Source organism: Dermacentor albipictus, chromosome 10 (assembly GCF_038994185.2).
Source record: "Dermacentor albipictus isolate Rhodes 1998 colony chromosome 10, USDA_Dalb.pri_finalv2, whole genome shotgun sequence".
NCBI classification, from domain to species: domain Eukaryota; kingdom Metazoa; phylum Arthropoda; class Arachnida; order Ixodida; family Ixodidae; genus Dermacentor; species Dermacentor albipictus.
In genome coordinates this window covers 4,551,613-4,623,701 of record NC_091830.1, presented here as the reverse complement: position 1 = coordinate 4,623,701, position 72,089 = coordinate 4,551,613, and the positions used below count along the sequence as shown (strand labels likewise).

The 72,089-nt window shown below is 46.6% G+C and overlaps 1 protein-coding gene across 3 annotated transcripts; it reads right to left on the bottom strand.

The window, feature by feature from the left end:
• Positions 1 to 25,175: 25,175 nt before the first annotated feature.
• On the bottom strand, positions 25,176 to 48,410 carry LOC135920287 (uncharacterized). 3 transcript variants are annotated; one of them, XM_070526980.1, is made up of 3 exons: positions 47,064 to 48,410; positions 36,094 to 36,192; positions 25,176 to 25,300 (listed from the first exon to the last, which is right to left on the bottom strand). In XM_070526980.1, the coding sequence occupies exons 1-2, from the start codon at positions 48,167 to 48,169 to the stop codon at positions 36,174 to 36,176; spliced, it is 1,125 nt and encodes a 374-aa protein (XP_070383081.1). In that variant the 5' UTR covers positions 48,170 to 48,410; the 3' UTR covers positions 25,176 to 25,300; positions 36,094 to 36,173. The 3 variants fall into 3 exon arrangements, with proteins under 3 accessions (XP_070383081.1, XP_070383079.1, XP_065310547.1); XM_065454475.1 differs by lacking the exon at positions 25,176 to 25,300 and adding an exon at positions 33,531 to 34,853; XM_070526978.1 differs by lacking the exon at positions 36,094 to 36,192.
• Between the last annotated feature and the right edge of the window lie 23,679 nt (positions 48,411 to 72,089).

Below are 72,089 nucleotides of genomic sequence, written 5' to 3'. Positions count from 1 at the left end.
ACACCGACCGCGGCCTGAAGTGTGCTGTTCTCAAGGTAAGCGAAGCTTCACGGAAGCAAAGTTCCGCGGTATCCTCCGCGCGGTATACGTGCGCATAGCGCATCCGGCCGTAGCGCGCTGATTGGGCCCACGTGCGACCGCCGGCGGTTCGATGTGCGCGCGTTCTTCTGCCGAGTCTCGTTCAATCTTGCACCGCATTCGCCAACCTTCACAATTCCCTGCGCCACTCGAGAACAGGGATATGTGCGGTAAGGAGGGTTCCTCCCTTAGTTGCTCACAGCAGTCGCTTCTTTCCGATCCTTTCACGTGACTCTATATTGCGTGCCACAAATGCGTCGTCCGCTGTCGAAAGCAGGAACACTGCACAGCTGTCACTGACCTATACAACAATACATAGAGTTCAAGCGTCCCCGTAAAAATCCCTAAAACAAACGAAGAGATAAACAAATTGCAATGTCCAAATGTTTCAACCAATTGCCACATAAATGTCACAAATGGAATACGGAACGTGTTCAACCTAAAGTGCTCGTATCTTGTATTTCGGTAATTTTTTCCGAGTTGCTCAAAAAATACCCTCCGGTAGATTGTTAAACATGTTAGGAAGGTACACTCAACGTCGCGCCTCAGTGTATCTCGTTGAGAAACGAGGCACAGTGAAACGCAAACCCAAACGGAGCATGCGCGTAGGTTTATGCTCAACTTTGAAAGCCGAGTCACAAAAATGACGCAACACCAATGTTTGAACGAACGAGTGGAAAGAAGGAATACCTACGGCGTTAAATATATTTCGATGTCAAAGTAGAGATGAATCGTACACTAAACTTTGGAGCATATTTTTTTTTTTTTAATAGAGCGTCAACCAGTCTCTCCCAACGCGCAGAACACAAGGCGAAAATTGTGATGCCATTCCTTCATATTTCACGCGTAAGAGCGTCTACAATTGTTTCTTTTTCTTTTTTTACCGGAAAGGGTGCTATGCTTTTACAGTAACAAAGTAACCAGACAATTCACTCTGCAGTTAATTTACTACATACATACGCTAAATGTGTTTCCCACGACATGTTTGGGTAAAAATGTACGCCCGTGTACTTTATGTGTCCCTGCACATACTCCGCTGGAGTACAAATACATGGCGAACAAACCTTACTGTGCAAATGAATGTGTTCATCTACCAACGTCATTTATCCTTCCTCTATCGGCGTATTGGACAATAGTGCACTTTGGAACAGTGAACGAAAGGCCATTCATGAACATATTAAAAAGTAGCGGATATAAAAGCGACGCTTGAGTTCATCGACGCTTTGATAAGCAAAATAGAGCTAAGTGATTGTCTAATACTATCGTTTTCGATCTACACAGCAGATAACGTTTAAGGGTGTCACAAAATGGTCCCGGGAAGCCCAATAAATTTAATTTGTTCAACCGAATGTCGCGATTAACTGTCCCAAAGCCTTTGCTGTTATCCAGGAATAACGCAATGCTAATCAAGTTTCGGTATAACGCGGGAAAAAATGTTATCAGAAAAAGATTCTAGAAGTAATGTTGTACCTTTGCCAGAGACAAGACAAAACTGATGGAAGGACAGAATCGAGAACTTGTCAATGAAGGAAAGCAGTACTTCGAACATAAATTTTTCTAACAGTTGGGACAGTATAGGCGTATAAGGAAAATCGGTATAGGCCTATAGCCTTCAATTACATCCTTCTTTCTCTCCTTCAACAACAACAATTAACAACAACAACAACAACAACAATAATAATAATAATAATAATAATAATCATAATAATCGTACCTATTACAATCATTACATGTATTAAAAACCAGGCTGTTAGAATAAATACATTTAGTCCTAACCACTTCAATTCCAAACAGTTATTACATAACTATAACATTCTTACTGTGGACGAACTTGTTAATTTTAGTCTTGGTACGTTTTTATACCGATAACTAGATAACGCTCACCGCAACAGTCTGATACCTCAATCTCGTCTAATGAATACTAATCTTACGCGATTTGCACTAAACAATAGTTTTATTCTTCCCAAGGTACCCACATATTATGGTAAGCAGAGTATCCATCTTTCGTCCGTTTCCTTCTGGAACACACTACCTCCTACTATTAAGTCATGTAAATCATTTCAATTTAAACGAGCACTAAAAGACCACATTTTATCATCTGCAACCACTTAGTTAAGTATTTTCTTTTCATTTTCTCCCTTCCAAATGTACATTTGGTTACGCTACACAAATAAAAGTTTGTTAGGTCGTCTCTCATTATCCATTTACTTTCATAATGGCGTTATAGTTCTGTAATTAATCGAATGTAATAATAGTTATTATGCTTTTTTACTAGCATGTCTGCAGCTGATTTGTATTATTACTGCCAAGCCCTAAACAATACTACGTTTGCCATTTTTTAATAATTTACATTATTTGTTGGAACTGTTGTTTATATTTTTACTGATACGCTGTACAGGAGGTTGCATTACAGTCTGTGACCTCGGGACCACCTCCTGTATAATATTCCGTTGCACTGTATCTTGTCTATTAATAATAAAACCTAATTCATACAACAATAATAATAATAATAATAATAATAATAATAATAATAATAATAATAATAATAATAATAATAATAATAATAATAATAATAGTGATGAACTGTGTCGACAGCTTTTCCCTCCGCCTTGACTGAACCCATCGGTTGAGTCTCACCGGCGGCGCACCCGTGCGCACCACGCATGCGCACAGGTCAATATTCCGCGGTTCCTCGGAATCCCCACTTGAACTCCAGCGGCGGCACACAGGCCGGCGCAGGGGCTTCGCCGATGACGTCAAGTGCGGTCTGTACCGCGGACGGCCGACGAGGCACCGGCGGTTTCCGCGAGCGGATCACGGGCCCTTCTCGGGAAGACCGCGCCCTGCGTCGTGCACCGCCAGTACTCGCGTGGCGCCTTCGTGGATCCGCATCGGTTTCGGACGCCCGAGAAGTCGCTTCTTGCCCGAATTTTGGTCGTCTGATTTACTACGTGACGCGACAGCTACTTCCGCGGTGATCGACAATTATTCTACCGATGATCCATTTCATAAATAAAATGCATTTAATCAGTATTTCCAGTCTGTTCTTACTCGTGACAACAACGTCATCCAACTAGACACCATTACTCGTAGTGACGTGCCCATTAATTACATTAACGTTACCTAAGAAGGTGTTTTGAACTTAATATTGAAACTCGATATTAAAAAGTCTGCTGGGCCTGACGGCATTCCGAACTTGTTTGTGGTACGATACTCATCATGGAACTGTCGTTACCTTACTCTCATATTTCGCGAGTCCCTGGCGTCCTGTACAGTAGTACCCTCATCCTGGAAATGGCTCGAATTCTTTTCCGGCGAGACCGGCGACAAACGCATTGTATCTAATTATAGGCGGATTACTTTAACTTCTCACTCGTGTAAAATGTTAGACCACATTATTTACAAAGACATTGTGGAATACCTGGATTCATATAAATTACTAACTAATGTCCAGCACAGCTTCAGACGAGGATTCAGCACATTAACACAGTTAAGTGAATTTACGCATGACATTCCTACTAACCTCGACGCGGGTAACCAAATTGACGCAATCTTCACTTAATTTTCAAAGACAATCGATACAGTGATTCACTTAAAATTGACGTATAAACTTCACGCCATTCTTAACAACGCTCGCCTTCTCAGCTGGATTTGCAGTTACCCATAAATCCCGATTTGTGTACTTTAACAGAGCTAATTCCAGTGTGGCAGAAGTGTCCCCAGTAGTGACCCGAGGTTCCGTGTTGGGTCCGTTGCTTTTCTTGATCTTTATAAATGATTTGTCTCGTCATATAGCCGCAATTGTATGTTTATATGCTGATGACTGCGTATTATATCATAAAATTTGCTGCCTTTAAGGCCATTTACAGCTTTTAAAATCGCTTTCTAATTTTAGGTCTTGGTGCGTTACCTGGCGAATGACAATTAACATCCATAAAACCGTCGTTATGACTTTCACTAATAAAACGACGTCTTCTGTTTTTACTTAAAAAAATTAATAATACCACCATTCCGAGCGTTAGCGAATATAAATACCTTGGTCTTGTTTTCACACGTCTTGGTCCCAACACAGAGATTTAATAACCTCAAAAGCACTGAAAAAGTTAGGCTATCTGTGCCGCACAGCCACAAGGGGTACTAAACTACTGATGTATAAATCACTAGTCCACCCGCTACTACAATACGCTTCTCCAGTCTGGAATCCGCACAAACAACGCGACACTAACCGAATCGAGGCCATCCAAAAGCGATTCGCTCCATGTGCCACAGGTTCGAATCCCTAGGGATCTCTCACCTTCCACAGAGCTTTCATCTCCGGACTCGCCAGCGCTCTCAGATCGCCGACGCGTGGAATCACTAAAATCTGGGCACTGCATTATTAACTCCTCTCCTTCAACGTGCTTTAACGTGCACCAAAATCGGAGCGCACTGGCGTCAAATTAAGTACACGGCCGTTGCGGTCGGGATCCAACCCGCGATCTCCATGTCAGCCCCACGAAGCCTGGGCTACTATACTAAGCCTGAACTGATGTAAGGTTTCTCTTTAGTGTCTCCTTAAATATCCTTCAAATCTTTTATTTCAATTTCTACATGCATACAAACTGGGGGTGGTCAGAAAAAAAGCAGCGACTGATAAAAATGCCTAGTGATGACGTGAGCGAAACTAGAGGCCTTTCACCGGAACTCAGTACGAGGTCGAGTCATAAAACATTTGTTCGCTTGTGAGAAGAAAGAAAAAGCGTTTTATTAAGGTGAACTCTACTTGCAGGAACGACCTCATTAGTAGTCAAAAGGCGGCCTCCATTAACGTGATATTGGAGTTCCGCACTTTTCTCGTAATCAAGGCCAGCCAGATAGTGTGAATTGTTAATTGCGCCCTTTTGCGGCTGCCTACATTTTTGTGAGCATGCGATGACAGAATACATTAGTGATTCATCGAAGCTTTTTACGATGGGGCCAATCACGTCATTGAATCAGCGTTAATTTTCTTCACTGTAGTTCTTTTTTTACTTCATTTCTTAATAATCGATTCTTGAATCATTTTTTTTTTTCGCTTGCTAAGTGAACAGTTTAAAGAAAAATGAAAAAAAAAAACGTTTTGTATTTCCGGCGTTAGGTGAATACACGAATCTTATTGGAATTAGGAAAGTGAGGCAGAAATGGCTAAAAAAGAACAAATGCACTTTAGAATTTCAAAGGCTCATTGAGTATGACGACGAGCTGCCCTTGTTGCTCCCAGACACAAGATGCATGTAGGTCGTCGTCAGACAAACGTCCTTGAAATCCGTGGTCTCGTGCCCAATCTACTTCGAAAGAGCAAATAGAACGATCGTCCTTGCAAACGTTCTGTCAGCGCAGAGCGCTAGACACGAACGAAACACGAAGAGGATATTCAGGTTGTTTTATGCAAACTAAATGTCACCAAGAAGTTTATTGAAGAGGGATAAATGAGACACAGTACACAGCACATAGCACAAACGCCCGGTCCCGGGGCGGCGGGGAACCAAAGGGGTCCCGCACCAAGGGCGATGATACAGACAGGGACGCCTATAGCTCATCGCTGCGAGAGCGCAGGCTCAAACTGGGACATGCCGCTAGCCCTAGGACAAGTCCCGGAGGCTATGCTACTCACTCTCGCGATAACCAATGGGCCAACTCGCGAGAGCTTGGGCAATCTCCTCGGGCCTCCGATGAGTGCGGCTCGGCGTGGTACGACCGCGCGCGAGCACTATAGGCACCCGTTCTTCGGCTTAGTGTCGGGACAGGATCAACACGAGGTACGCGCTTCTCACATGGGCAAAGGCACCGTGCTTGAGCTCAAGTCCCACTGACAAAAGTGTCGGCGGACGAGTGGAAGCATGTACGCAACCGGCGCAGTCCAAAGGAAGAAGAGACAGGCTTCCGCCACGAGAGTAGCCGCCAGCGGCCGCCTCGTCAGCGCCCCCGGCCGCCCTCGCCGCGAACCATCGCGAGTGGAGAGCCACCGCTGACAACCGGGTGGGAGCGACAAGGGGGTCAAGCGTAGGGATGGGAGGACAGGTGAGTGCGCCCACGCAATTTCGCAGCGAATTCTCAAATCCCCACACATTCTTTCTAATTACGCATAAAACATACAGAACAGCATGCCGAAAACTGTCAGTATAAATGGCTCATATACCCCCGTAATCAAGCAAAAAAAATGCAATGGCTCATAGCCCCGTAAGGTTTATGGCTACTCACTTTGCCTGGGTTAGTTGCGATGACATTACCCCTGTGATAGTTGTCGGCGATTTCAATGTGGATGTGTCGGGACCGAAAAGGGAGTGGTTTACGCGTTTCGTGTTGCAGACATATCGCTTGCGATGCCACACCGATCCGGCCCAACCGACCACCCAGCGGGGTACGTGCATCGAATTGACATTGCCAAAGAATATGTTTGCAGTTGCAATTATGCCGATCAGTGCATATCATGACGACCACAAAGCGATTGTGACCCACATTATCAAATGACAATAAGTGATGCAATAAAGTATTTACCACAGGTTTTCTTACCACGATGTTTGCAGCTCCGCTTGTCATCCACCTTCGCAGGGCGGAATGGCATTGATTTTTTTTTATATTTCCAAATAACTGCTTCATTAAGCTAGTTGGTCAGGTTTTTGTCTGGTTACGTAACTACATTTTTGCTTTCTTCAATAGCTTGGCGCTCTGTGGCCATATATCTAGCCCTTGCGCACCATTAAACAATATACATCATCAGTACGTCTTCGCACGTATTGTCGATATCCGTATCCGACGTGTGATATCCGTATTCGACGTATCCCGACACTATGCTGAATAAGCAATTTATTTTCAAAATATGCTTCTAAACCCAAAAAAGCGTGTAAGATTGGACTTGTTGGTAAAATTTGATTTAACGTTGGATTAACAGCACAAAGACACTAGAGGGGACAGAAGAGAGAACAGAGCGCTGAAAATTAACATTTATTTTCATATGTGTTTATTATTTCAAAGTGGCACGAATATTGGACTTACGAAAAAAATGGTGTTTAAACTGCGTGATTAGTAAAATGATCAGGCAAGCTGACAACGTCCGCTCAAGATATGAAGAGACGTAAGTACAAGGCTCTGACGTAACAGATCTTCAACTGGTCGCGCACTTGCAAGCTCCGTCCAGAAGTTTTGCAACAAATGCGTATACGTATTTAAGGTTTTTCGGTGACGACGGTCTGCAATTACTAGCATTAAGGGATTCAAGACACTGCTGATCAAGATACAAGGCAGTAGTGGACGCCAGAGCTTGGACGATAATCGCTAATAAAGATCACTTTCCAGTTAGTCGATTTAGAACGCGTCCTGTGAGTGCAGGGTTTAAGGCGGTCAGTGCTCCATGCATGCTCGCTTAGCAGGAATTCTGAGACTTCACTAAACCACAGCAGAGATGTGTGTGCTGTAAAGGGGACGCGCGCTTCAGCCTCTGCGACAGCGCAACACAGCGGAGAACACAGCGTACAGAGCGGAGAGTTTCCATGGTTGGGGCTTTCCGTCCCAGTGCAACACAGGGCGTTACTCAGGTGTTGACTTTGGCTAGTTAATTACGTTGCGTACAGAATACAGCTTGAAATAGTTCTTTGTCTTTTACGCTGTGTTCGGTGCATATATTTTAACAATGGAATTATGAGAAACTGCGTACATACAGTAAATGCCTGTGAATTTTTTTTGACGTCGTGGGCTTATTTAGAGTTCGCGCGATGCTCGGTAGAATAGAAATGAATCGACTATGGGGCTGTTGGTTCATCATCAATAACTTGTGGCGGAGCGAGAATGGCATAAACTGAGACAGGCACTGTTCGATTCATTGATTGAATAATACTTTATTTGCACCTGAAAAAAGAAATGTTTAAGGCAAGACATGTTGACATGTTTAAGGCATAATAAAAATGCAATTTTTATTATAAATAATAGTCTTCATTTTTATTTTTTTGAATAACCCCGCGTTATGTATTGCAAAAATAATAAGGTTTCCACCTTGTGCCGTTGAGACATTACGTAATAATTTGTAGCTTCCGTCGTATTGTCTGAAACCAAAGTTGGAAATATTGTTTTCATTTTATCATAAATATAATTTTTTACACTAGTGCCGTATCTAACTATTATTTATTTTTCCCATCATTATAATATTTCCAAAAACACAATACATTGATGCAGATTTAGCTTGGAGTTTTGACCGAAGGGCATCGCAATAATTGCATGCGTTTGTTTACTTTAGCAATGACAAGTACCGACGCTCATGGAGCAACGCCTTGCATTTTCCACTATGCTATCAATCGGCGCCGCAAGTAAAATCCCTTTTATGTTAGCAGCAGCCTGGCGGGGCAGTTTATAACGCAAGAGTGGCGGAAGCAATGATTTGCAGGCAGCAGACAAATGTACGATACGAGCCCGTGACTCAGAAGTTTAAGCTACAAGTCTCATTGGCTGTGCGTATAAACTGCAAGTACAACCAGGCGAGAAAAAGCTTCAGGGAAGGCCCTATTACAAGTCTGGGGCATTTTATCTCTCTGACATATTTCTCTCTTGCGAATATCGCAATTTATATTCTGTATTCTTATTTTTCTCGAAATGTGAGTTTGTTCCTTTTTGTAATGCGCCAACATTTATAAAGTTCCACTCAATCGCGGCTTTTCTCTTCAAACTTTCTACTCTTAAAACGGTTGCACCCTTTGGGGTGTACATTTGTCCCTCAACAATAATCGCCATCTGCCTTGCTTGTATTTCCTTTCTTGAAAACTCGGCGCTCGCTACTTTCCTGTCGAGCATGCTGTGACCCACTGATAACGGGCAACTTGTTCGTGGCTGGAAAGGGCTCGCAGCGTTAAAGAAAGGAAACGCGGGCAAGACAGATGACACGATTATTGTTGTGGGACAAGATAAGCCCCAAAGGGTGCAATTTTTTAAGGAGTGTAGGCTGAGGTAATGCACAATAGGGCGTGCGATGAATTAGGAATATTAAAATCGAGCAAGAATGTTTCATACGATGGCCCGTTATCTCAAAACCTAGCCTCGCAAAAAGCCAGTTCCTTTGTGTGTGCTCGGTCTTTCAAGGATAATTACCTACGTACTTATTAAATACTCTTTATTCTAGTTAATTGCACATCACAATGTGATATGTTTTAAACGGCAAATGATCATAAGATAAAGCAATTTTAATTAGTTATAGCTGTTGGAGTACCTGAGAGGCAAATTTAACACTTGTTAACAAAAAAGTAAGGAGTTCAAAAATGACAAAATTCTTTTTTTTTTCAGGTTTAAGCACGTAGATAACGTTAAAACTGTCTCGATAACAAGAGGCACCAGTAACAAAAATTTTCATTAGTAAAATAACATTTTCTGTTTGAAGGGTGTCGAAAAGAGGAGCGGGAGGCGTGCAGGTACTGCGGGGGGAGGGACTCGCAAACTGATGCATATATGCAACCCTCTGCCCCCACGTAATTCACCGAGCGCTGTACGAACCTCGTTGCGCGCCGCTAGTTATCGATGCTCGGTGAAGGAGAATATTTTTTTTTCTTTGCATTCCGCCTCACATCGGGAGTGCGGCCGCCGTGGACGTAAACCGAACCGGTGACGTCGAGGTCAGCGGCAGAGGGCCATCACGCAGCCGGTAGAACAAAAGAAGGAGGCGTAGTACTAAACAGTGCTGCCGAAGCCCGCAAGGCGGAGGGAAAGGGAAAACTCGGTCGTCAACCCGACAGAAGCTACAAAGGGTGCCATATATTCGCGTGCTCTTCGTGTAGTTGATTGATTCGCCTTCGCTGTGCGATCTCCGAGCCCCCTGATTAGTTCAGATGGTACAAAGCGACCGCGCGACGTGTTTTTTTTTTTCTCTCCAAAATATGTGGGAGACAGTTGTCGCTTCGAGACACCGTATTAAGGACACTTATTTGACTCATTTACTGACTGTGACATTCCTTAACGTTTAGGGTTGTTAATATTTTGTCATCGTAAAAGAGATCACGCACTCATCGCTTATTTATTTATTTATTTATTTATTTATTTATTTATTTATTTATTTATTTATTTATTTACATATTTACTTACATATATGTTTATCTATTCGTTTATTTTTAATTGCAATTTATACATCTGCAATAATTTTGGTGTGTAATACATAACTTTTGCTTACCAGAAGAAACAAGCAACATGAAAAAAAGAAAAGTTACGCATGTATTTTTATACATGTACCAACGTTTTCGCAACGGCACGACAGTATATGTGGGTAACAGAACAGACAACAATGCAAGAAAGGCACACCTACAAAAAAGAAAAAAAACCCGCAATGCGCAAGCACATTGCTGACGTAAATCAAAGACCGGTCAACAGTGACTTGGGCAGATACAAAACTATGCAGATCAGACGGACGTGTTGGAATCTGTAGAGCGAAGCCTTCGTGAAGCGGGTATTTAAATGCTATAAAGCTAAGTTCGAAGCGCATACAGTTGTCTAAGTTGTGTTCATGCGTCAATACTTTAACGCACGTGTTTACTCGATGAGCTGCGCGGTTCGCAAGCTGTGCCGAAGTGCGAGCACCGTCTCTGGCGGACGTCAACGCAGCGACGTCGCGAGGGCGACGCATGGCGTCTGTCGAGGGGAGAGTGTTTCACGAGGAGCGCATGCGTATTTGAATGCTCTTAACGACAGGATACCGTCGCAATGGCACGCATGCCCATTCTGTGAGACTGGCCAGTAATGGGCAGATGCCCCGTGGCTGGTGGTCGGGGGAATTGGACAATCCGTGTGTTATGCCATTAAGATGTGCGTGTTATTTATAAATAACATCTCACTATATGTACAGATGTCATGCCGTGAGTGAATGTTCTAATACGCAGTGAACTGGTGCGCTCACTGATTCGGTCGGTTAAGGCTTCGTGCTCTATATATATAGAGAGAGGCAGCGTCCCGCGAGATATGGACACAGCCAGAAGCCACGTGAAAGGCCTAGGGGATTCAAATAAAAATTAAGTGCAGATAATAGAAATGTCATAAATTTGTGCACGTACAATCCAGAGGTTTAAGCATCGTGGGCGGGACCTCCTATGCTAGTAAAATAAGTAAAATCCAATGCGGAGATAGAATGAGAGAGAAAAGCAAGGACAGGGAGGTTTTTACCAGAGGATATCTCTGGCTGGCTATCCTGTGCCAGGAAAGGGGCAGAAGGTAGCGAAGGACAAGCGAAAAAGAAAAAAAAATGCAGAACTGTCCCTGTGGGCGCTGTCACGCAGTCTGCGAAGCCGTTACATATAGTGCACAGTGTCAACGTCCCACTAATACATTCAACGTCACACAATGCACAGTCAAAACTTGTCCCGCTGTGCGGTGTCTCTCAAATAGCGCAGTAGTGCCTTCATAGCGGCTCGCGCTGATGTTCGTGTATAGGCCAGCTTCCAATAATTTTACTTACCGTGAATGGGCGCCTGTCAAGTATAGGCCTATCGTGGCTGAAAATTAAGGCAGCTCTTTGCGGGTTGAAACGAGGGCATCCAGAAAGAAGGCGCGCGATCGCTTCGCTGCAGCAGCAGAAGTCACAAGGTCGGCTAGTGACCATTCCCACGATAAATGAGTAGGTATTTGAAAATGTTACTCCAAGCCATAGGTGGCCTATAAGGTGCACTCACGTGGTGGGAGGTCCGACGGGATACGGAGCTGTGAATTAGGGTCCAGGGTGGGAAGGCGTGCGCTTCTCACGTCGCATCAAATCAAATCACATCACTTTAGTTTCCTTAGAGGCCTATTTCGGGGTGTTACATAAGGGGTGGGGCTTTCAAAATGCAAGCGTTTACAGCGGTCGCAAATCTTGGTGGGCAGGTTATGGCAGCGACATGGGGGGCAAGGCCGTTCCAGCAGTCAGTTGCTGCTCGTGAAAAAATGAGTTCATGAAGTTCGTGGTACGAGCTCGTGGACGCAAAACTTGAAGAGGGTGGCCGACGCGATGGGATCCGCGTGGTGGGGATGCGGATGTATGGTTCTTGTCTTAGTGATGAACAAAATAACTTGTGATACAAGACAAGACTAACAATGCGGCAGTGAGTAGAAAGATTACACAAACCTAATTGCAATTTCAGAGTTGATATATACTAACGGTGTATGAGTATGAAGAGTGAATTGACCTGGAAACCCGGTTTTGCACAGCTTCGGTTGCATTTGTTAAATACGCTTGATGAGGGTTCCAGATGGCCGATGAGTATTCCAATTTAGTTCTGATGAGTGAAATGTAAGCTAGCTTGTGTAGTCTGACGTGTTGTGGAGCTTCCCACTGGTGAGGTTTTAAGAAACATAGTGTTTTATTAGCCGATGATATCAGGTTATTCACGTGTAGACGCCAGGATAAATCTTCAGAAATGGTGACACCTAAGTATTTGTAATACTGGACGAGGTCAACAGGGGAGCTAGAAACGGTATATTCGAAAACAAATGGATTGCGACTGCGGATGACATGTACTTACATTTATTGGGGTTGAGTGTCATCATCCACTGCGAACACCAGGCTTAGGCTCGTAAAGTCTAACGGATTCCATCGATCCAATATTAGGCCTTTTCTCTCCGGCGTCTCTGGAATGGTGACGCGGATGGTGGCGCAGAGCGCATAAGACAAGGCAAAGGAAACATTACAAAACATGCGTGTAGGACAGCGTCAGAACAGTTTATTAAGATAAGACCAGGCAGTGTTCTAAGGTGGACGGGATTATACGCGGTTAAAAACAGAAAATGTTTTAATTTTCTCTAGAACATCTCTAAGGGGTAGTTGCAGATTACATATGTGTCTAAACTATCGCAAAATCAAATTGAGGAAAAAGGCAACGTGTATCCACCATTATCAGTAAGAATAATAGACAATAGCAAGTTATGGTGGGTGGCGGGGCGAATAGAATCAGCATTAAAGAGCAAATGCTGCGGGGAAATGTCTCAATTAAAAACACGATAAAAAATTTAGAGGACTTCATGTATATACTGTATAGTTCTACAAAAACGAAGGCAAGACAAAGGTATGATATTAACGGATAAGCAAAGAAAGTTTCGCTTTGAAGCGAAAGTTTGCAAGAGCAGTGAAGCGACAAGTCTCAATCGCGTTCGCCTAAACGCGCGGTGAACGTGCCAGTTCGCATCCCCGTCCGAGGCCAAAGTGATCGAAGCCCTCCCGCCGACTTCTTCATTTATCCTGACGCACTTCGGCCTCCATCTGTGCTGTACGTATATGTTTTTTTACCCCGCAGCGGCTGCCGACCGGCGCGTCTCGAAGCGTGTATACGTTTAATGCCACCTGCAGTCTGTATACCGTCGATCTTGTTCTGACGTAAGCGGGCAATTAAAAGCATCGGCGGGAGCTGCGTTCAGGGTTCGTGACATTACAGTTGACGTCAGCGCGTCTCTGCATTCTCGTAGTGAGACAAGTGCCAGCTGCCGTTCGGATATCGTCCGATGCTGCAGGCACGCACGCTGGTCGGTGTACGAACTGAGCGGCGCGCTGACATTCGCGAATACTTTCGGCGCGTGCGACGGAAAGCGGTGGCGTAGGGCTTCGCGCGACTGCAGAGCCTGGAGAGCGCGCAGCGCGAGCGTCTTGCGGCGAGGAACGACGCGATCGAAGCGCGCCGGCACGATTCCACGATTGCAGACGGCACGGTCTCGGCACGGAGCTAAACAACCACGAGCGCTAACTTCAACTTACGAAGAAAATCACGACAACCTTTATTTCTGGCCTCGAAGAGTACATTTGTATAACGGAAAAATAAATGTTATTTGTGGGATAACCTAGTTAATACAGTACAGTTAATTAATAACTAGTTTGCTGAACTGAAAACTAGCTGAAAGCAGCTCAAAACTAGCTACTACGATGTATAATGAATGTTCTTATTTCTTTAGTTTTAAACTTTACGATAGGCTTTTCGGCAAGTTCCTTATCCTTAAATCATAATTTCCAGACACTAGTGCAGCGTAGCGCATGTGATACGACACGCTCGACATGACACGGCGTCAAGCACGCACGCTGCACGCAAGGCGTGTCTCACGGGCCCCCGCTCTCCACGTTAAGGTGCACGGCCGTGTGAGTGACCGACCGCACTACAACAAGGTGTGCAAAGATGCACCGGAGGCCGTGGCTGATATTTACTGTTTTGATAATTCACCGTATTGTTTCGTTACTCGTACTGTTTCGCTTAATCGTAGAGGCCGTCGAAATGCAGATTGATGACGTAGTTTGTGGGAGCGCTTTCCTTCTTGGTGCGAAGAAACTGGGATTTCTACGCGGTGCGGGAAACAGGGAAACAGTGTGCATATATATATATGCATATATATATATATATATATATATATATATATATATATATATATATATATATATATATATATATATATATATATATATATATGTGAACGTGGGATCGTTCTACACCTGTGGCAAGTTGTTTTTTCATCTTCATCCACTTTGATTTCAAGTAATTTATAATTTATTTAATTCATTTAGCACAAGTAGGTTCTCCTATATTATCCTTGGTGTCTGTTTCTGTTTCTTGGCTTCTTATGATACGATTAATAAAAATTGGCTGTGGTGTTGAGCTGCTGAACACGAGGTCGCGGGATCGCGAATCCCGGCCACGGCGGCCGCCTTTCGATGGCGGAGAAATGCGAAAGAACCCGTGTACTTAGATTTATGTGCACGTCAAAGAACCCCAGGTGGTCAAAATTTCCGAGTCATCCACTACGGCGGGTCTCATAATCAGAAAGTGGTTCTGGCACCTAAAACCACATAATTTAATTTTTTTTTAATTAATAAAGATAAGCCCTTCGGTTACCCCCTTATCGTTCACACGCACACAAACACACACACTCATATATATATATATATATATATATATATATATATATATATATATATATATATATATATATATATATATATATATATATATATATATATATATATATATATATATATATATATATATATATAATTTATTCTCTATTTTTATTGTCGCGTTTTATACTACTTGAATAAAGGTATTGCGGCGCAATGTAAATCCGGAAGACGAAGACGACAGGAGGAGCGCTCTTTCTGTCGTCTCTCTTTTTGTTTTATGCCCCTTATGTAATACCCCTACTACGGGGTCTTTAAGGAAATAAAATAAAATGAAATGAAATGAAATTATAGCTGTGCATCAATTGGACCAAGATAGTACCCCGCCAAAACTATACCGTATTATATTGCCGTTAGTGTTCGCGTTGTTGCATTGAGAGTGTCTTCGTAATGGCGCTGTGTTGCTTTTCACTCTTGCGTTATTATGCCGTCCCGGGTGCATGCAACTTGACTCTTCTTCTAACTCGTTCTCCTGCACGAATCGTGTACATTGCATGGCTGCACGAAAACATATGTGTAGCTAAACAACCTGTGCACGATACAAGCAATAGTCAGCTGCATATCTGTGCGCCACCATCTTTTTCTGTCACGTAACTGAAAAAAAAAAATAAGGAAAGAAAGAAAGAAGGAAAAGAGCTATAGCTCGAAGGGATACAAGCGCGAAATCACAAAGGCGTCGGTATGCAAGCGGTGAGCTTTCAACTTGGGAAACCTTGTCGGTGTCGTTGTCTGAGAAAGAATGAACATTTCTGAATATCTCTTCGGGGCATCACACTTTGATTCTATTATTTGTTTTTATTGCTTTTCCGATTTTGCAATGACGTCTGCTCTAGTTCTGCTTGCGCTCGGGTTCAGAGGTGGCATGCTGTTTATTTTGCTTTTTGCACCGGTGGTTCCGACTGCATTTCGTCAACGTTTCATTCCAGGTTGTTGCACTCGTGTCACTGAACACTCACGTGACTTGTGTGCGCGTATAAAATGCATTGTTTCACAGTGAACTTATCCGAGCTCCGAGTTCGACGCTGTAAACACTGTGATCAGATTATTTGGCGCGGACGCAAGGTTACATGTAGCGCAAAAGCAGACGACAACGCGAGGCACAGTCGTCACGGCTGCGCGCGTGCCCTCTGTCTATTATAGATTCCAGTTTGTTTTGTTATCGCGTTTGTGCTTTCTGTCTCTTTATAATTGTTTCGGTTTCCGCTGTGTTCTTTTAAGGCAGAATAAGTTATCGAAAATGCCCTAGGTCGCTGAAACAAAGATGTAAACAAAGGTGTCAAAATCCACTTCTCTGCGGGGGCTCCCTCCGTGTAACGAAAGCCATTCTCGAAGACCACGCTTTTGCTTATCTGCAGGCGCCGAAGCCATTGCTAGAGCCGGAAACACGTCACAGTCGCCGCGTGTTGGGCGTCATTTCTACTTGCATTTACAAACTAGTTTCGTTTTCAATATTGGAGAGGTCGTGACGGCCATGATACACTGGTTCGCTCCGTTCCTGTGATCTCTGCGGTTGCAACACGCGAGCGCGGTGTGAACAGCAAGCGCACAGAATCTGCGTCTATTTTTCTTTTATGAACAACGTCATCACACTCAGCCGTCCCCGTCCATCTCACTGCTGCTACACGATGTCCGCCAATATTGCTCTGTGTCATGACGTGACGATAATACTAATTACGCCAGGCCGGTATTTCGAGACCAACTTTTGTATCAAATCAGTATACCTTATATGGCCCTTCTCAATCTTCATATATAGTTGCTATGCGGGATCATCTGACGGGTACGAAACGTGCGGTAGTTTCTGGAACTTGTGTGTCAGAGTCGAAATATTAATTTTATGCTTTGTTAGTGATTGCAAATGAGATATAGAGTAAAAGAACACGCTACCTTTAGTAACTGGGAACTGAAGCCGTAACCTTCGTACGTTGCGTGTATGGTATATTCTACCAAATGAGCACGCCAATCTAAACAGCTGTGGGTTCGGTTGGCACCAGTGTGACGTCACCTTTTGTTTTTCTTTCTTTCACTTCGTCTCCAAAGGAGATAAAAGCACAAATAACAATGTCCTCGCACGGCTTCAAACGCTTCACTTCTCTTACGTGGTGAGTCCAGAGGTCAGTCGCCGGGGCGGCTTGAGCTGCTAAGCTCGAGATCGCGGGATGCACACCGTGCGGCGGCCGCATTTCCATGACCGTGAAATGCAAATATGTATACCGTGCATCCGGGTGCACGATTGAGGACCCCTGCTGTGGTCCAAATTATTCCGGACTCCCACACTATGACATGCCTCATAATTAGATCGCGGTTTTGGTGCGTAAAACCCCGCAAGTTAATGTGATATCTTTTTGTCTTCGTGTGGTCTCGATTTCATTGGCACATCGGCTTCTTTAATGACTTTTGATAACCATGTGTTTGACGAAACAATACGTTGGCTCTGTCGCTATGGCGTTGCGCTGCTGAGCCTAAGGTTGCGGGTTCGACTGCCGGTTTCTGCGGCCGATTTCTGATAGGGGCGAAATTACACACACACACACACACACAAAGGAAGCTCGTGTTCCGTGCTTTGGATGCATGCTCGTCAAAAGTCATCCGGAGCTCATGCACTGTTGTGCCTCGGGGAAGCCGAACCCAACGGTTCGCGCGTAATCGACGCTTGGCAAACTGAACGAGCACGAGGAGAGAGACAGACACCAGCCGAGCTCAACTGTTCGCTCGAGTCGCTGGACCAGACGTCGACGCAGTGGCGCCAGGAAGACGAGGATGATTTTTATTTAACGTCTGCAGAGAGAATAATTGTGAGGAGAGGTGCGCACAGAACGAAATGCGACGAGAATGACACTGGTAAGGTTGACTGTTATTCGCGGGTTGCACGTCTGCGGCGCGACGAAAATTGGCACGGAAGCACGGGCTCTCGCGCTCACGCGGCTACCTGGCAAGGCAGCAGCAGTCACATTCCTGGGCGGTCCGCAAAGAAAATTCGGTAAGCTGGCCATGGCGACACGGTGATATATAAGGTCCACACTGCTGTTTCCCAATGCAAGCGCAGATGGGAGAAGTGAAACAGTTTCCTCGGAGAAAGACGGCGCAACAGCCCGCAACAAAGTGCACGGCGCGCGTACTCTCCGCTTCGGCGCGTCGCTGCTGGCAACCGAGACGCACCTGGGCCGCGCACGTGGCATTCACTCTGTTCCTGGCACGACTGGTTTCGCCCGCGTTGCGGCGGAAGCTCGCCGTCTATTTCGGGAAGCGAACGACGAACGCGCAGACCGACGGGAGTGCGTCGGCGAGTTGACGCGCGGCCCGCGGCAGCTTTGGCCGCGATTGTCGCGGTGCCTTACCGCGAACGCCGCTGTTCTACGCGGACCCTTGACGTCGGAGACAGCGCCGCGCCGAGCCGTCTGCGCTGCGCTTTCGCCACACGGCTGGAATTCCGCGCAGCATCGCGGAAGCCGGGGCTGGGGCGCTCTGCTGCGGAAGCCGCCACCGACTGGTGCGGCGCCCAAAGGCATCCTGCGATTCTGCCGCACGCCGTTGAAGCACACCGAAAATAATTCCCAACCTGTCACTGCGGAGTTTCCTGAGGTTCCGGCGTTTCATGAAGGTACTAAATAAATAAATAAATAAATAAATAAATAAATAAATAAATAAATAAATAAATAAATAAATAAATAAATAAATAAATGACCACTCACTGCGTCCGCTCGTATTCTCAACTGTGATTAGCAGGCACTGAGCAGATGGTGCTGCGAGATGTGTTATGTGAGGCTAAAACCTGTCTGAATCCATTTCGACGGAGGCGAAATGCGAAAACACCCGTGTACTTAAATTTAGGTGCACGCAAAAGAACCCCAGGTGGTCCACATTTCCGGATTCCCCCACTACGGCGTGCCTCATATTCAGATCGTGGTTTCGGCACGTAAAATCCCATAGTTTAATTTTTATCGAACGCAGAAGGAAGACAAAGTGAATTTTAAAACGTTTCTTGCGCCCGAATGCCCGAGTGGATGCAGAACGCCTCCTTTCCCCGTCACCGTCCTCCCTACTTGAACCGCCGTAGAACAACACGCTCGAGTAGGACTACAGCGCGCATCCAGCGCTGCTTTCTGCATGCACTGACGATATACCGCAGCGCGCCGTCGCCTCCGTAACGATGCACGGAATAATGGATGCTGAGTATACGCAACGTGCACTGCTCGTCGGCGCGCTGATTTGTCTCTCCCGTCGCAGCCGTGAGCGAGCGCGCGTGCAGTATACGCGCGAGAAGCAGAGGAAGCGTCGCGAGTGGAACGCCTCGTGGGGTTCCGGGAAAGTTCGGGCGCCAAGGGGGTTGAACAGATGGAACGCCGTCGGAGTCGGCGGCCTGCGAGGTGCGTGTAACATAGGGCCAGTGTATAGCGTTAGGTTGAGCAGTCTGGTCAGGAAAAGAACGAAAAAATGACATTTTGCCCGTAAAGGTGGGTTGGCCGCATATAATGTTTCAGGCTTAAATCTTGGCATGAAACTCTCTGGGTCGCAGACCAAGTCAGACATTCCAAGTTTCCGGCTACGCTCAAACAAATTGTTCAAAAAGCACTTGACCACCTGTACATGTGGAGCGCATTAAACATATGGGAAATTAACAAAACTAAAATTATCATTTCGTTCAGCTCCGACAAGCAGCCTCCGTGTTTACTACCGCATTTACACTTGGTGAGTCTACCATCGAAGTTGTCGATTCGGTTAAAACACTCGGTGTGCATTTCCAACGTAATATATGTAATGATATATTCGAGTCACCAACGTTATTACACGAACATCAAGATGTGTGGATATGCTTACTGACTTCAAGTTCTTACCAACAGCAGTAAAGCTACACACATATATAATACATTATTCTTATGTCATATTAATCCCTGTTTTATTGTTTGGGGCGAAACAAAGCCAGCCAATCTAAACAAGATACATGTACTGTAAAAGAAACCTGCCCGCCACAAAGCTAACCTCAAACCAGCTGCGGCCGTACGAGACATTTTCGAACATTTCCTCTAGTTTGAATGCACAATATGTACCCCTTCTGTTTATCTAATCGATATACACGGGGAAATCGCAACATTGGCAACATATCCAACTCAACCGCAAACTTTAAAGAAAGAGAACAAAATATCCTTTGAAGTCATCTCTACTGCGGAATGTTCCATTCTCTCTCACTACTTAAGGAGACGAAATGATTCGGCACTGTCTTCCAGTTTTACTGTACCAACTACGTGCAAGTCAAATGGAATTTGAAAATCTAAAATACACTGATATAAAAAATTTATTTTTCCCTCTTGATTGATCGTGTACATACTTAAATTAGATATGTTTCTTCATCTTCTTATCGTTCTTTCTCTCATTTTGTTGGAATTACTGCGATTTACTCCTACGCGTGTAATTGTCTGTATATAATTCATTTTTCTGCATTTCTGCTTTCTATAGTGCAAAGCTGGTGTGATTAAATATCAGCGTGATTAAATTGTTCTAAACCATTTATCAAATGAGCTGTGTTTTCTTGTTACCCTTCCGATTGCGTGTTGTGTCATTTATAAGTTCAAACTGCTGCTTTCTGTATCCGAACCGAAATGTAAAGGGTGCTCCGAACGCCTGTGAAACGAAGTTATTTCGCTTTTGGCTCGAGCCTTCCTCCAATTTCTTGAACGGAGAAACAAGGCTGTTCTTGCGCTCTCGTCCTTCTTCGCAACCGCTCGGCATTCGCGTGCATCTGTAGCAGTTGCGGGTAATGTGCGCGCACGTCTGTATGTTTTTTAAGATTTCGCAACCAATGTGTGAACCACGGAGAGGACAAACGTAAAGACGGAAAGGCACGGCGTGCGCGCGCCGTGTCTCACCTTCGGCATTTGCATTTCACCTTTTGTGCCACGTGTCTTTCCCAAATATCATCATCATCACCATCTTTTATGTCCACTGCAGGACGAAGGCCTCTCGCTGCGATCTCCAATTACCCCTGTCCTGCGCCAACCGATTCCAGCTATATAGCACCCGCAAATTTCCTAATTTCATCGTTCCACCCAGTCTTCTGCCGTCCTCAACTGCGCTTCCCTTCTCTCGGTACCCATTCTGCAACCCTAATGGTCCACCGGTTATCTAACTTACGCATTACATGACCTGCCCAGCTCCATTTCTATCTGTTAATGTCAATAAGAATATCGGCTATACCCGTTTGTTCTCTGATCCACACCGCTCTCTTCCTGTCTCTTCACGTTACGCGTAGCATTCTTCGTTCCATTGCTATTGGTGCGGTCCTTAATTTGTTCTCGAGCTTCTTGTCAGTCTCCAAGTTTCTGCCCCATATGTCAGCACCGGTAAAATGCATTGATTGTACGCCTCCTTTTTCAATGATAATGGTAAGCTTCCAGTCAGGAGCTGACAATGCATCTGCCAAATGTGCTCCAACCCATTTTTATTCTTCTTAGAATTTCCTTCTCGTGATTGACCTAGGTAAACGTACTCCTTCACAGACACTAGAGGCTGACTGGCGATCCTGAACTCTTGTTCCCTTGGCCGGCTATTTATGATTGTCTTTGTCTTCTGCATATTAATCTTCAACCCCACTCTTAAACTCTCTCTGTTAAGGTCCTCAATCATTTGTTGGAACTTGTCCCCAGTGTTCCTGAACAGGACAATGTCATCTGCAAATCGAAGATTGCTGAGATATTTGCCGTTGATCCTTACTTCTAAGCCTTCCCAGTTTAATAGCTTGAAAAGTTCTTCCAAGCACGCAATGAATAGCATTGGAGAGATTGTGTCTCCTTGTCTGACCCCCTTTTTTATAGGTATCTTCCTACTTTTCTTGTGTAGAATTAAGGTAGTTGTGGCATCTCCGTAGATATTTTCCAAGGCATTTACGTAAGTGGTCTGTACTCCTTGATTACGTAATGCCTCTATGACTGCTGGTAACTCTACTGAATGAAATGCCTTTTCGTAATCTATGAAAGCCATATATAGAGGCTGATTGTACTCCGATAATTTCTATCGATTACCTGATTAATTAACCAGTTTTAACTATTAATCCACCCGTCGCAGTGGCTCATTGACTATGGTGGTGAGCACGAGGCCGGGGGTTCGACTCCGTGTGGCGGTGGAAGTTTGCTTACGCAGGGTCACAGGTACGCGATAAAAAAATGGCTGTGGCTTAGGTAAGGTTAAGCCCAGGATGCGAAGCATACTAGCCTTTATTTTAGTTGTTGAACCACTGTTTAGCCTGGTGAACTGCTGTTGCTTGGCTATATTTGGTTCGGCTAGACGAAGAAACAACTCATGCATTACTTCTTCGCCTTCAAGAGTGGAACGCGACAGCGTTCCCGTCGACCCGCCAAGGGGTGTAAGACAATGGGCTACAGGGCAGCGACTACGCGCCCCGCATTGGACGCGGTGAGCGTCGAGCAAAGCAGCGTTCGGCGCGGCAACGAAATGTGCGCCTGAGCAAGAGACGCACGCCTTAGAAACAGCGCGTTTCTAAGGCAACACCGCATTCACTAGAGGCGCTTTTGTACCGCTTTGAAGCGTTGTACTCGTGGCTCAGTGGTAGCGTCTCCGTCCCACACTCCGGAGACCCTGGTTCGATTCCCACCCAGCCCGTCTTGCAAGAGTTGAGCCAAAGCCACTTCTCCTCTGTCGTGACGTCACGGTGTCACGTGATTTCATGGTCACCGCCGCGCCTGAGGAGCTGGGTTGAGCCCTCGTAATATGCTTCGCATAAAAAAAAATGGCTGTGGCTTAGGTAAGGTTAAGCCCAGGATGCGAAGCATACTAGCCTTTATTTTAGTTGTTGAACCACTGTTTAGCCTGGTGAACTGCTGTTGCTTGGCTATATTTGGTTCGGCTAGACGAAGAAACAACTCATGCATTACTTCTTCGCCTTCAAGAGTGGAACGCGACAGCGTTCCCGTCGACCCGCCAAGGGGTGTAAGACAATGGGCTACAGGGCAGCGACTACGCGCCCCGCATTGGACGCGGTGAGCGTCGAGCAAAGCAGCGTTCGGCGCGGCAACGAAATGTGCGCCTGAGCAAGAGACGCACGCCTTAGAAACAGCGCGTTTCTAAGGCAACACCGCATTCACTAGAGGCGCTTTTGTACCGCTTTGAAGCGTTGTACTCGTGGCTCAGTGGATATTTGCCAACCGATAACGAAGGAGGAGTTCCGTACGATATGTTTATGCTCCTTGGCCTCCACAGTCTGTGGAAAACGAGAATGGCAGTGCGACACTCCGATGTCGATGCCCGTCCGGCGAGAATAAACTTCATCGAAAGTGTCGCGTATATTCGGGAAATATATCGTGCCCAAAGTGAGCCTCCCGAGTGGGTGGCTATTCTTGATGAACTGATCAAGCTGAAGCGATTTTAATATATAATGTTAGCCAAAGTGTGGTTGACATGTTTTAGCGTTTGAATGTGTTCTTGGTTTGTGCTGCAAACAGGCAATAAAGGAAAAAAAAAAAAATACTCGTGGCTCAGTGGTAGCGTCTCCGTCCCACACTCCGGAGACCCTGGTTCGATTCCCACCCAGCCCGTCTTGCAAGAGTTGAGCCAAAGCCACTTCTCCTCTGTCGTGACGTCACGGTGTCACGTGATTTCATGGTCACCGCCGCGCCTGAGGAGCTGGGTTGAGCCCTCGTAATATGCTTCGCATAAAAAGCGCAAGTGTCAGAAATTCACTCGGAGCCTTCCACTACGCCGTGTGTCGCCGTCGTAGTTAGTTTAGCGGCAGTAACTTCCCCAGATGGAGTTTATAGCGTTCATTTTTTTTCAAATTGTCGTCCATAAAAGTGTACACGCTCCGTGCAAAGGCCTCGTTGGAAAAATACGCAAACCCATTGCACGCCTCATTTTATTAGTATCATATACATATGTGCCCGTGACATTACCTGCGTGATGTCCAAGACATATAATTCCCGACTTGACAAATCGGTGTCAAAGTCTGATGGAAAACCTCCATACGCTAGCCCGGTTAAATCGACATTCAGAAATTTAGTTACTGACCGCAAAACAAGCATATCTTTAACGGTGACCATGTCTGCATGGTGCAAACGCTGACGAAACGCCAATTTCTTCGTTCGTTTATTTTCGGCGACGTGGGCTGTTATCGCTAAAGTATACAAGAATAACGTTGCGTTTTGGTTTGTCCACCAGCGTGATCTTTTTCTGCTATCCAAATTCTGCTTTGCTCGACTTTCAGTCATGTTTTCTTCTCCTAAAGGCTAAATGCAACGTAATTTTGACTTTAGTCACTTTAGTTATGAATGACAAACTGTTGAAGTAATCTTAGGAAAACATGCCGGGCTAGTTGTCTTACTTTCTTACCAACAGCGTTTAAGTGTATTACCTAAGATGATGACGCGTGCCTCTGGTGGTTATCGGGTATGACGCAAATACCAGACCTCCGAGATTTTCATGCCCCGCCGCCCAATCTCGGAGGTCATGCCGAGGGGCCGCGCAGCACGTTCCCTTATGTTATGCGCAGAAGAACGTCTTCACGCTTTTTTCATACATCCGCGCGTATTTCAAACGTAAAATTGTGCCCAGAGGTTGCTCACTATCTCAAACTGCGCTTTTACGTAGTCAAAATTTTGCTGCAGTTGAGCTCGTTTAAGCGCCAACCCCCAAGTGTTTCGTTTAGCACATCGTTTCGCTACAAAACTACTCAAGCTTGCCCTTGTAAAAGAAATGTGCGCAGAAACGAACTCCGAGACAGAGTGATTATGTTGTAGAAGTTGACATTCATGACTCATGCCGACATAAAGCGCTCGTTAGACAGCTTGAGCGACCTAGTCACAGCACAGTTGTCAATACCTAAAATGTGACGAATGTCAGATCGCCTACACTTGTGACAATGAATAAGGAAAAGTTTACAGACAATTTACTTGCGTACGCCTTGCCATTAAAGGGAACCAAATATTGCAGACGTGCCACCAAGCATCTTCTATCAATAAAGTGAAGAAGTACACATTTAGGTGTCGTGAGTCATGTTGGAGCTATACGATTCAGTTTTCAGTTTTTTATTGTTTCGAAATTCGGGGGGGGGGGGGGGGTGGAGGCGTACTTTCAGTTTTCATTTACAGCCAAACATCTCTTTCTTTTTCGGTGCATATATTCTTATGAACTTTCAGCCACTTATCACTTTTTACTGATTTACTGATTACTGATTACTGATTTTTTTACTGATTTTACCCATGACTGTGTAATCTTCTCTGACGTTATGTTCTTGAAGCTGCATCCGAGAATTCCTCTTGCTCTGTTGATTCTCTGGAACTTTCTTTGCATCTCCTTGCATCATGCTTGTATATGTGATGTCTCCCACGTAACCTGCACCAAAAGCTTTAATATATATACATATATATATATATATATATATATATATATATATATATATATATATATATATATATATATATATATATATATATATATATATATATATATATGTAGAAAGAGAGAGAGAGAGACTTTTTATCTTTCGAAAGGCAGAAGGGATTTATGTTGTGCTGTGGGCTTCTGTATCTGATTATTTCTTACGTCGCGTTTCTGAAAGCGATGACAGCGTTAGGAGACGCATAGCGGTTAGAATCGTGGATAGTAAATGGTGCAAAAGTATCAGTAATAATAAGGCTATTGCGGGTAAAAGGTTTACGGACCTTTCGCACGTGCATAAATGGCCCGCTTTATTTTTTAGATAACCATCACTTGTGGAGATGCTCGAGTTTCCCGCGTCCCCTGATGTTGTTTTCCCCTCATTGCCATGGCATCTCCTGTGATCCGGCTTCTCCCCGTAGCTGATCGCCTGCGGCGGTCGCGATATGGTCGCGACATATTACGAAAGATGGCGCGAGTGTTGCGCTGCTAACGGCGCCTAACGGCGGGGTGAGTCGGGTGCGGAATCGGCAAGCGGCGCGTACGTTCCGCGCGTGCATGTTCCATGCTTCTGCGAGACCGTCTCGCGAGGCCTAGGAGCAGGACACCGAAATGGAGGTACATGATGGTTCGCATGACCGTTCGCGCGAACGACCAGTCGTTAGTGTCCAGCATGGGGCGAACATATTCGCACGATATCCAGCCGCGGTGAGTCGGACTTCCTAGATTTGTCACGCGCCCATCAGTATGTTCTGAGGATAGAAGGCATTAGTGTATGGAAGGTGCAATAAATGCCATTGTGATTGTTTGCACTACTGTGTTGTCTTTCCTTTGTCCTAAGAGCAACGTCTGAGAGCCCCACACACTTCGCATGAAAATTATTTATACGCATGCTGATGAGTCATTATGTACACATTCCTAGGTCATCTTTAATGAAGCCGCTGGAAGCCAGTAGTGTGTGACGTCAACTCTGTTCTTGCGTGGATATCATCGGTCATATTCGTCTTTAGGAATTGTGCATAATATGCAATAATTCTAAGCTTCTAACCAAAGCGAAATTCTGCTATCAGATTGGCGTTATGACGAAGTTTCCAGAAACTTTGTACCGGATCATGCTCATCCAACAAAAAATTATGAGACCGCTCCTCCCGTCTCTTTCGAGACAGTTATGACCTGGGTATCGCGATGTCACTGTAACATAAGTTGCTTGTAACATCACGTTCAAAGTTTCGCAAACAAAAAGAAAGTTGTAAGACTGTCCACGAATTTACGTTTGAGCCGAGAACCTCCACACTCATGCACCACCGTTATATTTTTTTTTAGTTTTCTTTCGTTTTTATGTATTACGAATAAAAAATAACATGCGTGCGAGCAGTATATACACACCGTCGAGAACAACCATAACCTAGAAGCACAAAACAAGCAATACACATGAAAATAATAATAATGCGAACAGTTCTCCAAAAGCCAGGCAAGCAAATACGATTCATCAACAGATGATAGCAGTCCGCTGGGAGGTTACGTTTATTTATTTATTTATTTATTTATTTATTTATTTCACCACCTGGATAAGGGGGCCAATGATAAAAGCTTTCAGCTTGACTAGCCCACGGATCCCACATATACGCGTGCTTCGTCGTCTCTGCCCATTGCAGTCGGAGCTGTTTAGCGCAGTAATTAACGGCGCTAAACAGCTCTGTGGCAAGTTCCTTTCTTTGTCCCTGTCCACTCTTCTTTCACAGTCATGTCTGCATAATTAATTTTTATCTTCCAGGATTGAATCGTGACTAACTTATCCTCGCGCGGCTAACTAGTACATTGTTTCTTACTAACTGCGACAGTTTGTGAGGTTTGGCAGAGCCCGGTGTCCCGAAATCGTAACTAAAACGAGACAACAATGTATATAGAAGATAGCTAATCAGAACGATTCACAAGAAACCCACATTAAGTATACCAAGGGCATGACATAAATAGCAAATGTATAGGTACGAATCAGCGCACGACCTGTGATTACGGGCTATTCCTGCTGAAACGTTGATTTGATACAAAATCCCACATTTATATTGACGAACGGATCTGCATCTAATCACAGCTCGAGTGAAGCTTTGCGCATTCCTGCGTATCAAGTATAGACAGAAGTTGCCGACTATCCCGCAAGGCATCGTGTGTGCACGGTAGCAGAGCTCTTTCGAATGTCACAAGCCGCAAGGATTATCGCCGAAGGTGATCGCAGTCGGCACTGAATGGTATATTGCGACTCTAAAAGAGCCCTAGAAGTTTTAAAGGAATTTTATATTGATGTACATGATTCCATGATACATAAAATTATTGAAGCATTGACCATAGCTTTTCTTGCTGGCCATGAGGTCTGTCTCGAAGTGGAATACTACGACATTGGGTACCCGGTAGCACTCGGGGCGTAGTACTGTATCGGATGCCAAGAATGTTCTATCCTGAGGCACAAACTTTGCAGGGACACGTGATTCGACGAACATGCAAGGTCTCCACTCCCGTATACAGACCAATTCCTGCGGCGAACCAATAGATTGGCCGCACATTCGATACGCGCTCCTCCTTCGTCTACGCTTAGACGTAGCCGAGTGTCTCACCGAAGGCAAACGTCTCCCCCCACTGTACTTGTTGCGATAACTGCGACGCTTCAGTGGAGCATATTAGCGCATAGATAATGAACCACAGCGGGCTCGCCTGTCTTTTGCACCCGCTTGTACCGTTATTCTATACTACTAAGGTTGATGGCAGCTCTGGATTGGTGAAAAGGTTCTTCGCTAGTTGAATTGCTCACTGACGTTAAAGGGCGCGATGTTAAGACGTGGCTGTAGCGAAGGGAAGCTCCGTAATTCGAATGTAACGGTCGTGGGCGTCCATGCTTGCGTTCTTCTCCGATGAAGAGGCGAAACAAAGGTGAAGAGCAGGGTGGTTAATCAGAACGGAAAATTCGGTTTGCTGCCCTGCACTGGGGAAAGGGGGAACATGGAAGGAAGTTCAGAGGGAGAGAGTGCACGGGAACGCGATCACCGCGCACTTTCGAAGCACAGGATCGCGTGCAGCGCAATTCAGGCCAAATCCGTTTGTCTCTTGATGCATAAAAACAGTCTTCGTTGCACTCTGCTGCGATGGCTTTTGAGGTCCTCGCTATGCAGTGTACAGAGACGGGCGCCAACTCGCTTTGATCATTATCAGAGCAAACCATTTTGGAGGGCCTAATGGCGTGGAGGCCACTGATATATATCTATATATCAAAGAATATAAATATCCCGGCCACGGCGGCCGCATTTCGATGGGGGCGAAATGCGAAAACACCCATGTGCTCAGATTTAGGTGCACGTTAAAGAACCCCAGGTGGTCAAAATTTCAGGAGTCCCCCACTACGGCGTGCCTCATAATCATAAAGTGGTTTTGGCACGTAAAACCCTATAATTCTTTTTTTCAAATATGATTCTTGCATTTCTGTGCTTTTTTTCGTGACTTCAGGTATGTGTGTCTGACTGACCGACAGTGTGAGTGAGTGAGTGAGTGAGTGAGTGAGTGAGTGAGTGAGTGAGTGAGTGAGTGAGTGAGTGAGTGAGTGAGTGAGTGAGTGAGTGAGTGAGTGAGTGAGTGAGTGAGTGAGTGAGTGAGTGAGTGAGTGAGTGAGTGAGTGAGTGAGTGAGTGAGTGAGTGAGTGAGCGAGCGAGCGAATGACTGACCTTGAACTTGCGCCTAGACCCAACTGCAAGTTTTCTTCTTTCTGTTTTTTTTTTTTTTCACCTGGGTGAAATGCGGACGTCGTGGCCTGTAGTCGAATCCGAGACGTCGTGCTAAATTAAGACGAAATTTCTTGTTGTTTAAGCTTCCGGAAGCGGCGTCCGCATTTTGATGGAGGCAATATATGCAACGCTGGTGTACTTAGATTCAGCTTCACGTTAAAGTACCCAAGATGTTCAAAATTAATAATCCGGAGATGCCCTCCGTGACGGCCGCTAAACGCTAAACTCAACAAATGAATTTATTATGTTTTGAGATCTTCCTCGGGCGATGGACCCCTGGCAGCCTAGCCCCGGGCACCAACATCAACAACTGCTGGACAAATAAAGTTTATTCCTATCCTATCCTATCCTTGAGTCGGAAAAATGACGCAGTACTCCTGTATGAGAATATTATTTTATTTCAGTCCAACGACTTCGCTATACGATGCTTCATTGTATAAATTTCAGGCTGCGTACTAAGGCGGCGAAGAAGCACCTTTCGGAACTGCGCCTCGCTTCGCGAACTTCCGCGAGTGTCCGAGACGCGTATGACTTGCGTGCGGGGCGGGAATCACTTGCGTAGCCGGAAGGCGGCATCGATCGCGTCCTTTGGGAATTTCGGATGTCGCCGAAGGCGAAGTCTGCTTCTGCGCCGTCAGGAGCTGCGCTTGTCGCGTACGTTCGCAGGAGGGTAGCGTAGGTCGACATCCTTTCATTCTGGTAGCGAGTGAGCGACGCGATGGACGCATCATCGATCTCCCGGGAACGATTGCTGGGCACGGAATGACTACCGTAAACACGAGTCGACATTTTGGGAGCACAATTTACGCAACAGCTAAGAGCTGTTACGTGCGATGTGTCACAGCCAGCACAAGGTTACAGCGTTGCTGATGTCACCTCTTGATTACCTAACATTTCGCGTGTCACGAATAGCCACCCAAAGCCACCATTGTTCCAGACCCTGTGCTTTCTGTGTGGAGGACGTAAGCATCATCATACATGCCCGTAACACCAGCGATGACTCACGCTTTGCTACCAGAAGCGGCATCAGACGGCTTCTTCATGCATAAACGCTTCCTGACGCGCGCGCTGAGCGAAAAGAAAGAAAAAAAAAGAAAGTGCTCGGAAAAAAATTCGAAGGAGAAAAAAAAGAAGACAAAATAAAACAGGAGGCCGGCGCGCTTAGCGCGCCGTGACGAGGAAGACTAGACAAAATTAAAGAAAAAAAATGAAGCAGATAAATCCAGAGTGCCGCAGAGGCTGTGCCCTCTCTGGCGCGTTGAATTATGGTATTTTTGTCCTATCGTCTTTTTCTTTTTGCGTAGCGGCGTGGCCTTCCACTGAACTAGCGCACTCGCTCTAGCCGCACACAACTGCCAACGCGCGCGGCAAGCGACCGGCAAGAGCATACAAAATTCAAAATGAGAAATCGCGGCAGCGTCGGTAGCGCCGCCGCCGCTAACGGACGCAAACTGCGCAGAAGGGCCCAAAGGCATTCACTGCGCAGCGGCGTGACTCCGCGGCAGCCTGCGTCACTCTGGCGTCAGCAGCGCCGCCGTTTCGAGGAGGAAGTTGCCCTCGTCCCGCCCTCCCCGTCGTCCCCGCTGCGTATATTAAACGATCGTTGCGCTGCGGCAAGCGCTCACTCGACTCAAGTCTCTCGAAGCGCAGGCCCCGCTTGTCGTATCTTTTCGGTGCCTTGTCAAGGATCTTCTTCGCTACTGCGACGTTAGCGTTCGAGAGGAGTTGCCCCGTCACTGCATTGATCGCAAGCAGATTCTCAAAAGCGCGGACGACCGAGCTTCGTGAATGCCCTCACAGTACGCCCTGCCGGAGCACTCCGTCTCCCGCATGCTGTGGTCCGTGAACGGTGGTGTGTCAGGTGGCGGCGCAGTGTCAGCAGCCATGGTCGTGTCTCCCGTGCCCGAAACGAGGCCCGCCGACGTCGTCGCAACCGCGGTCGCCAAGCAGATGGAGCGACTACAGATTCTCGAGCGGCGCTGCAGCGCCGAAAGCGCCGGCCATGCCTTCACGGTGCCCGTGATCATCTGCGAGGACGTCGACGACGGGCAGACGACGGCGACGACGCTAACTAGACTCTCGCCGCCCTGCAACGCGCGCCGGTTTCTCCAGGTTCCCGGCATCGACGTCGGCGTCGAACGGCGACCTCCGAGTTGAAGGGAAGGTTGATCGCCGCCTGCTTTTACGTCGGAACGCTGCGTGCGCCCTCCTCGTTTAGAGCCAGAGGTCCTCGGATGACGTGACTTGGGTAACCTCGTGTCGGAAGTCGTCACGCCCAATACACCCTGTCCCTGTTCCGCACCTCAAAATCTTTTACCTTCTCGTCTCGCACGACCGTGGCTGGAGTTTGACGCGTGGCAACATTTACAAGTGACAGCATGGAGACAGGACAGGCGTTCGAGGCTGCTTGATTCTTCAAAGATACACTCGCTGAACAATGGAAGCTTCGGCTCACGCAGCGCGCTCGCCACCCGATCCTGATGTCACGGCGTGACCTTCTCATGTGGCAGCGGACACCCAAAGCTTGCGTGGAGAAAAATGCCGGATTGCTGAGACACTTCGGCTACCACTTGAAACGGGACGAGTGCTTTGGAAGGGCATTTGATCTCGTCGCACAACTCTCCGGCGCACTTTTACCTCTTGTCAACTTTCAACGGCCTCTGCGCACTGCAAGTTGTGTCACATCTTCCCGCTCTAGGCATTCGTGCCGGCGTGTTGCGATTGATCAGCGTCTGCCCACGCTCCATCAACTGTGCTCACCGTTCGTCGAACATGGAACCCTCGTCACGCCAGAACTCGCTCTCCTCTTGCACTCACGACAAGTCGTGCACCTTCAATGAACTCGTGTTCCTATATTTAAGATCTGAAAGCACCGCATGTACATAGTTCATCCATCTTAGGTTGTTACAATTCATTTGTCCCATGTCCTACATGTGAGCTTTTGAGTGACGCTGTTTCTGTAAAACGACGTTGTCTCAGAGACGCCCTTTGTTCGTGTGTCTAATTTTAAAAGAAAACCTGAAACTGCCTATGCTGACCTTTAATAAAAGGATACCCTTCAGATACTCCCTGACTCGTCGTTCTGTGGACTTATCATATTTACCTTTCGTATTAAAGGCTAAAGAGATAAGACGACTTTCCCTCACCTGCGGCTGCCGAAGTTTGTTTCCGAATCCGGCGACTTGGCGGCACTCTTGTTTATCACATAACGCCCTCACATATGAGTCTACTGATTAAAATTTTGCATCTGGGGGAATGCTAGAATTTTTTTAGAGTTTAGCTCTCTCTCTCTCTCTCTCTCTCTCTCTCTCTTCGACGCAGCAAGTTTCATTCAAGTCCGTTCATCGGCTGTCTACGTAGAGAATTTCTGCTTTTCTCACGCATTTGAATATGAAAACTTGAGTTGGCCGGCCGGGAGCTAGCTGCAAGGAAGTGTGTGTATGGAAACCGGTGTGTTTCGTAGCAAATATATGTTTGCCTGTGAGCTGCACCAAGTTTCGATTCTCGGAAGCCGCCGATGCTGTAGCCTTGTAGTAAGCTTGGCATGTGGCACAAGTGAAATGTTTGCAAAGCGATGATGTACTATCGGCTTCCAGTTGGCGCGAAACACCAATTGCGCGCCTAACTTGCCTGGCGAACTACTCGCGAGAGAGAGAGACAGAGAAAGGATGCGAGGAAAGGCACGGAAGTTAACCAGAAGTAGTTCCCGTTAACTACCCTGCACGGGGGGAAGGAATAGGGGCACAAAAAGAGAAAAAGCGCGGAAGGGCGAGAAGAGAGAGGAAAAAAGAGACAGTCACAAACAAACCCCACACACCGTAGAGCGGTAAGGGGCGGCCTTCTTTGTGTCTATCGTGAAGCCCCGTAGATCGCAGGAGTTTAGTAGCGAGAATAAGGCCTTAAGTCACAACAATTAGAAAGTGAAAACCGGCACGGAGACGCAGTGGCAGGGTGTTATAACTTACTACGCAGCGTACACCGTGTCTCAAATGACGAGGCACTGCTTGTGCGCAGCCATTTTGACTCCGGTTAAACTTACCCACGAATGACACGTGCAAGTAAGCTTCCGCGAGCTAACGTCGAGTGACACGGAAGTGATTACAAAGCGAGTTCATTCGAAAGAACGCAGGGAAGTCAGCCTGTGCTCACCTCTTTCGCGGCACAGGACAAAGAGGGAATTATATATATATATATATATATATATATATATATATATATATATATATATATATATATATATATATATATATATATATATATATATATATATATATATATATATATATATATATATATATATATATATATATATATATACACAGAGAGAGAGAGAGAGAGAGAGGAACTGCTGTTCAGACTCCTGTCGGGGGCTGGTGATAGGATCGCCTCTTGGTTGGCGTTGGTCCGCTACCTCTTGCACGGTGGGTCCTACGAGCGTGGTGTATGCCCCGTGAACGCTGCCAGAGTGTTCGGCGTTGGGTAGGTGAGCGCGCATCTTTATCTCCGGGCTCATATTGAAGGAAATGGGGAGATTCACAATCTTTGAGACCTGCTATAGTGTCGCCGGGACGCTTGGACTGTGATGTTCCAAAAGATCCCTCAATGCAAGCGGGTTTCACACGTTGTTTGCGAAGGAGTGAGTGTCTAAAGTCGAGCGCAAATTAGGATGAATAGCAAGTCGATACGTGACAGCACGGGTGCACCTGCCGTAATATTGGGTATAGACAGACATCACTGATTACACATTGGTTGGTCAAACTCCCATGCTGTTTCTTAATAACTGGATATGAACTGGATAGTATGGGCTGCATTACACCTGGTTGTCTCAAGGCGAAATTAATACTGACACGGTATATTCCTTTTCCTATATATAACACGTACACATGTACCCCAGATGCAAGCATGCATGGCGAGCCAAAAAAAAAAAAAAACGCAAAATTATAAGAGCTAGCCAGAGAGACAAATTAAAGTTACCTTAATGACAAACAATTAAAAATGAAAAATGACAATCTATCATTTCATATCCCTGTGTTTCAGACTGAAGTATTACTGTCACATTGAGACCGTTCCTTTTTATTGCGCTAAGTCTGAATCTATTCCTGCTCACCTTGGCTCTTGCACGCCCTGAATTTCTTCTTTGAATGTACATTAATTAGCGAAACATTGGCAAGGTTGGCAATTGGCAATTTATTGACGAGGGATTTCTCACCGCCTCAGTTTTCATCGATCTAACGCAAGCATTTGATAGCATTAATCATAATATCCTATTTTCTAAGCTCGAAGCAATAGGCATTTGCGGTCCCGCCCTTTCGATACTAAAAAGCTACTTATATAACCGGGTTCAAATTGTTTCAATTTCCAGTGCTTATTCTCGACAGCGAACTACTAACATCGGTGTGCCTCAGGGCTCCATCCTGGGGCCACTCCTGTTTTTAGTTTACATTAATGATTTGCCTAACTGTCTTTCTTCGACAAAATGCATTCTGTACGCTGATGATACCACTATATTTACTTTTCATAAAGATATCTCATCTCTCGTTAACAAACTAAATGCTGACTTAGAAAATATTCGGAGGTGGTGCAACGTTAACATGTTATCTATTAATGCATCTAAGACTAAATTTGTTGTATTCTCTTCACATCAGCGAAACATAGCGTCCATTCCATCTATCAGTCTTGGTCCCCACTGCCTTCATCCAAGTTCATGTTCATCTTTCCTTGGCGTTCTACTTGACTGTAATCTGAAATATCACAAACATATTGCTCACATAAAAAAGAAAATAGCTTATGGTATACGCATATTAATTAAAGCACGCCCTTACTTCACACGTACCACATTGCTCTCACTTTACCACTCTTTCGTCCACTCTCACATTATTTATGGGATCATATGTTGGGGAAACACCTATGATACTCATATTAAGTCTTTACAAACAATTCAGAACCGAGCCATCAGAATAATTACATATAGTTCATGGTTTTCTAATGCCACTTCCCTACTACACGAGAATAACATCCTTACTATTTCCGGGCTCACTACATACAACCTCGGTATATTTTTCTACAGATTTCTACATAATGAGCTACCGTCGATCACATTTTCACCATCTAACTTGACAACTAATAGTACCACCAGATTCGCGTTAAATAACAATTTTCTTTTACCACAAATCCGCACTAACTACGGTAAACAAACCGTGGAATTCACTTCCATATCAGTATGGAACACTCTTCCTCTCATCATGAAAACTACAAGATCTTTACACCAATTCAAAAGGGAACTGAAAATGCATTTATTATTGACAAACTAATGAGAAAATTTACTGTATCCGTTTTTTTTCGTTCTTTCTTGCTTTTTTGCCTTTTTGTTTGTTTTTGTTCTTGTAAATAAACTACTGGTATATGTTTCACATGCAATTTTTTATGTTACTCTGAGATAAGCTAAACCTTGTTATTATTTGTAATGAATTCTGTATTTTGCTCTGTTAACGTTCATTTCCTGTTGCTTGTATAATACCTTATTATATGCTACTGTTGCTTTGCGATGTCAATTATCATAACTATTTTTGTACAGGAGGTCCCGATACAGTCTTTGACTATGGGACCTCCTCCTGCATACTAAATACATGTAATTTGACCCAAATTCTAACAATAAATTCTGATTCTGATTCTGATTCTGAAGGTCCACTTCAAATTACATTTTTTTTTTGCCAAAGAAGCTTTTAGTTTTGTGATTCGGCAACCTAGTGCACTGCAAGTTAATGATACTATTAGTGGGGTAAACAGACATATTAAAGTATTTGCGAAGTCAACTTTCTTATATGCTTGCCGTTTATGATGTATACTTGTTTCGTGTGCAAGTATACCAAAGATTTCGTGTGTGGGTTTTATAAAATCCTTGCACGAAACATCCAGGGATGAGCAGACAACGTAACATGTTGCGGACGATAGGCCGGCGAAGAAGGAATTAACTGGACTTACATTGACCCCAGGCCTGCGCAGACACATCTTAGTCTGTCCTTGCCCGCAATGCGGTATACATCTTCTGCTCGAGTACATCATCAGCAAGTCCAAGCAACTCTACACAAGACGCGCATTTTCTCTGTTAGCCCAAGCATCTTCAAATGAGGGACGGTGCCGAAAGATAATACAAAACGTTATTTCCGAAAGTGCTCGAAGTATGATAGTGAGTTCAGTTTGAAAACAGCGGACTTTCGTATCAGCTTTCGTGGACTTTCGTCAGCAGCTGGCCATTATGGAGGATTTCGCTTTCAGGGGATGCCGACTGGCTGAGTCAGCGATCACAGCGCCCGTCAATGCAATGAGGCGTTGCCTCAGACGCCACGACGTCGCCGAAAGCTTTCTAGCTGCTAATGTCCGCCTAGTCAAGTAGTTTACGGGCAGAAACAGCAGGTGCCTAGATATAACAGTTTGTTTTAAAAAGAGGTGTTCCGCGTGAATAGATAACCCTGGTATGTATCACTGCAGTGTCTTCTTGCACGATTGGCCGGTGCCGGACAGGGTGCACACCGGCACCATGCAAACCGAAGTGGCCCGGGGCTTCAGGTGTAGATGTAGATGCAGAGCGTAGATTTTAGTGGCACTTACACACTCTGGGGGATTGGCCAAGAACCGGTGGTTCAAAATGAAAAATAGAAAAAAAGAAATCTAAAAGGATGTAAACAAAATTTATGAATAGGTAGATGAGAATCAAGAGAGATTTTGCCTAATGAATTTATTAGAATTACGAAATGATAGCAAACATTAGCCAATCGAAATCAATTTTGTAGGAAGATAACGAAGCCTTCGGCTCTGATTCTTTAGTTCACATCTCATTGATTCTGCAAAAGAATTACGGATAGCATCCTTCCTGTCGCTGTGCCCAAGGGTCGAGGCCCCCAAAGATAGCAAATTTTGAACATTTATATCTGACCTAAGAAGGTGGAACGGTGTTTCTCAGGTTATTTTTCGCAAATTAGAATATATTTGAGAATCAGTTAAAGAACGAAATGATACGTTGTTCATGTTCCCCACAATAGGAACAGTCCGATGAAGGTATCGCAGACGAGCTCTGCGTAGGTAAACATCTAGAAATGCGATTCGACAGCGTAGTCTAGAGAATTGCCACTTCAAGTATTAGCGTTTCACAAAGTTTACTGTTCAACTAATGTGACAAGCGCTGAAAATCTGAGGAGTTTGTTAGAGATGGGGTGTAAAATTCACGCAGCATCGTTTGTCTCCAAAAATTTCGCCTCTATGATGAACGATAATGCGGTACGATTTGAATAACTGGAATATTCAGGGACGCTTTCGCCAACGAATCTGCCATTTCGTTCAGAAATAAGCCCTTATGCCATGGCACCCAAACCAATCTAATCAAAGCTAAATGAGGAGGCACTGACATTCATAATAAGGGGGGTGGGGGAAGAAGAAGAAGACGACGCTGTTCGATCTGTTGTCACCTCAGCTCTGTAATTTTTCCATAAGCTTTGCTATTCATTGAGTGAGTTATTTATATCCTTGGAAGACGGCCGCATCTTTAAGGCGGTACTGTCCCTATGGAAAGGGTACGGCAGCTCCGGCGCCGGCATCTTTAAAGGGACAGCGCCATCCGAAGGAAGCCAGCGTGGCCGACGCGGCCATGGCCTCGCAAGGCGTGGAGCTGCCAGTCATCAGGGACGATCAGCAGTCCAGTGCGTCATCATCGCTCAGTGGGGACGACTCAACTATCGTCGACCCTGACGAGGAAGTGGCTGATATGGCGGAAGTGGACAGCGACGGCTTCAAGGTGGTGAGTCATCGGAAGCAAAGAACGGTCGGAATCCCAGCGGTAGTTTTGCCAACAGAGAAAGGTGTTGATTTGAGAGAGCGGAACCCTATCAGGCTCTTCAAAGCCATTAAAGTACTGCTAGGATCTACTCCGATTCGCAGTCCCTTCACAACGCAAGGTGCTCTTCATTTAGATATCGCAACGGAAGAGCAAGTTGACATTGTTCTCCGGTGCTCTCAGATTGGTGACATAAGAGTTAAAGCCCGGTTGCCCCTCTCCTACATGACTAACACGTGTTATTGGGGAGTACCAGTGTGGTAATCGGAAAGCGACCTTCTTGACTACTTGAAACCGCAAGGTGTTCTGCACGTGAAACGTATGATGCGCCGGGTGGAGACTCAAGAAAAAGAATGGGCAGCGACGCCTACTAACTCTGTTGTGCTAGCGTTTGCTCCCAACACCGAGCGCCCAGAAAAAAATGACCTCGGTTTTACCGAGCATGCAGCCAAGGAATTCGTTGAAACTCCTCTCCGATGCTTTAAGTGCCAACGCTTTGGGCATGTAGCCAAACTTTGCATCAAAGATCAAAGTTGCAAACGACGTGGTGGCGCCCACGATTACAAAGCCTGCAAGGCAGATTTTGCATGCGCTAATTGTGGGGGTGGCCATGCAGCGAGTTTCGGTGGCTGCCCCTTCCGTGTAAGCGCCTTACACCGTCGAGTGTCATTCATTAGTGGTCCCAAACCACAACCTACTGAGAAGCCGATACCTGGAAGTGACAAGTTCCCTGCGTTAGAGTCGGAAGTTGAGTTCCCTGCGTTAGAGTCGGAAGTTCGTGGCCTGGTAACAAGCAACGTCAGTGAGCGACCTGACCCTAGCAAGACGTCAAAGTCTTCTGTGGGTGAGTCGCTTGTTCGATCTGCTTCAGCCAAAAGTGTCCAAGTTCCTCAGCGACGAGATCACAGCCAGACTCGAAGACAAGGAGGACATTCCCTTGCCTCAAAAGAGACGAAGAAACCAGCTGCAGTGGCCAAGAGTGGGTCCCAGTCCGCATCTTTTGTTGAAGTTGTGAGGCAGTGCGTCCAGCAAAATAAGGAGCTCAAAAATCGGGATCTGTCCGACCTTCTGCGAGTTTTGTTTGAAGTCCTCCGTTTATATGTTCAAGCGATGCAGATTGGCACCCTGAAGAAATTTCGACAGCTCGTTCTTTCCTTTGAGTCCACGATTACCGCCTTCGCAGCGAACTTTACCTTATAATATGGTTAGTTTTCTTCAACCTCGTGCAACTAAAAATCACCGAAAAGTGCCGTTTATTATCCAACGGAACTGAGCTGGGATTATAAGTCGATTAGCAGAACTGAAATTATTTTTGTGTTCCAGTATTCCAGAAACTTGTGTTCCAGTATTGGCCCTCTCGGAGGCTGGCCTACCAAGGGGGAGATCTTTGACTGGATATGTTGCACACAAGAACTGCAGTTTAAAGTCATTTCCCGCAGGAACTGCCGCCCTTTACATACGAAGAGAGATTCCTCACGTCACCGATCTTTGCACCGATAGTATTGAGGTAGCGGCTGTGAGGATACGGCTCGGCTTCCGAACTCTTTCTGTTGCATCCGTATACGTGTCTCCGCGGAAGAAGGTAGCGATGGATTTGTTTCTCCAGCAGCTTTGTGACCGTTTCCCAGCGCCCCGAATTATCTGTGGTGACTTCAACGCCCATCACTCTGTCTGGGGTGACAGGAACACAGACTCCCGCGGACGCAAACTTGTAGAAGTTATCGACAGTTTGGACCTGTGCGTGGCCAATGACGGAAGTCCCACTTCCTTCCGGCCTCCAGCCTCAGCCACATCTATAGACCTAACCTTCCATACACCTGACGTCCGTGTGAAGTGGTCAACTGCACCTGACCGCATGGGAAGTGAACACTATCCAATTTTAGTGTTTACTGCCGACTTTCATATGCGCGGCGCTAAAATGAGCCATGTTTTTAATTGGGACAAATACAGGGAGAAACTCGCAAGTCTTTCTGGAGATGTGATAGACAAAATGATTTATGGTAAGATAGCTGCTACCACGGTGGTCAAGTTGCCTAATCATTTTCCGACTCCGGATTTAAAACTCAGGAACCTTTGCGCAGCGCGCAGAAAGGCGGAGCGACAACTGATGCGGAAGAACGACAGCTCCTTCAACAGGCTTAACTCTGCCATTCGACGCCATACGAACAAGCTCTGTAGGTCGCAGTGGGCGTCCTTCTGCGCTAGCTTGACTGTTTTTTCACCAATAACGAGAATTTGGCGAGTCGTTGGTAGCCTTGCTGGTGATTCTCGTCCTAGTAAGCCTTTCGAAGCGCTTGCACTGCGCAAGTAGAAACCTCTCGCGTGTTTGGCAGAGGAATTTGCAGATGCATTTGTATGTACAAGCTCAGGAATTCATCCATGTGCTCTGCCTGCAACATCTACGTCTGTTATGGACGCCCCGTTCACACTTCGAGAGCTACAGCTCAGCAGCCTGCGGCGTCGATGTGCACCAGTCGTGACGGCATTACCAACCAGATGATGCAGAACCTACCTCTAGAACACCGGAAGATGCTCCTAAGCTATATATATATATATATATATATATATATATATATATATATATATATATATATATATATATATATATATATATATATATATATATATATATATATATATATATATATATATATATATATATATATATATATATATATATATATATATATATATATATATATATATATATATATATATCAATCGAGTATGAGAGACTGGCGACGTTCCTCCTTCATGGAAAGTGGCTCGTGTTGTCCCAGGTAGAGGAAGACGGTATGCGCGGCTGAAGATAGACCTTTATCAATCTTGCCTTCGTCAATTGAAGCACAAGCGCTTTTTGGGCGTCATTATTGACTACCGTCTACAGTGGCGACGAGCTGTGGACTCTATTGTGACATCACTATCTCCGCGTCTCAATGTGATCCATAGAGTTGCAAGTGAGCAATGGGGAAATCACCCTTCTTCAATGATCAGGCTGCACGACGCACTAGTGACGAGTAGAATAATGTACCAGCTCCCTTTAATTCCCCCTCACTATCACAGCTGGAACGACTTGAGGTTTTGCACAGAAAGGGCCTAAGGAGGGCTCTTGGCGTTCCGCTGACTGCTCCTAACAATGCAGTACTCTATGAGTCTCTATCGAGATCTCTTAGCCTAGTCGCTTCACAAAGGTTATTGATGCAAATTGGCCGCCTCAAACAGACAATAGCGGTGCGAGCCCTTCTACAGAGCCTTCAAAAGAGATCTGAATCCCGAGCGTACTTGGCCCTTAATACTCTTGGTTACCTGGGTCTTGACGCTATAGGCCGAACTAAGAGGTTGAAACCACCTTGGTCTTTCGCGAGCCTCGATTGTTCGTTGACAATTCCTCACGTTCGTGCTAAGCGGAGTTCTCTTCTGGCGGCAACGCGTTCGCTCGTACTGGAACATCTTGAAACTGAATATGCACGTCATCTTCAAATTTTTACTGATGGCTCTGTGGACGAGGTCAGAGGATCTAGTGCAGCTGCTTTTCACATTCCCTCTTTGAAGTATGATTGGTCGGTTCGCTTCACTGCAGTCGTGTCCTCCACAACGGCCGAAAGTGTTGCCATTGAGGCAGCTCTAAAGAAGCTACGGTTTTGTACGCCTCAACCTGTTGTCATCCTTACAGATCCGAAATCCGCCCTTCAAAGGTTAGAGCACCGGTTCCCTACTGATGCCTTATGTCTAAACTCCCTACGCTCGGTGCACAATCTCCATATCAAAGGCTTCTCCATACGATTCCAATGGGTACCCTCGCACATAGGTATTATAGGCAACGAGATGGCGGACAGCCTCGCCCATAGAGCGCTGTCTGGGAATCCATCGAGAAAAGTGCCTCAAGAGGACAAGAGGCTCTTCAGAGAAGCGGTGTCGTGCCACTTCAGTTCTTTGTGGAGCTCACCTCGCAAGCCATGTGTGACCAAGGGTCTCAAAAGAAACCAAGCCACTTTACTGCTCCGCATTCGCACGGGCTCTGCTCCTACCCCTGCGTGGATGTATAAGACTGGCCTGGCGTTGTCTCCATTATGTTCAACGTAAGGTGTGTGCGGTGACATAGAACATTACCTTATGCTCTGTACTCTGTATAACGCGGAATGGAGTGTGTTATTCGGGTCCCCCAAGAAGACAGGAATTCCCCAGAGTTCTCTTCAGGACATTGTTTTCCCGCGCGGGAACCAGTTAGATGGATGCTCGAGCGCCATGAATTTGCTGTGTAGCGAAGCAAGAGTGGCCTCGTGCTCGTATTGCCAACAACATAATTGTTTGCCTATCATTACTTTCGAAGGCAGCAACTGTTTGCATACCAACATTTATTCTTGTTTGTGATATTTTCAAAATAGTCGTATAGCACGTGGTAGATGAAGATAATTATTTCCGCACAAAGCATTTTCGGTACTTCAATTATTTGGAAAAATATAATTCAGGGTTAGAAGGACGAACCTTGGACAAATCCTCATCCATCATTTCGATGACGGAAATGCGCGGTGCAACTTATCGCTTATTCCGGCGTGCAAATTGTTCGTACAAGAAACCGCAACCAACGGGTTTACTGAAGCCAAAGCAGTGACTGTTCACACGCGTTGCTTATCGTGTCGGATCGCACTATGTGTGCCTGCTGCTGGGCTGCGCACGGACACTAGCCCTGCTCAAGGATAAGCGAGGAATCTATAGTGTGAGCTCCGCCAACCGACATTGCATGCCACAGACTTTCGTAGTAAGGATAAAAAAAAATGGCCAGGCTTAGCTTGGTTAAGCCAAGAATGCGTTGCATATTGCGCGAGTTGCGATGCGATAACTTTATTTGGAATCCGGCGATTGAGAGGCCCGGGCCTGGGGCCGCCTAGATGGCCACTGGGAGCTGCTGCTCCTGTGTGGCTTCCTTGGCTCGCTGGACGGCCCAAAGTTGGTCTTCGAGTTCTGAGCTGAGCAGCACGGCCGACCACCGCGCCCGTAGATTTTCTGGGGAGACTGCCATTTTATTTTGATATATTTCACATCCCCACAACATGTGTTGAAGGGTGGCTCTAACAGACTTGCATAGCTTGCACATATCGCTCTCGTATATATCGGGGTAGAAAGTTTTTAGTTGCACGGGACTCGTATAAGTTTCTGTTTGTAGTCGCCTCCAAGTAACAGACTCAGCTCTGTTCAGTTTAGTGTGAGGCGGTGGTAATACTCGCCTCCGATTTTGATAGAATTTGGTAATGTCACTAAATCTTGTTAATATGTCTTTTTCCCTCCAGATTTCCTCCTCCGCGTTCTCCTGACCGATGGAAGTCACTCTTTGCTCAGCTCGGCGAGTAAGACCTCGAGCTTCGCGGTGTGCTACCTCGTTGAGGTTGACTGAGGGAATGTCTGGAGTCGTATGCGCTGGGAACCAGATCAATTGCCTGCCGTTCTTCTCTGCATTGGAGAACTTTGCTTCATTGACTCTGATGATATGCCATGCCTCAGGAGAGATCCTACCTTTTGCATAATTTCTAATGGCCGCTTGAGAATCGCTAATGATGTACTGAGCATTCGTGGAGACCAATGCTAGTGCAATGGCTACCTCCTCTGCGGTCTCGGAATGTTTGGTATTAACTGATACGCTTGTAAGGGGTTTTTGGGTGTGATCTACGATTACTGCTACATAGCTATTTCTGTCTGGGTATTCAGCCGCGTCTACGAAGGTTGCTCTGTCGTCTGACCCAAAGCTTCGGATAATTTTCTCTGCTCTACTCTTGCGTCTGCCGTCGTTGTAACCTGGATGCATGTTCTTGGGTATATATGGTACTCGGAGTTTGTCACGAATTTCTCTCGTTATCGTCATCTTTTCCCCGTATAGATTGTGATAATTCATTCCTAGTTTGCTTAGTATATGCCGTCCCGTTTTGGTTTTGGTTAGTCGCTCTGCTTGAGATGTTTGTTGTGCTTCTATGAGTTCGTCCAGTGTGTTGTGGAGTCCTAACTTTAGCAGGAGATCCGTGCTCGTACTGATGGGAATCCCTAGCGCTAGTTTGTATGCTTTTTTTATCATGTTGTTAATTTTACGCTTTTCAGCTGCAAACCAATTGTGGAAGGCTGCTATGTATGTGATCTGACTGATTACGAATGATTGTATCAGCCGTATGATACTTTCTTCCTTCATACCTTGGTGCTTGTTAGTAATTCGTTTGATTAATCTCATGGTGTTTGTTACCTTTGTGTCTAACTTCATTACGGTTTCCCTATTTGTACCTTTGTTCTCGATTACCAGACCCAGCACTTTGAGCTGGTTGACTATTGGGATATTCCGCCCGTTCTTGGTGTGTAGCTTGATTTCCTCATGAGCCTTGTTTCTGTCGTATCCTCTGGGAGGCCTGCCTCTAAGTGTGGGGCGGTACAATAGAAGTTCAGATTTCTCTGCAGAGCATGTGAGGCCTGTTCCTATGAGGTGTTCCTCTACTGTGTTAATTGCAGTCTGGAGTCGTTGTTCTATTGATCCGTCGCTGCCATCACAGGTCCAGATAGTAATATCGTCCGCGTAGATTGTCTGATTCAGGGTCTCTATGTGATTTAATTTTTCGGGGAGTCCCATCAAGACGAGATTAAACAGCATCGGCGAGATGACAGCGCCTTGCGGCGTGCCGGCCCCCCCTATGTCGATCTCGGGCGACTTGAGCCCTCCGACGGAGATGACTGCTTTCCTATCAGATAGGAAGCTCTTGATGTAGTTATACGTCCGTTGCCCTAGTCCTATTCGTTCGATGTTTTCCAATATAGTTGCGTGGTTGGCATTATCGAAAGCTTTTTTAAGATCAAGGCCCAAGATGGCCCTTGTCGAGCGCGTGTTATAATCGATTATCTGATGCTTAAGTTGGAGCATCGCATCTTGTGTCGAAAGATTTTTGCGAAATCCTATCATTGTATCTGGGTATATGTTATTATCCTCTAAGAAGTTGTCTACTCTGTTTAAAATTACATGTTCCATTAATTTTCCGACGCAGGATGTTAGGGAGATTGGTCTGAGGTTGTCAATCTCAAGCTTCTTACCAGGTTTTGGAATAAGCGTTATCGTCGCTTTCTTCCATTGAGCTGGCACTTCTCCCTTTACCCAACACTCGTTTATGTATTCTGTTAATTTGGCTATCGATTCATCATCCAGGTTCCTGAGAGTCTTGTTGGTTATACCGTCCGGGCCTGGGGCAGATTTGGTATTTAACTTTTGTAGGGCCGCGCGGATTTCTGCCTCCGTGAGTTCCTCGTCTAATTTTGCGTTTGTATTCCCGTTGTAGCTAGGATAGATGCAAGGGGGTGCCTGTTTTAAGTATTTCTGCTGTAATTCATTGAGAAATTCCTCTTCTGTACCCTCATATGCGTGTATTAACTTATTAATGGCTTGCATGTGATTTTTCTTGTTATTGTCATGGTCAAGCAGGAATCTGAGCATGTGCCAGGTTTTGCCGGTGCTTAATTGTCCGTCCATGAAATTACATATCTCGTCCCATTGTTGTTTGGTCAATTGCTTAGCATGTTCTTCTATTTTTTTGTTGAGAAGTGCTATGCGCTTTCTTAACTTTCTGTTATGCTTCTGACCGCTAAGTCTATTCTGAAGCGACTGCTTAGCTTCCCACATGTGGAGAAGTCTGCTGTCGCATTTATCCAAGTTAGACTCAGGTAGTGCTATTTTTGTGGCAGCTTTGACGTCATCACTGAGCTCCTTAGTCCATTGTTCTATATCTGCGATTGATCGTTGTTGTGTCTTCTCTCGCGTTCTACGAAACAGTTCCCAGTCTACTAATTTGATCTGTCGTTCCTTGGGTCTATTCGGCCCTTCTCTGACGTGTAACTCCAATATGCGGTGGTCACTACCCAAATCTTCCAGTGTGTTGTGCCACGTCGCCTTTTCAATATTCTTGGTAAAGGTTAGGTCTGGGGTTGTGTCCCTGTTTAGCGCCGTGCCTACTCTGGTTGGAGTGGCGGGGTCTGTGACGAGCGTGAGACCTAATTCTTGCGAGTCGTTCCATAAGTCCCTTCCTTTTGCTCTGGTATATAAGTATCCCCACGTGGTGTGTGGGGCATTAAAGTCTCCTCCTATAACTACCGGATTTTCTCCAGCAAGTCTGAGTGTTTTCTGGAACAGGTTCTTGAATTTGTGTTTATGTAGCATGGGGTTACTATAAATGTTGAGAATAAATAAGCTACGTCCTGTCTTTTTTTGTGGGATGAGTTCCAATAGAATATTGTCAATGTGCGTTATGCCTGTGTTGTGCTGCATGCAAGTTATGTTTCTTTTTACCAGCGTAGTTAATGCCCTGGTGTCCCCTTCGGCATAGCCAAAAGATCTGTATCCTGCTTGCTTTGCAATCCCGTGTGTTTCCTGCAGAATTATGACGTCCGGTGTATCCTTGTCTTTCAAATACTGCTGCAAAACTGACTTTTTGTTTTCGTAACTTCTACAATTCCACTGCCATATCCTGAACCCTTCTTTAGCGCGCTTCATTTCGGGTGCGACCATGGGAGGGAGACGGGAGATTGGAGAGAAGCTGATCTGATATAATTATGTGGTTGTGAAGTGGGTAAGGATTGTGGTGCTTCTGACGCAACGGAGGGGAGTCCATTACCTGGTGACTGGTTTGCCTCTAGGATATCTAATCTACTCATAATTGCTGCTATTGCCTTAGCCATTTGATTAATCATTTCGTCCCGTTTGTCATTGGACTTTTGTATTTCTGCTAGGCTCTTTTGAATATCGACTAATGCTTTATCTACCACTGCGTTATCTTCTTTATCACTGATGGCTTGGGCCTTGCGTTTGAGTGGAGGGGGCTCATCCCCTTCGTCCATCTTATTGTCTGGGATTTCAAATGGCTCTTTCGTGCTCGCGTGTGGAGTGGGAGTTACCTGATTTATTTGGTTTTTTCCTTCCTTGAGAATTTTGATTTCATCGCTCATACGTGCTAGCAAAATCCTCAGCTGCGCGTTCTCGTGTTTTAGTTGCTTGATCTCGTTATTAATGGCAGTCTCCCCACCAGCCCCCGGGCGCACGCCATCGACCACGTCTGCCCAGCTCACCGTGTTAGTCTGGTTTGCTGAAGAGGATGGCTTAGTTCTGGACCTGGAACTGGATCGTGTCCCCGGTGTCCTGGAGCCGGACCGGGATAAGGACCTGGTGGTGGATGGAGACCTTGTTCTCGACCTGGAGCGTCGTTCCCTGGCGTTTAGGAGGCCAGGCGTTCCGCGAGTGTCCGCTCTGTCTTCTCTTGAGATAGCGTCCTCATGTTCTTCTTGTCGTTCTCGTTGCAGTCTGTGCCATTGTCTCTGTTTAACGATGAAGGGCTTTTTGAATTTGGCTTTGCACGTCTTGTCTGCGGTCGGATGGTCCTCGCCGCATAACTGACATTTAGGTTGGCAATTGTGGTCTTTTTCTGGGTTTGGTGTTCCACATCCCGCACAAATCTTGTTGTCAGGGTTGGGACATACATCTCCTCTGTGTCCAAGTCTGTTACATTGGTGACAGATATCCACTTGTTTCCTGTACAGGGAGCAAGGGAGTAGCGCTGCCCTGTATCGGACGTACGTGGGCACTTTGTGTCCTTCAAAGAGCACAATCACTGTGGTAGTGTTACTGAGTCTCTTTGCTGCTATCGCCGTTGGGTTTTTACTCGTAACCACCGCTGCTGTGATGTCTCTTGGGCCCTCGTCGAGTGGGATTCCTCTGATGACTCCTTTGGCCGTCATGTCAGGCGCTGTCTCGTAAGCATTGCTCTCGTAAAACTTGTCTTGAATCTTGATGCGTGCTACTTCCTGATATTTGTTTGCACGCTCTTGATCCGAGGTACTGACGATGAGGATATTTTGATAGTTGTTGGGGCAGACAATGTCCTCCTCCCTTTCGTCTCGAGGAATACCTGCCGCATCTTGTACCGCAGCTGTGAGGGGAACTATACCGTGCTCGGATAATTTGAGTCCTCCACGCGGTCTGATCACAATCTTGTAATCCCCTCTTGGCAAATGTGGCATTCTGCTTGCCTTGCGTATTTGCTCTAGCCTGCCTTTCCATGGGTTGTTGTTGCGCTTGCCGAGCCGCGTCGGCGACAAGGTGCTCTCGCGGTGTTGGGAGGTTCGCCGGTCTGATCTTCTGTGTCTGACCTCCTTCCATCCCTTGCTTGTATCCATTTCTTCCTGGGATATGCTGCGCCCGTCTACGGTGACTTCCATCATTGAGAAAATGATCGGCAATTGTTGAGGAAGCCGGCCCCGGCGCGTGGCCTCGCGGCTCTCCCACCACGAGGTCCGGCCAAAATGCTGTCGTAGAGGCTTGAAAAATGGGAATCCCACCTGGTTTTCGGTATCCACTTGTTCCTGGGAACGAGCTGAGTCCGTTGGCGTGCAATAGCGGGTGGCTTTTTGGCGATTTGCGCTAGAAGAACATTCGTGGAATACGGAGCCGACGTGGTGAGCATCCGCTCCCTCCGGCTTCTTCTTCTTCTTCTCTTGCGCGAGTTGGGGCCCAGCTTTTCCTCCGGCTGTCGTGACGTCACGTCACGTGGTTGCGCTAAAGGTCAATGGTGGCTGCCCGGCCGCGCCCAAGGGCTGAACTGAGTGATTGCGATATGCAACGCATAAAAATAGAAGAAACTTAATAACAAACATAGCAAACTTAAAAGAGAATAGACCCACATATGAGGCGCGCAGCAATGAACAATGGCTCATACCCTCAATGGTGGCTGCGCGGCCGCGCCCAAGGGCTGAACTGAGTGATTGCAATATGCAACGCATAAAAATGGGGCACTGCGGTCGGTACGTATCAAACACGGTCTCAACTGAAGAACGCGGTGGCTAATATACCGCTCTCCAACTCAGAGATAATTTTCATAGATGCACCAGTTAATTACGTTCGGTAATTTATCTGAAGTCATTGTTGAGATGAACCTTCTTACAACGAAGCTGTCTATATGGCTACCCTCAGGAATAGTCGTGGCGGCGAACAGAAAACGCCTTGCGGCAAAGCCACGTTTCTCGCGAACGCTCTGGAGCTCTCAATCTAATGCCGGTATCTTTAAAAAAATCATGCTGGAATGCTGCGCCCCGGTCAACACGTATATCGTCGCTCGTGTCGAGGCTCGGTTCGACGGCCACCGGCGTCGAAACGGCGCTCGGTCGTCACAACTGCGTCGACAACACCTGCCTCTTTATAGGGTCGTGGTCCGATGGCAAGTGGCTGCTGTGCTTTGTGCTCGAACAGTTCAGTCTGCAGTGACAGTGACCCCAAAGTGTGTGTGTGTGTGCGGGGGGGGGGGGGGGGCGACGACGCGTCAACGGTCGTGTACAGATTTGACGCTGTCCAAGGACCCAACTGGCGTCGCCACAAAGCCATTGGCGGTGTATCACGCCGACCACGAGGCAATGATCGTTTGCGTGAAAAGCAAAAAAAGAAAGAGAAAAGAGGCAAGACAAGAAATGATTGTGTATTTCTTCGTATATCTTTCGCATTAATGGCTTATACATAACTATATGTATATATTTACGTACCGACGAAACTCTATACCAACATAATTTATACAACCCTATAGCAGCTTCGCTGATCAGCCACCTTCACAGGGTGGAATGGCTCCTCAATTTTTATTTTTTTTTTTTCAATATCGAGCGTCTCTAGGAAACTGCGTTTTGCAACGGATAGGTACAGAAAGCAGGTGCAAATTGAGTACCCCGACATTTCAACTGTGTTAATCTTGTTGCTCCGTCTAGACCCGAGGCGCAGGTCGTCACGTGGCTGCTCCGGGGCGTTGCTTCGGCAGCAGACACCGTCGCTGCCACAACGGCAGTCTGATGGTGATGGGTCGCCGTCCTAGCCTTCGGAGCTTATTCGCCCGTCCAGCAATCGCGATCGACACTGAAGTGAATTCTTTGCCCGGTCGCGTTTCCAATTCGAAGCCGCAGCTGCCCGAATTCCGAGGGATGCACAAACGCTCTCTTGTCGACATTTCGATGCACGCTAAAGTGGCGCTAATAAGGAATTGGATTGAATGGATAAACTGTTGGCGTCCGCATAACCGGCGCAGCGACGGCCACTCGCGGAAGAAAACTTACGAAAAAAGGAGCCTTGCGAATATATGGGCCCAGGTCCGGCTGCGTGCACTTACTTCACGAATTCCGCGACGACCTCGGACTGCCTAATTCTTGTTTGTCCTGAGCTCAGGCCCACAATATATTACAGCATGGGTGCCCTCAAGCAAGCGGTGGTGAATTTCACATTTTTTGTATATATGCAATCGCGATGGATTTGTCGCATCTTGCCAGTCACGCTTCGCAGTACACAATGGAGCTACGATATAACAGTGTCATTGTTATATTACCACACGCGGCAACATTGGGGTAGATGAAACCAGTCACAGCTGTCGCATCCATAAAAATATGAGAAGTTGCATCGGCTAGACCTCCTTTTGCACTGAGCAAGGGTGACACATGTTATTGCCCTTATAAAGAAGGCTCACATTTCAAAGTTGGCTTGTTTCATTGCTCTCTTTCGCAAAAAAAGAAAGAAAAAGAAAAGGCTTTGCAGATAGGTATAGCTGTCTTTTATTTTCTTTCTCTCATTTCATTTCTTGGGCACAGCTGTGTATTCATTGCCTCTGGTTTATTATACTACGTATGCTTGTACAGTTGTCAAATTGTTGTTCAGTTGTCAAAATGTTGTTCAGTTGTCTCGCGCTTGCACGTTGCGCGTTTAGCAGTGCAAAAATATCTTAAACGAGAAATACGAAGTAAGTTTAAATTGATAAAATATTTTTTCGCAACTCTTTTTTGTTAATTTCGTGGTTAGAAGTTCGTTGTTGTACAAGAGAAAAAGAAAGGCCTAAATTGCATTGCATTCTTTTTTTTTTTTAATTTCGCGCGGAAGACCCAGTGCATGTACGTCGATGTGACGTTATGGATTTCGGAGCATTTCTTTTCTTCTCGTATTTGAACCGTCATGATGCATTAACGAACACGAAAACTGCCAAATTCAGTCTTATAGAGAAAAAACTACAGAGTCCCTTAAGATCCCTCTTAAGAGGTGAAGAGCAAAAGCCTACTCTTCCTCCTCTTATCATTCGCCTCTTTCTCTTTGCCTTTTCGCTTTCTCTCCTTTCTTTTAGTCATTACTGCTCACTACTAAGCATTTCTAATCATTTATAATCAATTGTGGTCATTACAAGCCGTCGTAAGATATATTGGTCATTTCGGAGTCATTAGTAGTCATGACAAGTCATTAGTAGTCATTATTAGTCCTTACTAGCCATTATTAACCTCTACAAATCTATATTATAACGTTATCATTCACTAACTGTCACTATCAATCACTTTTCATTCATTAATCTGTCTTTAATCGGTCTTCATATGGCATGATGACGCTTTGGCGGACACTCCTGCGGTCAGGTCTGCTGACACAAACTTCAGCATGAGCCTAGGAAGGCTTTAGCCTTAAAATTAAAGCGCAATGTCGCTCGTCTTCACCGACCTGCTCCCTAGCAGCTAGACGCCGTCAGAACCCATGACGTCACGTCAAACGCTGTTAACTTTGCATTTCTATCACCTACATACATATGGAGTGGCGTGGCGAAGGTGCTCTAATTGCCACACCGTTAATTTTTATTTTATTATTATTTTTTTATTTTTTTGACCCGCCGTGGTTGCTTAGAAGCTACGGTGTTGGTCTGCAGAGACACGAGGTCGCGAAATCGAATCCCGGCCGCGGCGGCCGCATTTCGATGGGGGCGAGAACAACCGTGTGCTTAGATTTAGGCCGCACGTTAAAGAACGCCAGGTGGTCCAAATTATTTGGGAGCTCCCCACTACGGCGTGCCTCATAATCAGATCGTGTTGTTGGCACGTAAAACCCTTTACTTTTTTTTTCGTAACTGTTTTCGAAGAGCAGGTTAAGTCTTTGTTAGCAGTATAGGCCGGTTGTCGCGGTGCCTTTTAACAATGCGTTGCCAACCCATAGCTGCTCAGCGGTGACAGTAGATTAACGATTGTGCGTTGCTTTCCCGCATGCGCGTGTGTGCGCACGCAATAGGTTTGGCCGAACGTGCACGTGCGATGCGCGCTCAATGCGCGCAACCTGCATTCCGGGGCTTTGCGCACCGCACACGCGTGCTCGCCATTCCGAACAAAGCCTCTCGGTCTATGTGACGTCATGTGAACTGGATTGTCCTTTGTGCCGCTTTTTGTGAGGTACCGAGCAGTGTGCGCAATTAGGCTCGCTTATGCTATAAATAACATCACGTGACAGTTGGTGTAGAATCCGGAGTTATGCGCGCCGCGTAATAACTCCGATGCACGTCACGCAACGTGGCAGCGACATGTTATATCACGCCTGCCAACTTATTATATCAAGACCACGTGGGTCTTCATCCAAACTGTCCGTGAGGGTTGCTCAACTGGCCTCACGGACCACATTTTCGCTGTGTAACTTTGCGCGGGAGACAAGCCTACATAAGCGCACATAGCAATTAATTGATGCCGAACGGCAAATTATACCGTTTCAAAAAATTTTACAAACGGCTCCGTTGTGCATTTCATAAGAAGAATGCATTTCGTTCTGGCACGAAGAGCGTAATTGTGGTTTGACTTGCCTAGAAATTCAACCTTGTAAGAAGGAAATGTCATGGAAAATGAACTTCGTGTTCGACCTCTGTCTAAATAGTTGATGCAAGGGTGTTAGGGTACGGGTTATAACAGCCGTGCATGCTCAGTTTGAGCTTAACTATACGGTTAACCGCACTTTGTGACAAATTCTCACGCGCTGTTCCTTTCAGCGCCAGGTTCTTGAAGAAAGCAAAATGAAAAAATAAAAGTAATTGTTCAAGCGCACTACTTGAATGATTTAACGAGGGTGGACGAGTGGGTACGAAAAGATAGACTGGACGCGCGAAGCGCATTTTGCATATCTGCTCACAATTATGTACTAGAGTACGCACACAAGAAAAAAGGATAAGTACGATTGATTGTACCATAAGAAGAATAAGAAGCCAAACCAACATATCTAGCAAGAGGTATGTCAGTTGAGGTATCTCAGTTGGTATGTGAAGACGTATGTCAGTTGAGGTAGCAGAGGTATATCAGTTGGCGGGTGGTCGCGGGAGCTCTCGTTCACCTTGTTCTCGTTTTGCTCATCGTCTCCCGCCTTCCCATGTTTTCGCATGATGTGTACCTGTACTATATAGCTAGCGTGGAACTTGTTTAAAAAGAAAGCGAAGCTTTCTGGCCCGATGAAACCAGCTGCATGTTGTTAGCAACCTCCTGTAGAAGCATCCAGTATTTGCATGTTCTAATGTAGTAATTAGTACATATTAATTAGTAAACATCTTAATTAATAACTTTGAGGCCTCGATGCCAATGCAAGGTTTGCAGAACACATTCACTTGAAAACATCACTTTCTGTTGTTTGCGAGGCGTTACCGTTTGCGTAGTTCTATATTTACCGTTTTTACGCTTGCGTAGCTACGGCTGTCTCAACCCTTGCCTCGGAGACAGCCCCGGTGGCACGCAAGCAGCGGACCGCGACATCCTTTCGACGGTTCCGCCGGCTGCGCGGAAGAAGGAACTTCGCAAACTGTAGCGCGTAGCAAGCAGAAAGTTGTGTATGCAAATGCTGCGTCGACTTCGTCGTCCTAAAGTTATTGATTAAAGAGTTTGAACAATCAGTACTGATTGCTCTCTTGATACGAACACAAATGATACAAGAGGATCCTCTAGGAAGTTGCTAACTGCATACATTTACTTTCGTCCACGCAGCTTTCCCCTTTTCTTTAAACGCGGTACATGTTAGCTGGGACAACTGGTATGAAATGAAGTCGTGCTAGCTCATTGAACTTGAATGTTCCGAAACGCCAATGACTGGGGGGTCGGTTCCCTTCAGACGACTGCAGTGTTCGCAAAGCTAATAACGCCAGCGGATTTCATTTCTGCGAGAGTTCCGCGACCTCAATCCATCGGGATGTCAGGCGCGACACCGCGGCGCACAGCCGCGACGGCAATTCGCAGACAATGGAGGCACGCGCGTCATCGCGAGTGGAGCAAAGTGAAAGACCTCGATCGAAAAGGCCCTCATCCTCCTTCGTAGGGACTTTGCGAAAATCGCCTATGTGCGCCGACGTAGAGAGTTTAAGAAAGGCAGGGAGGTTAACCAGAGGCGAGTTTTCAGTTTGCTGCCCTGCACTGGGGTCGGGAATAAAGGGGTCGTAAAGACGACAAAGAGGGAGGAAAAAAAAGGAAGACGAAATGAAGGTAACACAAAAGGCGTTCCAATCACAGGCGTTCACACAGGCCGGTAGATCTCAAGAAGGGCCTTCTGATGCGATGTTAAGATGTTTCAAAATTTTTTCCTGCGACTGAGACTGGTCGTCGAACTGCTTCAGCCCTGCGCAGAGGGATTGTCACTGTACACTGCACTGCGGGCACTGGCAGAGAACATGACGAATCGTTTCCGCGTCGCCGCAATAGCCACATGCTGCAGGTGTCAGTCATCACTATGCGCAACGCGTAGGCGTCGGTAAAAAACGCCACGCCCAACCGTAGCCCACACAAAAGGGTCGCGTTTCTTCGGGGAACTCTTGGTGGAAGTCGGAGGCTTAAGCTTGGATCTAGCGCGTATAAACGGGTGGGCATAAAATGTGGTTCATTCCACTCTGATGTAGTGCATTGTGGTGCAATTAGGCGGCGTATCTTTGCAGCATCTGTCCTAGACAGCGCAATCGATAAGCGGTTGTCTTCTACATAAGCTGAACCAGCGGCTTGATCGGCACGTTTATTGCCGATGAGGCCACAGTGACTTGGTAGCCACTGAAAAATTATTACGTGTCCCTTCTCAATCAGGTTATGTATGACCTCTGTGATGTCAAATACCAACTGTTCATGCGGTCCCCGCCGTAAGGCTGATAACGAACACTGTAGTTCCATCTTCGAGTCGTAGAAAACCGACCATTTGTGTGTTGGTTCGCCATTATTAAAGTGTAGTGCAACACGAAGCGCTGCGAGCTCTGCTGCCGCCGACGTTGTCAAGTGAGATGTTTTCAAATGGATAGTGGTCCCTTTTGCTGGAATGGCGACAGCTGCGGTAGAGCTCCTCGGCAATACGGAGCCGTCGCTGTATATGCGGGTGTAGTAACGGTACTTCTCATATGATATGAGTAAGGTAAGCTGTTTAAGAGCCGGCGAGGACATATCTGCTTTATTTCCGGATGCCACGCATTGTCAGGTTGATCTTTGGTTGAATCAAGCACCAAGAACGAGCCGAAGGTCTCGCGGCAGGTGTGAAGCAAGATGGTATACCTCACGATGTGCGGATGCCGTTCGGCAGGACGAGTCACGTGGCCTCTCTGCAGGTAGAGAGGCTACATGGTGGCAAGCAGTCCGGACAGGGTAACTTACGTGCGCTTTTAGTGCTTCAACTGCGATGTGGGTCTTGATGAGGTGGTATCTGGCGATTGCAATAGTTGCCCCCGTTGACGCACTTCGAGCAACACCTAGACAAATCCGGAGCGCCAGAGCCTGAACACTTTGTATAGTACGTACGCTTGTTTTACTTGCGTAAGTCAACGCTGGCAAGCTGTACCGCAAGAAGCCTAGGAAAAGTACCTTACATATAATTTCAGCATATAGCGCCTGTGGACATTCTGCGCTGACGTAAAGTGCAAATGCTGTAAAGTGACCGCTTGCAGAACTGTAACAAACACTGGCGCAGTCCACTGTGCGGGAAACATTGGTTTCGCATTTTCGCTCAGTTACGTACATGCAATAGTGAAAGAGAGAAAAGTGAAGGAAAGGCAGGGAGGTTAATTCCCGTTTGATCGTATCAAAATCTTTGTTACTGTTTTTTTCTTGTACTTTACTTATTATCTTTCCGATGCCACCCGATTCTTGACCAATTGACACAGTTGGCATGGGCTATATTTAGAGCAAAACTAACCAACTAATGAGGTTGTTTGGCTACCATGCGATGGAGAAGAGGGAACGTGGAAAAAAGAGAAATGGTGTGCACGTGCTCACAACAGCGTTCACGCTGCATTCAGAGGCGGTTGCAGAGCCCGGTCGTCTATAAAGAGTGCAGCAGGTCTCTGGTGACTTTCTTGGTGGGTTATGGTCGAGTCCATACTACCAATCTCTTTTATTCGGTGAACGCTTTGTCATCAACTAAGTTCTACCTTTCGTCATCATGTGCCTCAGCTGCTTTGCGAGTGTGGGCCCGGAAGTACGAACATAGTCTATGCACTTGGCAATATTTTGGACCATGCCACGTAACATGTGACCTCGAACGACTTGCCACGCCTCGTTCATGGCGAGTTCCGCGGCCGCTATCAACAACCCCGGCGCGAAACTCAGCCGCCTTTCCTTGGCGTTGCGGAGACAGCGACCCCGACGCTGTTCTGCTTCCGCGATGTGCGGAGGAGCGCATGCAGCTGTTTTACGAGCGGGAGCGCAAACAATTCATCACGCTTCAGCGTTGCTTGTTTTGTAGCAGCTGTGACGCACGAGAATACGGGTTTACGACATTTCACGCCCGTTCGAACGTGGTGAAAGACGACGAACTCCTATAGATATGTCTGAAGCAGGAACCGCTTCGCACGAGAGCCGTTGCCTCGGGAGCTGCGTACAAACTCCATGTTTGTAAACACACGGGGCATTCCAGCGTACAAAGCGTGGAGAGAGAAGTGATAAGGAAAAGGAGGGAAGGTTACCCAGGCCGAACCCAGTTCACTACCCTACACGGGGAAGCGTAAAAGCAACATTACCAGGAACAACCGTTAAATCACAATAAACTTATCTTTTTCCCTTGTCCAAGAACAATGACGAAACGAAAAAAAGAAAACGTTTATAACACGTTGTGGTTGAAGACAGGGTCACAAGATGACGCAACCAGCGCTAGTGACGCGCTGGCACATTCATTCGTACACTCATTCGTAATGGGCAAATGGTGCAACATAACGTCCCGTGATTTATGTACCGTATTTATGTATGCGGACGTCATAGGACTACCAGCGGACAATGCAAGAGATTTACCAAGACTTGCGAATATTTGTGGCAACATCATCATCATCGTCGTACTATTTTATGTCTACTGCAGGACGAAGGCCTCTCTCCATGCGATCTCCAATTACCCCTGTCCTGTGTCAACCGATTCCAACTAGCGCCGCGCAACGACAAATAAAGGCCTTAATCTTTGGCTCAGAGAAATGGGGAATTATGATCTTTAATGACGAGACGAGTAATTACGTAGTGTTAATTCAACAGCAAGTCACACCCATAGTCAAGCAATACAAATACCTCGTCGTATACATAAACGAAGGAAAGACTTTTTCAAGCACCTACCAAGGTAATCTGAAAATAAAGGGGAAGCAGAATGCAGCAATAATATGACATAGAGCATTTTTGAAACCACGATAAATATGAGGTGGCATGTGGAATCTGGAAAGAAGTAATGGTGCCAACACTAACGTCTGCAAGTGCTATTCTGTGCTTAAAATCGCATGTCTCGGATATATCGGATATCTAAAATTTCTAACGCTATTCCAAAACTGTCTATTAGACATTTTTTTAGAATAGTGTTTGCAACCAAACGTAAACGCATTACGTACGTAAAGAAATAGCGTAGTCCTCACTGCGCTTGCTCCGAACTTCATTGGGTTTTTGTGGTTTACGTGTGCTACGATAACGTAAGTTACATGGCGACTTTAACATTCGGAATGTTTACGGACGCTAATAGCGTTGTCGAACACGGCGGTACACGTTTCCCGCTTCAGAGTGAGGGAGGAGGAGGAGGAGGAGGAGGAGGAGGAGGAGGAGGAGGAGGAGGAACTAAAGAGAAAGCAGGGATGTTAACCAGAAATGCGTCTGGTTAGCTACCCTACCCGCTTCAGCGTAAGTTCTCGTCATGGCTACGCTCACACTCGCGTTGATGACCAATAACTATGGAAAGGAGCTTTCATTTTCTATAAATCACCTGAAACGTTACTTATGAGCTCATATCGAGTCCAATTTCTGAGATCGTTCGGCGATTGCGGCGCCCGTAGGCATAACGAGACGCACCCGCGTATATCAACGACAGGATGGTTGCTAATGGATTGTCTTGGCTTAGATACGTCTGGCACGAGACACCAGACAGCGTCCTCTTTTACAACGTCTTCCTATAACGTTTGCGTACCCGTGTGGCAAACTAATGACGAGTTCGGCAAGTTGCACCGCCGGGCACCAAGGCGCCCCGAGGCGCCGTTTCGTCCATTCGTGGTCGCACCCGAGCGCCCCGGTGCGCAGCTGAGCGATTTGCCGAATTCGCCATAAACGTCTCGAAAGGACGCGCACCGTATGGTCCGGCAAATGTACTAATATACTAAAACTGTCTATAATTACAGGCGCGCTTTTCTTATGGATCTCGGGGACCACCACCTGTGCTTATAGAATATAAAATTCATTGACAGGAAAGACAGAGAGGTCGACCTGAGCTAGTGTGCTCTAGTCTGATACTCTGCACTGGGGAAGAGGGAAGGGAAGCGAAAGTACTGGGATGGGATAAGACCACCAACTTTGTGCACAAGTCTGGGACGCCACAACAGGGACACATTTGACTTCACACACGCGAACTGCTCGGCGTAGCCGCGAAATGCTTGTCAAATGCGCTGCTTTCGCGCTCAATGCTTTCCTCGCCTTCTGAAAGCGTGCACCATAGTCGCATATGTGGTTGCCCTTTAACAAAAATGTCGGAGGTTTCGTGAATTATCTGCAACTTTCTCGTCGACGTTTTTCTGAAGTTGTTCGCTAGTGTTAAATATCGTACACCATTGAACCGTGCACCTCTTGTCCTTCGTAGTTATTTGCTGTAGTTCTCGCGACTGTCGCTTGTTGCAATCCATATTTATACGCGGTTAGCACCTACAGGAGGTCCCCTTAGGATCCTTCCCAGAGCCTCCTAGTGTGTCCTTAAATATACGAGTTTTGTGCGAGAGCTACGAATAGACCGAAGGTGAAGTTCGCGCCTACATGAAACGAGGGCACGGCTGCCAGGCCGACAGCGATGCGGCAAAGAGACCTTTGGCGGCCGCTCACTACAGGACGACGTCGTTGGCCGCCGGTCGCCCCCGCGAAGGAAACAGCGAACGCAGCCGGAGAGCCGCGTCGTCCGTCGGCTACGCGCCGCTTGACGTCGCGCCGTTTCCAGAAATAGCTTCGTGAGCTTCATTCGTAGCGCCTCCTGCGTCAGATGCGCACGCCACGCGAACACATCCCTCGTCCTGGTCCCGACGCATGGCAACGCGTTGGAACAGAGAGCGGATGAACAGAGAGAAAATGCGAGACGGCAAGAGGAACACTTTTTTTTTTCCGGTCTCGAAGTCGTCACTGCGCCCGTGAACAGAGCCAACTGGAGCTCGTCCGCATCTTTATGAGCCTCGATATCCCGTCGCGATTTAGAGGGACGGCCGTGTGTGATATGTAGCTCAGTGCACATATGGTATTTGGTGCTGCGTACGAGGTCGCCCGTTTCGATCCCAGACCAAGGCGGCTGCATCACGATGGGAGCAGAATGCAAAAAAGCTGGCACGCTCGATTTCTTTTCATGTTAAGCGAGTTCGCCCTTCTACCATAAAGTGCCTAGCAGCCCAGAAGGGTGAGGGGTTGTACTGGAAGAGTCTACCTGGTCGACTGTTCATTTCGGTCGCTGCTTATTGGCTGGAGCCGTACCAGCAAGGCTGGGGGCGCCTGTCACCTTGCTGGTACCGCAGTGGCCCAGTCAATCAGCGTTTCAGCAGCAGCGGCAATGGACTGTCCACTAGGTGGACTGTTGCAAAATAGACCCCTGGTATGGTCTGCAGGTTTAGTCGGTCAGCACATCTCGAATAATTGCATCGCCAGGGCCAAGACTCTTTCCGCAGTGTCAGCTGTTTTTATTGAAGAGGTGGCTTTGCGTGTCCTCATCGTCACCGACTGAGTCAATCACATTACGTTACCCCGTGAATCTCGTTCGCAGAAAGAAAGGCGGACAATCTGTTTAATGTAAACCGGGCGTACATGCCATAATTATACGGTCTAATCAAGCTGGCTCGGATGAATGCTGAGAGGTAGCCAATGCGAACTTACACCCAAAGCTATTTCCGTAGCATTATTTAACTCCGCGATCGTATGGCGTACCGCCGGCGTTGCGTGCATCCCGCAACTCAGCCCTGCACTTGACGCTGCTAGCTTTCAGAAACGGAAGATGTTATAACAGCCATTATTAATACCTCGCTCGTAACACTGTTTGTTTATCTCTGTCTGCCAGACATGTTGCGCAACGCCGATACAGGGGACATATCCGGAGTGTCACGCACAGTCATTGGTCAGGTTACTCTCACTGTCGTATCCCACGTGCTACGAGTCTGGTTTTATGCAATGATGCGCGGTGGGTGTCAGTGTTTGTAGACTCTCGCGTTCTTGAATCCATGGGTTGCAGTGTGAACCGTGAGGGTGCCTGTGGCATACTGCTGCTGAGCGCGAGATCGCGGGTTCGAATGCCTCATCCCCTGCGGCGGCAGAACGCAGCGTGGGTGCACCTTTAAGAACCGCAGATGTACAGGATTAATCAGCAGCCCTCCACAACGACGTCCCACATGACCCCTGTTATCAATCAATCAATCAATCAATCAATCAATCAATCAATCAATCAATCAATCGATCGATCGATCGATCGATCAATCAATCAATCAATCAATCAATCAATCAATCAATCGATCAATCAATCAATCAATCAATCAATCAATCAATCAATCAATCAATCAATGGGGTAGTTCATTGGAAGACAAGCGACGTGGAGCAGTTCACAGCATGAAATTAGTTGGTGTGCTTCAATCTGTCCACCCCTTTGCATGGCTTCGTTTCAGAATAGTTCAGTATTGGGCACGATGTGGGGCAAATGAATGCGTAGTTAGTTCGACCGCCATGAGGATTTCTGGCCGAGTCTGAGCTAAACCGAAGCCACCTGGAAGAATGAAGGAGGTGAAATGTAAGTTGAAGAAGGCAAGATAAGTTCACGTGGGCTTGTGAAGTGTCAATCTTGCGTGATGGTCTTGGCACAAGGGGTCAGCACATCGCCGGCTTGCAGTGCAGAGGCCCGTGAATACATAAATGGTCGATGCCTTTTTACCGTGAACTTTGAGGATCTTTAGGGCCGGAATACAGGGGCTTAATGAGCAAGTAGGCAAAAAATCCTAAATTAAATCAGTAAATAGCTAGCATAAAGGCAAGTAGACCGAACGAGATGGCGCCACCACGGTTGCAAGGGTCGAAGTTCTGGCGGCCGTCTGCCCTTGCACTTATTTAATTTTTTTTTAGTTTGCCTCTTAAATGCGGCAAATTTCTTTCACATCCTTAGCACTTGCGCTTGAAGAGCATTTCTGCATTTCACGTGATTTGAACAGGGAAATTGTGGTTGGCTTCGTGCTAAACTTATGTTACTAAAAATACAGGCCATCGTCGGTTATGTCGCTCGTGTTGCTTAAGATATGTCGGTGCTTCTGCATGGCGGAAAATATCCGCAGGGTACGTACGCTTAGCAATGATCGTCAAAGCGATTGTTCTTTTGCCACATTTACAATACCGCTCTGCTTACGTTATATGCACGCATGACAACGTCAGCACAATACCGAGAATAACAGGCGGGTGGCACTAAACGCCGTCCTATCTATATTTATCCTTGCGGCCGAGTACCGCGCGGTAAAGGCTACGATCCACTTTTCCGCGCGTCATAACACGCTTGTCGTAAGCAGCGCTCGGAATCGGAGCACATTTCATAAGCTGCAGCTCCTGTTCGCGGGAACGTGACACCATTTGCGTCAGTATAGCCACAAAGAAAGGTCGTCGTATTGCATTCGACAATAGGTTGTTGTTTTGATCGCGTATACGCGAGTGCCTGTTGCGCGTCGAGGCTGTAGTACGCGCGTATAGAGAGAGGGACCTGACATTTCACAGCTGCGGATCGGCGTTGTTTAGGCTATATATCCTTGCAGCCGATGTACCATACGGTGTTATTTTTCTTTAGTTGCGCCCAAATTTTTGAAATCTTCTGTGGCAGATAGAATTCTAACCATTGAATTAAATTGTTCGACGAAATGGACATTACTTCCGAATCAAATGTGGAATTTGCTAATTAAAGAAACATCACTAATTGACTTCTTGCTAATTAATTTACAGCATATGTTGCAATGTAAGAATTGTAGCTAGTGAGTTTGCGCGGCATGTTGACTTAGAACGGATTATGAGGATGGCACCGGTTTTGAGACGTGCGCCGTCAAACTTGCTATAGAAATGCGCTATTGTTCCGCTTACCTTTTTAAGACAACGCTGTTTAATGCATTGAAGCACAAAAGTAACTGGAACGCCAATTTGTTTCTTCGGGCGTATTGAAAATTATTATTTTGAAAGTGATGTAGTCCTGGGAATTCGTTCCAAGTGGATACGCCTTGCGAACTCACCAGCTACAGTTCTTAAATTGCAATATGTGCCGTAAAGTAATTAACTACAAAGTTAATTAGCGTAAATATATTAATTATTCGATTAATCACTTTGATCTCTGGTAGAAATAATCTTCGCCTCGTCGAGTAATTTAGCTCAAGAGTTATAATTGTGCTATCTGCCATAGGTAATTTTTTTTTTAATTTGGTGCAGCTACAAAAAAAAAAGAAACATTTTACACAAAGGTGTGGACACCTTACGCAACATAGCCGCAAATGGTGCACGACACGTATTTCCTGCATAGAAGAAGGAACATGTGAAGTGCTAGGACTGACAGTCACTGGCAGAGAGAGACAGAGAGAGAGAGAGAGAGTGAAATGCATTCATACTTAAACGGAACGATTGACTGCTCGAACGGGCGCCGGATACTCTAAAACATTCAAGTTACTGCAGCACAGTGAAAGCGTGTAATACGCGAAGTACCGAATAATAGTAGTAGCCGAAAAGCTTTATTGTATACAGAAACCGGACGAGCTCCTACTCCAGTCCCCCTGAGGAGGTATGCGGGCGAAAAACGGAGTTTGTCCGGTACGGTGGTGCTCCTATTCCAAGGCCCCACTGGCACGGACCATCCGTTCAGCTCGTTGGATCAATCGTATAGCAGGGGATGTATTCTGTAAGAGTACACCTAGTGGACACGTCCATTTCGTCTGCTATTGAAGTTCTGATTGGCGGGGTTGCACTGCACGTCCGCAGCACACGGCGCCATAGCCAATGAGAACGTCAGTAGCAGACGAAATGGACGTGTCCACTAAGTGGACTCTTACAGAATACCTCCCCTGATCTTCCAGTGCCGGGCTGGACAGCAGCGCCTCCATGTGCCGTTTGGTTCGTGTTGTCCTCCGTGTTCTGCACACTCTAACGCGATGTGAAAGAGTGTTGGCGTTGCTCCACACCACGGGCACATGTCTCTATATGCCGTGGGGTAGACCAGGCGGAGAGTGTGCAGATTCATGCGGGTGTTCGTCTGTAATCTTCGCAACACGGTTGCCTCTGCAGCGCTGAGTTTGCCATACGGGGGTGGATATATTTTTCTGTTTTCTCTATGTCGATCCTCGCTCCGCAACAATTCTGAAATTATTTCAGAATTGTTGCGTAGCAAGGATCTAGGGGTGTAAAGTCCTCTGTTGCAGAGTGCGGGGGTGGTTTTACGCATAAATCATCTCTAGTCGTGTGCCAACTAGCCCGACAGCAGACGTCACTACCCAGTGTGATCCAGGGCTCTGACTCTGAGTACGAAGTTACGGCTTCGGATGGCGGCGGAACGCAAGGAAGCGCTCGTGAACTGTCGTGCGTTAAAGAACGCCAAATCAATTACGGTGATCAATTACTATCCCGCAAAAGTAATCGAGCGTTTGCCAAAGAGTAATTGATCGCTTTTACGACTCTTTCGCTCCAACAGAATATATAGGACGACCTGATAGGCATGTTACAGTTCGTCGTCTGCTGCCCATCATACGGTGCTTACCTTCCATAAGAATTGCTTTTCAATATTTGTGTCGGTCATCTTTCATCGTTTGTTTTCTGACATTCTGCAGCGCCACCGAGAGCTCTTTTGATGTGCACGCTGGAGAGAAGGACAGTATTGTGACGTATACGAACGCCTTGCGCACAAGGCTTTGGCCGCTCAATGCCGCGATGCCGCGTCCGGCTGCGCGGCGCCGTGACGGTGGCAGGACTTCCGAGAGAGCGCTGCCGCGGTGAAAAGCTGCGAAAATCGGTCCACTAGTGATGTATCGCGTGGCACCGACGTCCGATGTGACATTTGCTGTCGAGTCGTGGCAGTTGGCAGTGCCGGTTCAAAGGGAACTGAGCGCCTGGCCTTGCCTGTCTGAGCGTGCGCCTCCGCGAGGTTGTTGCGTGGCACGACCGCGGGCGTTGTAGTTCCCGCCGCGTTCGAATGCCGAACGCCTGTCGCAGCTTGTCTCGTCAACAAAGTAACGGGTCACGTGTAATTCGTTACTCAAGGAATTGAACTACAGTGAGCACTATTGGTTAAAAAAAATTGTAATCGAATAATTGCCAAGAAATGCGAAGAAATAATTACCTGCCAAGAAATGTGATTGATTACAAGCTTTTGATTGCGTGCACTTCGTTACGTGCATGTCTGCTGGAAAGACGATAACGTTTTCCTTTTATTTTTTTTATTATTTTTTTTCCTACTGAGCTGTTATTGCGCACATCTGTTATCCGGAATGTTCGCTCATAGCTGCCTTTGTCTTTGGTAATGGTTGCTAGTTTCTCCATTTATTGACTGTTCCCGTAACGTTACTGCTATCACACATGTAGTTACTAAGTTTTAGTGAATATCGCTATAGTGACGGGTTCTTAGCGATTACTAAGAAAAGTCCTACACAAGAACGAAGGCTGCCACCCTTCTTCAGTCTAGTGCACACGGATCTCTGAAAGAGTCGCTGTACAATGCCCGCAGCGTTCACAATTATAGGCGGTTTGTATCGTCAGAGGCATTGGTTCGTGAAAGAGAAAAATAGTCATCCACCTCACGCCGAGCAGCACGAAGCGGCAAAAGAAACCCATTTTATCAGAAAGAATAAAGCTTCGCAGAAAGCTTCGGGTACGCGGACGAATTTTCGTTCAACGGCGAAGCTTACTTTCTCTGAAACCGATGTGAGCTAAGTTCGGCACATCGTGCCACTCTCACGTGGATGACATTTCTTTCTCTTTCGTAAAACTTACGTCGCAGCGTGGATTTCAGCGAAACTCCATTGGCAGATGGATTGTTTATGTGGAAGAAAGCCGAAAGGTCGCGCATTCGTGAGAGGCAGGCCTCCCACTTGAGAAAAACGAGCGGAATGAAGTAAATATCCCGTTCATAGGCTTCAGGCCTATCTGTGCAGCGTATGAGTTTATAAGTGGCGTTCTGAGTTGGCGCGGTGTTCAGCTTCAAGAACACTTGGCTGATATTTCTCGGTGTTTACGTACTCTCTCAAATGGTACTGCGTTGCTGAGCGCTAGGTTGCGGCTTCGACTCTGGGTGGCATTCCCATGGAGGCGGATTGCCAAAACACTCGTGCACCGTGCTTTGAGCTCTCGTAAAAGAAGATCGAGAGCCACGAGGTCAAAAGTATAGTTCGGAGCCTTCCACTTGGGTGAATTTCCGGGGTCCTGTGCTGCTATGGGAGATTAAACGGATCCAGAGGAATAAATAAATAAATAAATAAATAAATAAACAAACAAATAAATAAATAAATAAATAAATAAATAAATAAATAAATAAATAAATAAATAAATAGGGAATTTAAGTTCAGGAAATGTAACTCCGACCTTGATTTCTTTCTTTTAATATCTCTTACCGTAAAACTAACGGAAGTATAGTTCTGAAAGAATACTCTGTCGGTCTAAGCTGATCACGTAGTGCTTCTATTTAATGAGCCTTGAACTCCTACATCAACTTCGCCTTACACGCTATGGCAGCAGTCGTTTGTATTTTTCTTCACACGTCGCGCGTGCAGCAGAGTGGCTCTGGCGTTGACACACGATGGCTCTCGAGTGTCACTTTAGCGCTGCTTTTTGTTGCTGCTCTTATCTCTGCCACGCCACCGGTGGGTGGCAAACGAAGAAGCAAAAGGAAACCCAGCTGTCGCCTCGATTGTTTACCCCGTGCATTCCCATTGCGGCTCGATGGAAAATCACCGTTCGGTTTCCCGAACAACGCCGAGAGCACAAGCGAATCGAGAAAGCTTTCCGACCGGATACAATGAGCGCTGTGGGAAAACAAAAAGCACCCGGGAGAAGACAAAGAGCGCGCGGACGAACTAATCGAGTAGCAGATTGTGTTGCCTCATTGTAGTGCGCTTAGTCGAGCTTGCAACTGGCACGCGACACTGCGCCTGATGAGTGAGGCAGAGGGGAGCGCGACATAAAGCACCGAGCTGCACTTGCAGGCCAGCACGTACTGTTACGAGCCCCTGCGGACGAAGAAGACGCTGCACGGGAGACGAGAAAGAGCGCGAGCTGTGCCCCGGCCCGCCATCTTTGCTGTCGTGGTGCCACTCGCTGCCACTGTGTAAATATCGTACATAAACGCTTTTTGAAATCTCCTCGTAACAATATTTTTGGAAGGATTACAAATTTTATTCAAGAAACCAAAGGAAATGTGCAATACGCTGTTTGGACCGATAATTAAAATATGTAACCGTTTCAATATCAGAGAGAGAGAAAAGAAAGGACAGGAACGGCACGAAGGTCAGCCCTACACTGAGGGTAAGGAGAACAGGAATAGAAAGACGAAAAGCTGAAGAGAGTGAGCACCGAGCACACGTGGGAGGATTCACTGGATCACTGCAAGCGGTTTCTCAAATCGATGCACTTCGAAAGTGCGCGAATCGCTTTTTGTGCCAGTGACGGCTGCGGCCACGGCCAGAGTATCTTTCACTAGGAGAACGGTCTCGAATCCAGTCGGTTTAAGGTTGTCCGGAGGGAGAGGCACTGGACGTCGTTGATGGCAGTTGTAGCCGTAGCAAGGGGTCCAACCGTATACGCAGTCGGCAATTGAAGATGCTTAGAGAACTCCAGAAAGCGTGCGCCTTTTTGCGGGTAAGCAGACGAAGTTCCCTGGCAGCATTTGTCCTCACCATTGGTATTAGACGCGTCTGTGCATATTCGTGAGCAGACCGGGTATAGCATACAGCCATGAATGTAGGTTATGGCTAAAGGAGAAAGCACAGAGCAACATTCGGATACAATATGTGTTCACATCAGCATTAATTGCCACTGAAGAATGCTGTAGAACAAATTCCAACAATAATCACGAGTTCATATGGGCTGCATTTAAACATTCAACGTGCACTCCCGTCTGACATCAAAAACATAAAAAAAATGTACAGCATTAAAAATATCTAGCAGTAAAAGAAATTTGGACATTTTGTTTGGTTAGATACGCAATGCAATTTACAACACAATTTAATATCTCTAACTACTTTTACTTCTATTGGTAGCTCATTCCAAACTTTCGCTCCTGCAAACTGAATCAACCGAATCATCAGATCCAGCGAGTTTGAATCAATGTGCAGTGAAGCTTTGTGTGAGAGCATAAAAAGTCGGAACACGAGTTCATGTTTCTTGAATGTCCGCACAATGTGACGTGGAAGGCTTTATTCAGACATAGTAGAGAGGCTAGTGTAATGATGGATGGATGGATGGATGGATGGATGGATGGATGGATGGATGGATGGATGGATGGATGGATGGATGGATGGATGGATGGATGGATGGATGGATGGATGGATGGACGGACGGACGGACGGACGGACGGACGGACGGATGGATGGATGGATGGATGGATGGATGGATGGATGTTATGAGCGTCCCCTTTGGAACGGGGCGGTGGGCTGCACCACCAAGCTCTTGCTATTACACTGCCTAATGTCCTACCTAGGTTAAACAATAAAAAAGAAAAAAAAAATACTCAGATGCGCGAAGGCGAGCGCCTTCTCGTGGCGGTGCAAGGTACCGCGCGCACTCCGCTGTGATTGGTTGGCCTATTCTGCTTGAAAACAGCCAGGCGCAGCACCCCCGGTCATGTTTTCCGTAGCACGTGTGATGGTGGCTACAGCTACAAAAGCCATGGGGCAGAGTTTATGATTTCATAACTTTTATAGCTTTTATAGCTTCAATGTCATAACGTAAGACGTGTGACAACATGAGTGTGATGAGCGCAGCGTGATTTTGTTGAAAGGTGCCATTGTCTGGTATCTATTATCGAATGGATTTCCGGACTCGGAGAACGGAACCGTGACGCAATTGCATAGTTGTGGATTTATAGCAGACGCTTTCAATTTCCTGCCGCGTTTCAACTAGCTGGATTGCAACGTATCTTGGGTACGCAATAGAATAAGTTGTAAATTACAGCCTCTGCACTGGTGGCTCAGCACAGCTAATAAATAATTAGCTAATAATCATGCCATTCATTCAGATGTCAAAACAATACGTGCAAGCAGCCGGATATTTGGGCTATCTGCATACGCCTTACCACCTATGTTCTAGAGTGTTTTGATAGTGACTATGTCTTTGTGCTGATGAGCGTGGGGTCGTGGCTTCGAGTTGCCTGCCGAGGCGGAGGCAATTCACTGAGGGGCGGAGTCAAGAACGTTCTTGAACTTTTGTGCGTGTATTTATTGTTACATGCCCGTGTAACACATGTAAGGCGCGAAAAACTTTCGGTGCAAGTTGAAAAACTCAATATGGGCAAAATAACCCGGAGCTTTCCTTACGGCGTTTCGCTTCGTCTACTTTACAAACTTTGAGGCAACCAAATTCAGTAATAAGCTCTCCTTGAGGGGAGAAAAAGAGAAAGTTAAGTCCCAGAAGGCGGCCAATAAGTTATAAGATCACAGTTGCAAGCCGCAAGACCAACGAGTGGAATTGGCCGAGTACGCAGCTAGCCGCCAGAACATTCAGTGGATAAAAGGGCAGCAAATGAAGCAGCTGCGTCAGAAAAAAAGGAATGTTCCGAGTACTAACGGAAGGACACACCAGATGACAGAGGTCTTGATCTTTACGCAAAGAGTTGTCTAGTGCCAGGTGTTTAATAAACATCTCACCGTTTTTAAAAAAGATGGAGGAATGCCAATTCAACTCAGTCTGAGAGCATTGGCATAACTGTGGTCTAGCCGTCGCCAACGCAAAATCACAGCGGCAAACATTTGTACAAACTGTGATGTCTATGTCCCAGTGTCATTCACCGATGACTTGTGCCCGCGTGCGTCAGTAACTGTGGGCGTGAACAAAAAGTGCCGCTGCAGCGAAAATGCCACGAGCAGTGCAGACTTCACGACGACACGTGACCCCACTGAACTGCAATGCCTCGCGAACATCTTCCTCGAAAGAAAGGCTGGAAAAGGTTTCAACGGACGCGCTCTCGTAGCAGCGTAGATCGGGTGCGGTGTATCATGCGAGAACCACGTGCATCATGATAAGATCTCGATCGGGTCAAGTGGGTCTTCATCGCAAGAACCAGGAGCAACGCGATGATGAAAAATAAAAAGAATATACTCGCTTCAGTGGTACATGGTTGTGACTCTATCCGAGTCTCGAGCGATTCTTCCTAACACGGTGGCCAGGATGGTCTTAAATAACCCCTCGCGTACAGCCGTTACAGCCTGTGGAGAGGTCCCCATTGAACGAGTAAAATTGACTCCTCGTGGTCTTGTGCTGGTCCAAGCCTGCTTGGGGTTGCGCCCGTAGAGGTGTCAATGCCTGCGTGTTCAGCGCAGCCTTGTGTCCCCTTGTCAAGTGCATGCGAAGACGACGGCCTCCTCCCCTTCGTGTCCTGCTGGTAGTCCGTGTGGCCTCAGGACGTGGTACGGGCCCAGGGGTGAGGCTTTCACGGGGTTCAGGGCAATTACATCGACGCGGGAATGCGATCTGGAACGATTCCCACACTTGAGAGGTCGAATTTCAGGCCGGCCACAACAGTGCCTAACGAATTACCCACCGCGGTCGCTCAGCAGTCATGACGTCCTGCTGCTGAGCACGCGGTCGCGGGTTCTGTTACCAGCCGCGTTTCTACGGGGCCGGAATGCGAAAACTCTAGTGTACTCAGATCTAGGTGCGCGTTAAAGAACTTCAGGCGATCAAAATAATCCGCAGCTACCCACGACGGCGTCCCACACAGTCACAGTGATGGCGGTAGTGTGGAATATCTCGGCGTACCTTGCTGGTTTCGTCAGCTTCTCGAGACCACAGCAATACATATCCAGAAAGGCGGAAAGCAGAAGGCATGTTGGGCTCACATATAACAATCCCGGGGAAGCGGTATTTCTGGACGCGCTGTCGGAAGTCACTTAGGCGACCACGCAGGCCTCGGGCATTCCACTGCATCACTACACTGCGACGTATGTGCATCGACACAGAGGAGGGGTTGTGTGGTAGCGCCATAATGAATCACTGCAGTGCCGCCAAGAGCGGCTCAATTGCATCCAAAAACTGAACAACAACCCTTCCTGTTCGCGTATTGAGGCCTGGAAGCAGCGTGCGCATGGAGTGTAAAAGTTTTTTCAGAAGAACGTTCACCTGCTGGCCTTCCGGCTTGTCCTTATTGTCCGCTGGAACGGCAAGGAATGATGGACGTGTTGGTTCGACGACTTTGGATGACAGGGCAGGCCATTCCACATCAGAGGAGGTGGATAATGTTCCCGCATCTTTCTGAACCACCGTGGTAATATGGGGCGCCGCAGCAGGCGGCGTCTTATCATTCTGCGGCACAAGACGTTGAGGCAACGGAGCTGAGAGTTGCTGTGACGGCGGCTGAGGCACACTAGTGACGTGTGACTCTGGGCGTCGGCGTCGGGAACGACGTTTGCGGCGACGAATAGACGCGGCCGCTTCTTGGTGACTTGAGTTGTCTTTTACCATCTTCTTCAGGATAAGCCTCTCGTTCTTCATCCTAGGACAGTCTTTAGCCGTCGCCTCATGAGCGCCGAAGCAGTTGGTGCACTTGACTGTCTCCGTCTTTGCAAGTGTCATGCTGGTGTGATCCGCCGCATCGACGGCAGGATATTTAGTTTCTGCAAACAGCGCTCACATGGCCAATCCTGTTGCATTTGTGGCATTGAACAGGCTTGTGAATATACAGACGGACAGGATGCCGCACATAGCCCACCTTGACGTGGGATGGGATAGAGTCGCCTTCAAAAACTACTTTAACACACTGTGATCGGCCGAAACGATGAATGTCGACTATCCTGGCCGTAGAATTTATGAGTGTCCGCAGGTCGCTGTCCGTTATTTCAGGGTCTACATCTGTAATAATTCCAGCGGAAGTCTGTTTTCCGTGAGAGAGATAGGGGCGGACTGGCATACCGCCTAACACTCCAATTTCTTTCAGTTTGTCCACGGACGCCCGAGATTTCACATCTACCGTAATGACATTCTTCCAAACGTTGATTCTGACCTCTTGGACTTGTCCCGGAATCAGTTGGTCGAAGAATTGGGACAGCCGCTGTCTGTTGATGGTATTCAAATTAGCCGTCTCCGTTGTGGCTACGAAAGCCACAGAGAACCCGTCAGGTGCGCCAACATTCTCTGTAGGCAACTCCCTCGCTGCTGATGTCCGGCGTAACGCGCCAAGTTTGTCTGCAGTCTTTGTAGTCGACTCACCAGCTGTTGATGTCCGGCGCAACTTCCTTTTCAGGCGGCGCGATTCAACAGGCGTGAAGCTGCTACTGTCGGAATCCATCTCAGTCACCGTGCAGTCATCTGCCGAATCTGGAAGCTCCACGTTGGTGACGGCCGTAGCACAGAAGGCACCAACCGGCCGAGCAGCAGCTGGGTCAACTGCGTCGACGGGAAGCTGCACGGGACGTGTGCCCGCCATCCCGAAGGATGACGCGATCACTGTGTACACACAAATTTAAAAAGCTACAGAAAAGTGGAACAGCCGAAAACACAGACGTTCTCTATCGTCACTTCTTCTTCCCAAGAACCCTAGTGCTGGAGTATAAAAAAAAAAAAGGCGAGGTAGAAAATAAAACAAAACGCTGTCTTTCCACTTCCCCCATGGGAGCACCATGCACATGCATGAATTAGCAGGTTTATATATATCAGTTGCCTATTGTGGCTGTTTAATGCTCTCGAACGTGGCGTTGGCACTAACTGC

Coding starts and splice junctions, on each gene's coding strand:
- LOC135920287 (XM_070526978.1), bottom strand. CDS start 48,169: ATGATGGAAGTCACCGTAGACGGGCGCAGCATATCCCAGGAAGAAATG. Junction 25,301..47,063: donor GGGACACGATCCAGTTCCAG/GTCCAGAACTAA, acceptor CTTTTGGTGCAG/GTTACGTGGGAGACATCACA.